The sequence below is a fragment of the Aquarana catesbeiana genome, linkage group LG04, assembly GCF_042186555.1.
Source record: "Aquarana catesbeiana isolate 2022-GZ linkage group LG04, ASM4218655v1, whole genome shotgun sequence".
Taxonomy (NCBI): Eukaryota; Metazoa; Chordata; class Amphibia; order Anura; family Ranidae; genus Aquarana; species Aquarana catesbeiana.
The window spans coordinates 365,203,222-365,275,069 of NC_133327.1; the positions used below are offsets into that span (position 1 = coordinate 365,203,222).

At 43.8% G+C, this 71,848-nt stretch overlaps 1 protein-coding gene across 1 annotated transcript; it reads left to right on the plus strand.

Moving 5' to 3' along the window:
* The first annotated feature begins 33,543 nt into the window (after nucleotides 1-33,543).
* MTRES1 (mitochondrial transcription rescue factor 1) lies at nucleotides 33,544-55,773 on the plus strand. Its single transcript, XM_073627024.1, has 4 exons — nucleotides 33,544-33,690; nucleotides 42,573-43,055; nucleotides 54,768-54,840; nucleotides 55,452-55,773. Exons 2-4 carry the CDS (start codon nucleotides 42,592-42,594, stop codon nucleotides 55,659-55,661), a joined length of 747 nt encoding a protein of 248 aa, XP_073483125.1. The 5' UTR covers nucleotides 33,544-33,690; nucleotides 42,573-42,591; the 3' UTR covers nucleotides 55,662-55,773.
* Nucleotides 55,774-71,848: the final 16,075 nt, after the last annotated feature.

Here is a 71,848-nt window from a genome sequence, read left to right on the forward strand (position 1 = left end):
ACCTGGCTTTTTCATGCGTGTAGAAGATACAGGTGTGCCATCCAGTCCTGTTGCTAGCAGCCTGTAAAAGCCTACAGTGCCTTGAAAAAATATTCATACAAGTTTTCCATATTTTGTCATGTTACAACCAAAAGCGTAAATGTATTTTATTGGGATTTTATGAAATAGACCAACACAAAGTGGAACATAATTGTGAAGTGAAAGGAAAATGATAAATGGTTTTCAAAATTTTCTACAAATAAATGTGTGAAAAGGGTGGCGTGCATTTGTATTCAGCCCCCTTTACCCTGATGTCCCTAACTAAAATCTGGTGGAACCAATTGCCTTCAGAAGTCACCTAATTAGTAAATAGAGTCCACCTGTGTGTAATTTAATCTCAGTATAAATACAGCTGTTCTATAAAGCCCTCAGAGGTTTGTTAGAGAACCTTAGTGAACAAACAGCATGATGAAAGCCAAGGAACACACCAGACAGGTCAGGAATAAAGTTGTTTGAACATATCTTGGAGCACTGTTCAATCCATCATCCAAAAATGGAAAGAGCATGGCAAACCAACTGCAAACCTACCAAGACATGGCTGTCCACCTAAACTGACAGGCCAGGCAAGGAGAGCATTAATCAGAGAAGTAGCCAAGAGGCCCATGGTAACTCTGGAGGAGCTGCAGAGATCCACAGCTCAGGTGGGAGAATCTGTCCACAGGACAAATATTAGCCTGAACTCTAAAAATGTGTCCTTTATGGAACAGTGTCAAGAAGAAAGACATTGTTGAAAGAAAGCCATAAGAAGTCCCTTTTGCAGTTTGCCAGAAGCCATGTGGGGGACACAGCTAATATGTTGAAGAAGGTGCTCTGGTCAGATGAGACCAAAATGTAACTTTTTGGCCTAAAAGCAAAACGCTATGTGTTGCGGAAAACTAACACTGCATATTACCCTGAACACGCCATCCCCACCATGAAACATGGCAGTGGCAGCATCATGTTGTGGGGATGCTTTTCTTCAGCAGGGACAGGGATGCTGGTCAGAGTTGATGGGAAAATGGATAGAGCCAAATACAGGGCAATCTTAGAAGAAAACCTGTTAGAGCCTGCAAAAGACTTGAGACTGGGGTGGAGGTTCACCTTCCAGCAGGACAACGACCCTAAACATACAGCCAGAGCTACAATGGAATGGTTTAGATCAAAGCATATTCATTTGTTAGAATGGCCTAGTTAAAGTCCAGACCTAAATCCTTTCGAGAATCTGTGGCAAGACTTGAAAATTGCTGTTCACAGAAGCTCTCCAAAGAAGAATGGGCAAAAATGTCACTCTCTAGATGTGCAAAGCTGGTAGAGACATACCTAAAAAGGCTTGCAGCTGTAATTGCAGTGAAAGGTGGTTCTACAAAGTATTGACTCAGGGGGGCTGAATACTAATGCACACCCCACTTTTTACATATTTATTTGTAAAACATTTTGAAAATCATTTATCATTTTCCTTTCAATTCACAATGATGTGCCACTTTGTGTTGGTCTATCACATAAAATTTCAATAAAATACATTTACGTTTTTGGTTGTAACATGAGAAAATGTGGAACATGTCAAGGGGTATGAATACTTTTTCAAGGCACTGTATGAGAGGCTGAATGCTGCTGTTTCTGTACAGGGTACACCCAGGGACGAATGCCTGGAAAGCAGGTTGCTTTCCTTCCGGGCATCCACAAAAATGGTAGAATCTCATGCGCAGGGGCTAAACTATCAGTGCACACGAGTCACTAAACCTACATTATAAAAACCTCTCAATAAATGGTGTATTATATGCTGTTCATACTCACTTAGACCCCTTTCACACTGAGACACTTTACAGGCGCTACAGCTGGAGCGGTACGCTTGCAAGACGTTAAAAAAACTCCTGCAAGCAGCATCTTTGGAGTGGTGAAGGAGCCGTGTATACACCGCTCCTTCACCGCTCCTGCCCATTGAAATCAATGGGGCAGCGCGGCTATACCGCCGGCATAGCGCTGCTGCGGCAGCTCTTTGCGGTGGTTTTAACCCTTTCTCGGCCGCTAGGGGGGGTAAAAGCTCCCCGCTAGCGGCTGAATAGCGGCGCGAAATTGAGGTAAAGCGACACGAAAAATAGCGGTGCTTTACCGCTGACGCAACCACTACCCCAGTGTGAAAGGAGCCTTAGACACTTTGAGATTTGTTTTTCTGAAATGTGCAAAAAACCTGGTTGATCCTGCTGCTCTCCACCTTCTGTTCATGTCCCCTATTCAGCTAGGGATTTTGCATCTGTGGTGCACTCTGTACATGCTTTGTTTTCAGTGAGTCTCTATGCTGAGTATTTCTTCCCTATCAAATCTGAGCAGCCCATGTGAATATAAAGTCACATATGGGGCAAACACACAATGGTAAATGACAGCCCACTCCCTCCCTCCTCCTCCATGCACACTAACCAGCTAAAAACAATGGGGGCGGGATATTACATGTAGATTAATGGTGGCTTCACCTCCCTCTTATTCTAAGACACAGGCTGGAGGGGTGTAAAGCAGAAATCCACCCACACCATGTTATTTCCTCAAAATAATAAAAATTTGATTTCAAATATAAATTTGTATGACAATTTAAAACAGTTTATTGATATTATATTTTTACTCTGTATTCCAAGGGCTATTTTTTTTTAACATGTGACTAGCTTCAGAGGACTAGAAGCTCCTCCTGCTTATGTTTCCCTGCAGACAGGCTGGGAAAGAGCTGTGTCGTTTTTTTTTTTTTTTTATAATTACCGCACCGTTATCCATATACAGAAATAGAAGGGACAATGTATATTGTGGGGGAGGTTTACTAAAACTGGTGCACTCAGAATCTGGTGCAACTGTCCATGGTAGCCAATCAGCTTCTAACTTCAGCTTGTTCATGTAAGCTTTTGCAATAAAACCGGGAAGCTGATTGGTGTCTATGCAGAGCTGCACCAGATTTTGCACTCTCCAGTTTTAGTAAATAACCCTCTGTGTGTTTAGTATCACTTTAAGTGCAAGTTCATATTAACTTGAGTTAGATTTGTCAAAATCATGATTTTAATCAAGTCGTCTTGCAAACCTCTCAACTTTGTAAGATGGGAAAAAACATTATAGCATGAAGTAAGCAAACGGCACATCCCTGCCATGCTTCTGTAACATGATCCATTAGGATTCTTTTTTTATTACTATTTATGTTTGGCTTTTCAAAATTAGAAATATAATTTAGGCCTCTTTCACACGGACGATCCGTTCAGGTCCGCCTGTCAGTTTTTTAGACGGACCTGAACGGACGCTCCATAGAACTCTATGGAGCGTCGGATGTCAGCGGTGACATGTCCGCTGACATCCGACCCGCTCCGATCCGAAAAAGTGTGACGGAGGAAAAACCTACTTTTCCATCCGTCTGCGGATTGGGTGATGACGGACTCACAGTGTGCAGCGACGGACCTGTCATCTGCCTGTTCAGCGGGGATCAACGGAGCGATCCCCGCTGAGCAGAGCAGGCTCCGTACACGGACACATCCGTGTGAAGGAGCCCTTAAAGGTTAAATCAAAGGTCTAGTGCAGCAAACCACTTACTGCTGATAGTTAAACAATACATTTCTTTATAGAGCATCTAAAATCAGGCCAAAAATTGAGACAACTGAGGAAGAAAGAGGTACAGAGGGATTTGGTTCCAGAAGAGGAACAGTACCTTTAAATGAGGGACAGTTGGGAGTTATGACCTGGTATGCTTTCCACAAAATGCCAAAAAATAATATAATTGATAATAAGCTTTTCCTTATTTTAGAACAGATGCACTGGTAGTACTGATGCACTGGCTTTGATCATGCTGCTCAAATTACTGCTTGATATTTTGTGATTAGAGAACAGATTTATACTACCATCTGCTGGATATTTTCAGTACTGAACAGGCTCACTGTTATTTACAGTCATTGACCATCATAATACTTACCGCAAGTGAAATGTATCATTTCAAGTTAGTGATGTTAAGTGTAATTCGCATGATTAAATATAAATGGTATTATTACAATATAACTAAAGGAAAACCTTTTTTTTTCTTTTTTAGTTTTGGATAGAGTAGAGAGGGATTAGATTACCTGTCAGATTTGTATTGCTGTCTGTGTCCCGTTAGGGAGATTCACACTCTCTATTTGTCCTGTTTACCATTACCAAAATTGAAAAGTGAAAGAAAATTCCACATTTTGGGTTGTTACCAGAATAGGAACAGAGGGGAACTCTTCCAATGGTGACACAAGCTCCCATGATCCTGGTGACAACCAGGGATTCCCGCACTTTGGAGGGCTTTCCTTTCACTTCCTATTTTGGCTATGGGACAGGAAGTGAATGAAAATCTCCCCAGTGAGACACAGATGGTAAAAATAAAGTTGACAGCAGTGAGAGGGGTTATAATCCTCCCTTAAGCCTTGTACACAGGATCTGATTTTCCGCAGACAAAGCCTCAGGCTTTTGTCCGAAGGACGTTGGCTAAAAACTTGTCTTGCATACAAACGGCACACAATTGTTGGCCAGCAAACTCGAACATAGTGACGTACTAGACGTACCATGAGACGATAAAGAGGAGGTTCAATTGTCATGCACCACCCTTTGGGCTCCTTCTGCTAATTTCATGTTAGTAGAAGTTTGGTGAGTGTTGATTCGCGCTTTTCATTTAGCGCAGTTTGTTTCTGAACGGCCGTTCGTCAACCAGCCATATTGCGGAATCGGAGGAGATAACGTGTTATTTAATATTGGCCTTGGAGTCATTGCTTTGACGCAAGTCCAGTCCAGGAAGAGGAGGAGTTCTTGGACCAAAAATTGGTTGCTTTATTAATTGTGACCAATTATGTCATATGCCTTTGCTGCGGGAGCTCCAGGAGAATAATCCTGATGATTTTGGCAATTATCTCTGGATGATGGACCCCTGCTTTCACCAACTCTTGGCATTGTTGACCCCCTATATTAAGAAGCAGGACACATGCATGAAGCTTTTATTTTATTTTTTGGTTGAATAATGATTTGATTTGGTATATTTTCTATATTTTTGGATGCATAGAATGCAAGTTCTATTGGCAGATAGCATGTCTAATTTTATTTGTTTTCTTTTTTTAACCACTTCAATACAGGGCACTTATACACCTTGCTGCCCAGACCAATTTTCAGCTTTCAGCGCTGTCGAAGTTTGAATGACAATTGCGTGGTCATACAACACTGTACCCAAACTAAATTTTTATCATTTTGTTCCCACAAATAGAGCTTTCTTTTGGTGGTATTTGATCACCTCTGCGGTTTTTATTTTTTGCTAAAAAAATAAAAAAAGACAGAAAATTTTGAAAAAAATAAAAGTTTTGCTTTTGTGTCTGTTAAAAATTTTTGTAAATATGTAAGCTTTCTCTTTCACTGATGGGCACTGATAAGGCGGCACTGGCAGGCACTGATAAGGCGGCACGGATGAGGTGGCACCAATGAGCGGGCACTACCGGGCACTGACGATGGGCACTGATATGCGGCACTGATGGGCACTGGTAGGCGGCACTGATGGGTGGCACTGATATACAGCACTGATGGGCATTGATAGGCAGCACTGATGGGCACTCATGGGTGGCACTGGTGGGCACTGATGGGCACTGATAGGCGACACTGATGGGCACTGAAAGGCTGCAAAGGTGGGAGTAGGCAGTTACATTTAAAAAAATACAATGTAAAATTACCAAGGGACACATAGTTGTATCTTTGATCCTAAAAACTACGGGATAATGGTGTTCTGGTAACTTGCCCAAAAAAAAAAAAAAAAGCCTTTTTTGGCAGAACTCCATCAGTATCACCATCAAAGCAGCTTCATTATTATCACATTAAAGAAGAAGAGAATGTGCGCTACATTTCTAGATTTCATAATTTACCACGTCACAAATGTTAATTCTTCATTACGAGCGGTAGTTTACAAGACCGACCACTTACGGCTCGTCCATGCTTCCGAGCATGCGTGTCTGTACTTTGGACTTTTGTCCGACGGACTTGTGTACACACGCTTGGAAAATCTGACTACAGACATTTGTCCGCGGAAAATATATAAACCTGCCATCCAACATTTGTCCACGGAAAGTTGGGCAACAATTGTCTGATGGAGCGTACAAACAGTCGGATTTTCCGCCAACAGCCTGTCATCACACAATTCCCGGCGAAAAATCCGATTTTGTGTACGAGGCTTTATTCTATTCAAAATGGAAAACATTTTTAGCCTCTAGGTCTACTTTAATACTTGACATAATGTTTCTCAACTAGGGTTCTTCCTGAGGTTTCTTGAACAGAGAGCAGTGGTGAATTGATCCCCCACCTACAGGCCTGGATTTAGGGGGGTGCTGGGGAGGGCTGAGCCCTCCCCCCAGATCTCTGAGAGTGCACCCACTAATCCATGTGATTTTAGGCACCCTGATGGGGCAACTGATGTAAGTGGAACTCTGATGGGGACATCTGATGTAAGGGGGCACTCTGAGGGGGACATGTGATGTGATGTAAGGGGGCACTCTGATGAGGACATGTTGTAGGGGGGCACTTCGATGAGGACATTTGATGTAAGGGGCATTATTCTAATGAGGCAATTGATGAGAAGGTGCACTCTGAGGGGGGAAGTTGATGTAAGGGGGCACTTTGATGTGGACATTTTATGTAAGGAGCACTCTGATGAGGTGCAAAGTGGCAAGTTTCCACTAATCAACAATGGCTCATATCTGTACCGACCACCACTGTTAGAGGACACCGTAATTTTTACTGCCTGTATTTAGTTTCTGCAGTTAATTATGTTTTTCAAGAATCTTACTGAAACATTTTGTAGAGAATTGGTAACAAAATGATCTACCCTGGGTGTGAAATACTTTGGGTATTCCACATTAATTAATTTTATTTAAAGTGTACCTCTATGTAAAAACTTTTTTTTCAATGTTGGACAGAGTGGGGAAGAGTTAGACCCTCTGTCTGTGTCCCCATTCAGTATATTCACCCCTCTATTTGACTGGTGACCATTATCATTGAGAAGCAAAGTGAGTGGAAATCCAACATGTTAGGGTTGTTTCCAGAACAAGAAGAAGAGGAGAACTCTTTAATTATTATACAGGCTTTATATAGCGCCAACAGTTTACGCAGTGCTTTACAACTTGAGGGTAGACACTACAACTACAATACCCTTTAAAATAGTAGAAATCAGAGAGCCCAGCTCCTTAGAGCTTACAATCTAAGAGGGAGGGTCAAGAGATACAAGAGGTAATAACTGTGGGGGGATGTGCTGATGGAGAAAATAAATGTACAGTTGTTAGATGGGGGCCAGATAGGCTTCCCTGGAGAGATGTGTTTTCAGGGATCTGGGTCTGAAAGTGGACAAAGTAGGAGATAGTTGATTAGTATCTTGAATTTAATTTGTTGGTTAAGTGGCAGCCAATGGAGGAATTGGCAAAGAGGAGTATCAGATACCGTGTGGTTTGTAAGGTGGATGAGCCTGGCAGCAGCATTCATGATGGACTGAAAAGGGGATAGCCTATTTAAAGGTAGGTCAATGGGGAGGGAGTTGCAGTAATCGAGACAAGAGATGACCAGGAAGTGGATTAGAAGCTTTGTGGTGTCGTTGGTTAGGAAGGGGCATAGCTTGGAGATATTGCTGAGGTTGAGGCGGCAAGCTTTGGACAGCTACTAAATGTGGGGCCAAAAGGATAGTTTAGAGTCCAGGATTACACCTAGGACTTTGGCATGGGGGGGCGGATTGATAGTTGAGTCGTTGATTTTGACAAAGAAATCAGGGGAAGAGGAACGTGGGGGAGGAAATATCATGAGCTCAGTTTTGGATAGGTTGAGTTTGAGGAAGTGATGTGACATCCAGGCTTCCAATAGGGACAAATGTTTTGGGGACTAGATGGTCCTAGAGGGAGTTCTCACTTTGAGAGATTTCCTTAAATTTGCTATTCTATCTCCAAGACAGCAAGTGAAGGGAAATATAAGCAATGGTACACAAAAAAAAAATCCTTCCATACTTTATCCAAATGTAAGAAAAAAATGGCTATACATATAGTTTAAAACAGCCCTCAAATCTATCCACTCGCCTACTTGCATTTTGCGAGAGTAAAATGGTTTCTGGCAAGTGTGGGCTGCCTCTGAGCGGGATGGGAGGAGCAAGCACCGCTGGTAGGCGGGGTTGAATGGGAGCTGTTCTCCCAGCGATCGCCCTCGGGGGAAGAGAGAGTGGAGGAAGAGGCGAGTTGGCTGGATAACAGAGTGGGGATTGCCCGCTGTAACAGCTTACATTTGAATTGCCGTCTGTTCATCGTCACACACAGCCCCGCCTCCTGACCCGGCGCCTGTGACAGACAGAACACAACCCAGTATTGGATTGGCATTCTGTCTGTCACAAGCACTGGGTCAGGAGGCGGGGCTGTGTGTGACGGCGAGCAGACGGCAATTCTAATGTAAGCTGTTACGGCGGGCAATCCCCGCTCTGTGATGATCCGGCCGCCCTCTCTCTTCCTCTGCACTGGTCACGCTGCAATGATTGGTACAGGTGAGGCTGCAATGATGGGCACAGGTGAGGCTGCAATGATGGGCACAGGTCACGCTGCAATGATGGGCACAGGTGAGGCTGCAATGATGGGCACAGGTGAGGCTGCATTGGTGGGCACTGGTCACATTACAATGATGGGCACAAGTTAAGGCTGCATTGGTGGGCATTGGTCATGCTGCCATCATGTGCACTGGTCACGCTGCATTGATGGGCGCAGGTCAAGCTGCATTGATGGGCACAGGTGAGGCTGCATAGATGGGCACAGGTCGGGCTGCATTGATGGGCACTGGTCACGCTGCATTGATGGGCAACCCTTAAAGTGGATGTAAACCCGAAATGTTTTTTTTTAAAATCATACTGTAGAGTATAAGATTTCCTATCATTTGAGCCCAGTCTTGCCACACAGAGTTAATCCATCTCTGAGCAATCCTCTTTTATTGTTCAGTGAGAAAAATCTTGACAAACTGAGAAAAACTTTGTCAAATCCTCCCACTTGCTGTGAGTGACAGCCTAAGACACATGCATTATTTTTTAATTCCCTCCCCCACTCCTTTCTTCAGCAACTCTGCAAGGATTGGCTGTTCCACACCTCACCATGATTTGGCATGCTGAAGTCATGTGGTTACTTTCCTGTCTTTTCACTGGATGTTAGAGCAGAAGTTCAGTGTTAGAAATAAACAGGAGAAAATGCATATTGACAAGGGAAGTGTAGAGGTGGGCGGGGAGTCTACTGACATCACGACTCCACCCACCGAGCTCCAGACAACAGACCCACCCACAGAATCTGCAGTTTTTCGGGTCTCATAACAGACAGAGGGGAGACATTTCACAGGTAAAGATACATGCAGGAGGCATGTATATCCTTATAGATAACCCCTATGGTGGTAGTTTAGAAAGGATGACATTAGGTTTACATCCACTTTAAGGCCTGGCTAGTAGCTCAGAACTTGAAATTTTGAGCCCTGGTTTAAAACATTATTCTAATTATTAATCCTGCTAATGTACAGTTTTTTCATTCATAATAAGCACATAATAAGTTAAAGGAGAAGCAGGTCCACAACATTTTGGTCCTACTTCTCCTGTAGGTCACAGGAGTGGACTTAGTTCTGCACTCCTGTGACTTGTGTTTAGCAGACAGCGGCTGATCTCACTCAGCTGGTCCAGGCTCTGCAGGGATCCTGACTTTAATGTTGTGATCCACCCAGATGCCTTGGCAGCAGCAGAGAGCCTAAGCCAGCCTCTTCCGCCCCCTCCATAGACCAGCAATCCAGTGAGCACTGGAGAGGCAGAGCAGAGAGCCTATGACTGGCAGTCACTGGCTCCCTGCTCACTGAAGACCAAGAACTGAGCAATCAGCAGTCTTTGATCACTCGGTCCTTGGTATTACAGGCAACGGGGGGACAGATGCAGCATCAAACCCATGCTGCATCTACCTAGGTGAATATGAATGTTTGTATTTTTATTAAATCCCACACTTCTCTTTTAAATTTCTAAATGTCTGGCCACAGGTTCACTTGAAATTGAGTTAGCGTAGGGTGGCCTGTTTTCACAAATGCTTATGCTGGGTTTTTTTTAATTTTGAACCTTACCAGTAAGTCACATATTATTTAACATTTATTTCTACACCTGCTTCTCAAGTAGTGTGATTGAAGATAGAGAAATTAAAGCTGATCATAAAAATCTGATGATCTGGTATAATTACTGGGTGATGGAGAGTTCCACCAGCATAGCCCATTCTTTTTAAATGGTTTAAGTCAGTCATGTTACAAAAGCAGTGCTATTTCTTTAATTTTTTTAAGTTATTACAATAAAATGCATCATATCCCTCTCAAAAGATAACAGGTCTGCACTCCAGACCCAGATAATTTACTGGGTCCCTCTTCATTTCGAACACTTCAGCATTGTGTGGGTGCTTCAAGAGGGGAGCCCTTCAAAATTAAGTAGCCTTTTCATTTTAAATACATTATTTTTTGTTTAAAAGAATAAATTGTAACAAGAATATAGAGGTTCACAGCATACAACAAAACAGTGCATACACAACCAAGTATGTCTTAATTATTATTGGATGTAAAAGGACCCTGGTAGGGGGGTATGTGGAAACAAAGCTACAGAGAAGTGCAAAAGTGATTGACAAATTAAAGGAAAAATGGAAGGCTGTCCTGATCTAACCTAGCGGGGCCACATGTTCTAAGTTGGTTTAAAGATTTGCATCTTGTAAAGACACATGGATGGGGATGCTGACATAAAGAGTAATTAAAAGGAACTCTTATTTTCATAATAAGAGCAAAAAAGTAATGCTTTCTCGTGAAGTGAGGCATGGGAATATTGGATCTACTGCAGTCCATACTGCAAGAATTTGTTATGGATATCCAAAAGTATACTGGTGAGTTTCTTAATAATGTAAAATGAGTCTATGCATAGTCTGACCTCCACAAATTGTATAAACTGTTTCTTTCAATCTTTAGCAATGTTTTTTGGCAGCTAATAACATACAGTGGTTCATTTAAATTGAGATTTGCTGAGTAAGGAGGATTTTAGAAAAATGGAGTACCCTTTTCAAAGTACTAATACAACAGGAGGCAGGGCCGCTATTAGAAATCATGGGACTCCATACAGCCTGCCTGACTGGAAGGGGAGGTAGTCCAGAAACATGAGCCCCTTGTGTCACCTGGTGCCCTGTTATTAAGGAGGATAGGAGTAGAATTTTATTGGTGAGAGTTGACTAGGTGGCCCCCATCCTCAGTCTCTTCCTCCAATCAGTGGCTGAGCCAGAGTTTCTTACTCTCTTCTGAGGTTTGGCAATCCAGAAATGTTTCCCACAGGATTCCTGGGGCTGTCACTAAAGATCATGGGGACATATGACAGCCCCCCCTAGGTTTTCCACCTCATCCCTTTAAACCTGAACACATATGAATTACACAGGTTCTGAGGCTAATGTAATGCAGATAAGGCACCAAATGAGTTTAATTACCACCTTAATCAGCCACAGAACCTGTGTTAATAATATGTGTTAGGTTTTAAAGGGATGAGGTGGCAATCCTAAGCCCCCTCTGTTGATCCGATGAGGCTTGGGCCTGGTACAGGAGGACAACCTGTAAACCCCTATCAGTGGGTTTGACAGGAAGCATTGAATTGTTAGGGGTTCATATATGCCCTAACATGCCCTCCTCCCATAGAAGTTAGGTAGTGGCAATCACCTTCACAATATAAAGTCACTAAAGCGCAGAAAACTGTCAAGGGTTAAAAAAAAAATCTTTATTTGAAATAAATACAAACGTATATCACCCTATACCTCATTACTTTATTAGAAAGGATTAAAAATTGAATGCAAAAGTCTTTCTTTCTCTGCAGTTGTGTCCTTAATAAACAGAAACCCCGTTTATGGTTAAAATTAGTAGACCACTACTCTCTTTTAACTGTACCATGAAGCTTGACTGATTCGAATACATACCTCCCAACTTTTGAACTTGAGAATGAGGGACATTTTAGGGAGATAGTGACCTGCGGCGCCCAATGCAAAAAGTGGGTCAGACCAAACATGACAGGGGCTTAAAAGAGAAGTATGGGATTCACTTTTGTTTGTGTATCATACTTACCTAGCTGGATGCAGCATCTGTCCCCTGCCAGCTCTAACTCTGAGAATCGAGTGATCAAACACTGCTAATTGCCCGGTTCTCACAGCTCCGTGAGCAGAGAGTCGGTGACTGTCAGTCATTGGCAGGGCAGCCATCAGACATTTTTGGGCCCCTTAAATAGCTTTAGGCCTGGGTCCCCCTGAGCCTGAGCATCAACATTCCCCAGGGCTTGTCCATGGGCCATCCCACCAAATCCACACACTGGCCACCTCACCCATATGCACTCAGCCCCCCCTCAATCCTGTATATATGTCAGCTCCCCACACCTGTATATATGTCAGCCCCCCACACCTGTATATATGTCAGCCCCCCCACACCTGTATATATGTCAGCCCCCCCCCACCTGTATATATATCAGCCCCCCACACCTGTATATATGTCAGCCCCCTCACACCTGTATATATGTCAGCCCCCTCACACCTGTATAAATGTGCTCCCACACCTGTATACATGCCAGCCCCCCCTCACGCCTGTATATATGTCAGCCCCCACCTGTACAGTGTGTGTGTGTATATATATGTATGTCAGCCCCACATATACACAAATCTGTAAACACACAAGCCTCTGGCCCCTCCCTGTACACAATCAGCCCCCTTCCTTTCCTTCACAGCCCCTACTTGTAAAGGAAATCTTCCTACCTAGTCCCAGCTCGTTTTCACAAAGCTGACATGTTGCTGACACAGAGGAGCACAGTATAGGCAGCTCACATGAGGGGTGCACATGCACATAGTAGCCAGAGGTGGCAGTAAAAAGCTTGATGTCTGAGCTCAATGACACATAGAGCAGCACAACACGGCTCCCTTCCACCCATCCTGGCTTCTTCTGGCCCGGGAGGGCCCCTTGGGCCCCTTAGAGTTGTATCCACTGACTGTACCCCCTGATGGCGGCCCTGGTCATCGGCTCTCTGGTCTGCCCCCCCCCACGCTCACTGGAGTGCTGGGCTGTGGAGGGGGCAGGAGCTTCCGGCTCTGGCTCTCAGTGGCTTGCCAGGTGTCGGTCCATATGATCGTGATCTTTCCCTTGCCTGGACCGACTCTGTGACGTCAGGTGGCTTCAGCCCTCTGTCTGCTGAAAATGGATGCACTCCTGACATGGGTGCATAAACGGCACTCCTGTGATCCACAGGAGAAGTACAGCCAAACGAGCTTTGTCTGTACTTCTCCTTTAAGGGCCTTGGTTAAATAAAACCTGGGCTTCCTTGTACCTATAAGATATGCTTTGATTGCCGTGCTACAACCTGGAGTCTCATGGATTTATATAAACCTCAAAACAATCATTCAAAAAATATTTTGAATACATCTGGTTTTGTAAAGTATATACTGAAAATAGACAGGGAGATTAAAACAGAGGATTATGAAGGACCTGAGGAACCCTGGGAGGAGGCCAAAAAATAAGTGCAGCTGTATATGTAGCACATTGTAGCAAATGATGGTCATTGTCAAGTTGCACCTAACAGTGGGAGTGGTTTAAAGAGGGATGATTAACCCCTTGCCGACCGGCTCACGCCGATATACGTCCGCAGAAGGGCACGTACAGGCATATTAACATACCTGTACGTTGCCCTTTAAGACGCGGCATTGTGGGCGCGCATGCCCGCTGCGAGCTCCATGAGTGTGATTGCGGGGAAATGCTGATGTACACAAGCATTTCCCTGTTCTGTCTAGTGACACTGACACTGATCACAGCTCCCTGTGATTGGGAGCAGTGATCAGTGTCATGTCACACATAGCCCAGCCCCCCCACCACAGTTAGAATCACTCCCTAGGACACACTTAACCCCTGCAGCGCCCCCTAGTGGTTAACCCCTTCACTGCCAGTCACATTTACACAGTAATCAGTGCATTTTTAATCGCACTAATCGATGTATGAATATGAATAGCCCTAAAATAGCGCCAAAAGTGTCCGATCTGTCCGCCATAATGTCGCAGTCACAATAAAAAACGCTGATCGTCGCCATTTCTAGTAAAAAAAAAATGCCATAAAACTATCCCCTATTTTGTAGATGCTATAACTTTTGCGCAAACCAATCAATAAACGCTTATTGTGATTTTTTTTTTACCAAAAATATGTAGAATACGTATCGGCCTAAACTGAGGAAAAAAAATGTTTTTTTATATATTTTTTGGGGATATTTATTATAGCAAAAAGTAAAAAATATTGAGTTTTTTTTCAAAATTGACGATCTTCTTTTGTTTACAGTGCAAAAAATAAAAACCACAGAGGTGATCAGTAGATATTTGAATGAATTTCGCGCAATATCAACGATAAATATGTGTAAAACTGTGTAAACATAAGCAAAGTTGTAACTTATTTGATAGTGGTTGCTGCAGCCAATGTTGCTAGGATCAGCGATCTCTATGTTGCAACATATAGCAATTACCACTATCTTTTAGTAGAGTGATGGTGCTATAGTATAGGAGTGAAAACATATAGATATCTATTATATTGTTGTAAAAAAATAGCCGTGAATGAAAAACAAGCTAAAATCCCATGAGTAAATTATCGTGAATAAAATAAATACTTGTGAGTAAAAATAATCCTTCTGTGGTTTTGAATAGATAATATTATGTGCAACCAATCATAAGTGATATCCTAAACAATAAAAGTACCAACAATGATCTTTTAAAATTAGTGCAGTCACAATTCACTTAAATGCAGCCTAAAAAGTGCAGGTGATAAAATTATAAATATAAATATAAAGTTCTTGAAAAAGGAGATAGATGGCGATATATAAATAGTTCATAAATGGTTCTTCTATTCAGATCTGTTCTATGTTGTATACTGAGTGTATTATTCTTGTGATGGTGCCTCCAAATGTGGTCTCACAGAACTCTCACCTTGAGTTTGCAATAATCAGGCTTTCAGTAGTTGTGACTTTAAGACGTAGAAGCAATGTCTAGGAGCCTCTCCTTCTTTGTTGTTATCTCTCCATGATTTCTTCTATGTCACTCCGCTCTGGTAAACTCAGTAGTAAGGGAGATAAAAATGAGGGAGGAGGGGAGAGAAAAAAGGCTCCACTAGTGTATTAACGTTTTAAAATCAAAGGGGGGGGGGTATTTATTTGGGTGTTGCTCTTACATTTAATACATCAAAAACAGGCAGAGTAAATAGGTAAATGGTCTGGCGTTCTCAGCGCCCTCTCACTTGTGCTTCAGTTTGTGTATGCCGCTCCAGCCAATCCTTACGCGTTACGACACCGTCACGTGTCTTCATCTGTATTTATTTTATTCACGATAATTTACTCATGGGATTTTAGCTTGTTTTTCATTCACGGCTATTTTTTTACAACAATATAATAGATATCTATATGTTTTCACTCCTATACTATAGCACCATCACTCTACTAAAAGATAGTGGTAATTGCTATATGTTGCAACATAGAGATCGCTGATCCTAGCAACATTGGCTGCAGCAACCACTATCAAATAAGTTACAACTTTGCTTATGTTTACACAGTTTTACACATATTTATCGTTGATATTGCGCGAAATTCATTCAAATATTTACTGTATCAAGTGTTGGTGTGAACACCCTCATTTTGCTGCAATATTTTTCACCTTTTTGATAAGAAATATTTAGTTTTTAAATTATCTAGTCACTATTATTATCTATTTTTTATCCACCAGCGCGAAGGAAAATTTTTAATAATTCACAGAGGTGATCAAATACCACCAAAAGAAAGCTCTATTTGTGGGGAAAAAAGGACGTCAATTTTGTTTGTCAGTTAAACTGATGCAGTGCCGAATCGCAAAAAACACTCTGGTCTTTGGGCAGCCAAATGGTCTGGGGCTGAAGTGGTTAAACAGAAGCTGAGTTTAGGTGCTGTATACAGTGCAGCATTGCTTGAACAAATGGACATCAGAAGGAAAGCTTATCTCAAATGTCAGAAATATGCAACATAACACTCAGGGCTCATTTACATAAGTGGTTGTAGGGGTGGTAAAACCGTGGCTCAACCACAGAGTTTTACCATCGTGCCAAGTGCTCCCCCTTTAGCTTCAGAGGCAGCAGCCAAGGGTGTACATCTGCTACAGCTGGGATGCTTTGCTTCATGGCTGAGGCAGGAGTTATATCCCCTGACACATTGCCGGGCACTACTGTCCACGAACCACAACCCATTCAAGTGAATGGGGACGCTCTGCAAAGCACTGCTTTTTCAGTATTGCAGTACCATGTGGTTTGGTGGGGAGAAACACGCTGCCTTTAACAATTAATGGCACCCGCCTGCATCTCACAGCATGGTTGCATGCAATGCGGGAAATGCACACGAAACGCCCCTTTCCTACATCAATGTTATATGGAAGGACGGATCACTATGTCATACCTCCCAACTTTTTGAGATGGCAATGAGGGACACCTATCAGCAAAAGTATTCGGGCATAGGACACACCCCTGGCCACGCCCCCTTAAAAGGAGAATTGTACAAAAAAACAAGATTGGTTAAACCCACAAGTGCTTTTTTTTACCACTACTATTACTTTATATTGGCTTTTGAAATTTACAAATGCAGCAATTTAGAAATCAGATGAAAGATTTAGTACTGGAAAACACTTTTTGATAGATAAAAAGGGCATTTAATATACATCAGACCTGTCACGGGCCCTACCATGCCAACGGCCAGGTGTGGTCACACCCCAAGTGGCTCTAAGAGATATTGAACCTATGACTGCCTGTTTAGTGCTCCTATTACTTTGCCTCTGAGCCACACCTCAGTTTCTTTCAGCCTGATTTCCAGCTTTGCCTAGTTCTGCATGAAATACTAGGGCCATACTCTGGATCTTGTTGCAATTAGTACCTGTCACTCCTGGTTCAGCTGAGGCAGTTTATCCAATAAGCTGGGTATAAAACACTGACTAACTCTGAGGGCTTCGTCAGTTCATTGTTTCCTGTTTTGCCTAAGGTTCCAGTATTCCTGTGTTCCAGTTACAGCGTTCCAAGACTGACTCCGGCTTCTGACCCTGGCTCTGCTTATCATTTATTCTGACTTCTGGAAATCCTGACTATGGCTTTACTTCCACTATCCTTTGGCAAATTCCTGTCAAGCCCCCGTGCACAGATTCACAGCGCAGGTAGCTTATCTCTTTGTTACCGTGGGCTGTGTCTATTTGCAAGGGTGAGCGTACATCTCCGCGCCATGGATTTCAACCTAGGTAAGCCCTTACATAATGAACTGACCATCATGGAGTCCGCAGAGATGTACAAAATGCTCACCTTCCTTGTTCTGCAAGTCTCCAGCCTGGGCCAGACCATTGCTAAGTTGCAGCAAGAAGTCCACTTGTTTAAAGGCACAGTACGCCCAACCCTGGAACCTGCATGTCCGGAACCATTTGTTGTGATGCCTGAGAAGTTTGATGGGAATCGTGCATCATTCTTGAACTTCAGGATGGATTGCGAGCTGCTGTTCGCTCTTAAGCCTAGGACCTATGCCTCTGACTTTATAAAGGTTTGCGAATCCATCAACCTGCTCACTGGGCTAACCAAGATATGGGCTTTTCAGCTATTCCAGGAGAGGAGTCCAGTCTTGGACAGCTGGGAGGCTTTCGTGTTTGATCTGGACTCTTATATTACAGTTTCTAAGAAAACCAGTGTTCCCAAGTCTGCTCCTAGTTCTCGTGGCCTACGGGTACCCAGGAACAGGAATACTCAGTACAGTTACGACTCCAAGCCATCCCACTCTGTGCCAAGTTATGAAGCCCTAACCCCTCAAAGCCTAGACGCTCCTGAGGTTTTACCCACTCCTACCCTGGATGATGTGGAACCCATGGAGATCGGTTCCATCCGGTTCAAGCTGTCTAAGGGAGAGAGAGAGCGGAGGAGAGACTGTGGACTCTGTTTCTATTGTGGTGTAAGAGGGCACCTTATCTCTCTCTGCCCAACTCGTTCACCTCGGCCAAAGTTTCAGCAAGTGGGTACTACTAGGATCCTTCCTGCCGCCCCTGAATCTTTGACTGGTACCCAGTCTGATGTTCCAGTACCTGCTGCCCGGTCTGATGTTCCCGCTACCTCCCGACTGTACGTATGCCTCGAATGGCACTATAGTCCGTAAGCAGGATCTGAAGATTTTTGAAAGAGCCTTGCGAGCGACGAAAGTCTCCCCAGCTGGAACTTCTAAAACAAAGAAAGCCCAATGGAAATAGGCTGTTGAATGCTCTGAGGGCATTCCTAAGGGAAGGGAACTGTCGCAGTCCCTACCGTGCCATGCAGACAGCCAGGCGTGGTCACACCCCAAGTGGCTCTAAGAGGTATTGAGCCTATGACTGCCTGTTTAGTGCGCCTGTTACTTTGCCTCTGAGCCACACCTCAGTTCCTTTCAGGTTGCTTTCCAGCTTTGCCTAGTTCTGCATAAAATACTAGGGCCATACAATGGATCTTGTTGCAATTAGTACTTGTCACTCCTGGTTCAGCTGAGGCAGTTTATCCAATCAGTTGGGTATAAAACATTGCCTCACGCTGAGGGCTTTGTCAGTTCATTGTTTCCTGTTTTGCCTAAGGTTCCAGTATACCTGTGTTCCAGTTACAGCGTTTCAAGACTGACTCTGGCTTCTGACCCTGGCTCTGCTTATCATTTATTCTGACTTCTGGAATCCCTGACTATGGCTTTACTTCGACTATCCTTTGGCAAATTCCTGTGGGCTGTGTCTATTTGCAAGGGTGAGCGTACATCTCTGCGCCATGGATTCCAACCTCGGTAAGCCCTTACATTATGAACTGACCATAATGGAGTCTGCAGAGATGTACAAGATGCTCACCTCCCTTACTCTGCAAGTCTCCAGCCTGGGCCAGACCGTTGCTGAGCTGCAGCAAAAAGTCCACTTGTTTAAAGGCACAGTACACCCAACCCTGAAACCTACATATCCGGAACCATTTGCGCCATGGATTCCAACCTAGGTAAGCCCTTACAAGACCAAAAAGAGGGACAAATGAGGGACAAATGAGGGGGAAGAGGGACAGCGAGACATTGCTCCAAATCAGGGACAGTCCCTCTAAATCAGGGACAGTTGGGAGCTATGCTATGTTATACAGAAAAAAGGAATGAGGAATTACTATGGTACATTGAAGGCAGGAAGGATCACTATGGCATATGGTAGTCAGGAAGGATAACTATGGCACATGCTGGCAGGAAGAATCAATATGGCACATAGAAGGCAGGAAGGATCACTATGGTACATGGAGAGCAGGACGGATCACTATGGCACATGGAAGGCAGGAAAGATCACTATGGCACATGGAGGGCAAGAAGGATCACTATGGCACATGGAGGGCAAGAAGGATCACTATGGCACATGGAGGGCAAGAAGGATCACTATGGCACATGGAAGGCAGGAAGGATCACTATGACACATGGCAGACAGGAAGGATCACTATGACACATGGCAGACAGGAAGGATCACTATGACACATGGCAGACAGGAAGGATCACTATGGCACATGGAAGGCAGGAAGGATCACTATGGCACATGGATGGCAGGAAGGATCACTATGGCACATGGAAGGCAGGAAAGATCACTATGGCACATGGAAGGCAGGAAAGATCACTATGGCACATGGAAGGCAGGAAGGATCACTATGGCACATGGAAGGCAGGAAGGATCACTATGGCACATGGAAGGCAGGAAGGATCACTATGGCACATGGAAGGCAGGAAGGATCACTAAGGCACATGGAAGGCAGGAAGGATCACTAAGGCACATGGAAGGCAGGAAAGAAGGATTACTATGGCACATGGAAGGCAGGAAGGATCACTATGGTACATGGAAGGCAGGAAGGATCACTATATTATGTGGAAGGAAGAAAGGAAGGATTAGATGGAAGGAAGATAGAGGAGAGAGTTCAGTCACAGACTTTCACTCACCCAAGGCTGGCTGGTCTCCAGATGCTCAGGCAGTGACATCATGGTCACTGCTTCAAAATTCCCACCCACACAAACCCTTCACAGGCACAGATTGGCTGCATGACAGGGATTGTGGGCAGACACGGGGACATGAGGATGAGGTGGAGCAGACCTTGCCTCACTCCTCTTCCATTCTTGTGGGATGTAAAGCTGGTGGGCGACCAGGAGGTGGGGGGGGGGGGGGGGGCTGTGCTGGCTGGGCACTGAGCGTGTCAGTCTCAGCCTTGACAGCTGCAGCACAACGCACACTGACAGGTGCGGCACTTGTTCCGGCACTGGACCCAGCTGCGTGATTCAGCCTAGATTTGTGGGACACCGGGATTTACTTAAATTCCTGGGATGGTCCCACTGAATCAGGGACAGTTGGGAGGTATGCATAATTATTGCAGTAATTGAATCATGGAATTTGTGAAGGATTTACATAGTCCAGTTTCCATGTTTTGAATGCAAAAACAGCCATTGCTGCTGTGGCAGAGTGAGATTCTCTGATCTCCTGATCCACTTGTTTTTTATCTCTTATAGAGCAGGGGTAGGCAACCCCCCGGCATGGGTGCCGCAAGTGGCACGCAAAGCTTCTTTTGCCGGCACTCGACCCCCTCCCCATCAGCAGAGTAGCACAGGGAAGTGTCAGTGAGACACTAATGCATTCCAATTTCAGAATTCCCCACGCTGTGCCTGCACTGAGGGGGCGGCATTGTGCCCCCACACATTGTAAAAGATGGGAAACCTTGTTTGGTTCTTTAACTTTGCTGTAGCTGTGATTGCCAGCTTTTGTGATGGGGAAGAAATTGGGTGCAGTTCTGGTAGGGGGGGGCGATCCCTGTTTCCAGGAGGAGGAGGACTGTCATTGGCCACTGCTAAAGCTAATCACAGTCCTGCAAGCCCCATCCACCATCTGGAGGAAGAGGACTCACTTGGTTGCCACTACCAATCTCAGAAAGAAGGGATTTCACTGTGATTGAGAAAACCACAATCAGGTGACAGTTTGTGGAATTATTGTTGAGCTTCTGGGAACTTTGTTGAAATGATTCCTGAACCTTTGTGTCACTTATTACTGAACCCCTGCACTCTGTGTCTCTTTAAGACACAGCCAGTATTCAACGCAATGAAAATCACATCCAACTTTTGCTGCGGAGTGCCGTACTGTTTCTCAGCTGCAGGGTGCCAACTTATGATCCACGCAGGCCCTCTGCTTTCAGAAAATGACCTGACCTGAGCTAATCATTGCGCATCCATTCCATATGCTTGTATGTACTGTATGTACAAGCACGTGGGCTGGATGTGAGAGGTGGATCAACAGGATGAGTGTGCCAGGACAGGTAGATGTGTCTCATCTCTGCTTCCTTTCACCACTCTGCAAATCACACATATCATAGATGAGAAGAGGGTACAGCGGTGGAGCAGATGAGCAGGGGGGTACAAAGGTGGGGCAGATTTGCAGGGGGGGTACAGGTGTGGAAGAGATGAGAAGGGGGTTCAGCAGTGGGACAGAAGAGCAGGGGGGTTCAGTGTTGGGCCAGATGAGAAGGGGGTTCAGTGGTGGGACAGAAAAGCAGGGGGGTAGAGCAGTGGGGCAGATGTGAAAGGAGGTGTATTGGTGGGACAAATGAGCGAGGGGTTACAGTGGTAGGGCAGAAAAGCAGGGGGGTACAGAGGTGAGACAGATGTACAGGAGGTACATTGGTGGGGCAGATGTGAAAGCAGGTCACAGTGGTGGGGCAAATGAGCAGATAAGTTCAGCGTTAGGACAGATGAGAAGATGGTTGAGCGGTGAGACAGAAGAGCATGGGGGTACGGCAGTGGAGCAGATGTGCAGGGAGGTACAGTGGTGGGGCAAATGAGAGAGGGGGAACATTGGTGGGGCAGATGAGCAGGGGGTAACAGTGGTGAGACAGAAGAGCAGGGTGGTACAGTGGTGGGGCAGATGTGCAGGGGGTTACAGTGGTGGGGCAGATGTGCAGGGGATTACAGTGGTGGGGCAGATGTGCAGGGGGTTACAGTGGTGGGGCAGATGTGCAGGGGGTTACAGTGGTGGGGCAGATGTGCAGGAGGTTACAGTGGTGGGGCAGATGTGCAGGAGGTTACAGTGGTGGGGCAGATGTGCAGGGGGTTACAGTGGTGGGGCAGATGTGCAGGAGGTTACAGTGGTGGGGCAGATGTGCAGGGGGTTACAGTGGTGGGGCAGAAGTGCAGGGGGTTACAGTGATGGGGCAGATGTGCAGGGGGTTACAGTGGTGGAAGAGATTTGCAGGGGGGGACAATGATCTGAGATGTGAAGGTGCATGAATTAGGGCTAATCTGAGGCGCGAGAGTGCAGGATGTTCATTTCTTACTAATACTCAAGTAGCTTACAGCATTTACTTTATAAAAATTCCCTTTCGTGATTGAGAGTGTGAGGTTGATATTTTTTTGTTCTAAAATCGGCACGCTCAATTTCTTTGAAAACATTTTTCCTGACGCCTTCATGGCAGCACACACTGGGTTGTGACTCCGCCCTCACAACCTGACAGGATTGGTCTATCTATAAAAGTTGAAGAGAGAAGACCCCCACCATTCTCTTTTTTATCCTCACCTGACAAGATGGTTGGACATCGCAAGAGCCTCTTACCGCATCACCCCAGCAGGTTCAAGCCTCTCCTGTTTGGAAGTCCCTCTTGTACAGTCTCTAAAGGAGCTTCTATGGAGGGAGCCCCCACTCTGGTGGTCTCAGGGGCAGCATCGTGGATCATCTGGCACATAGTAAGCTTTAAAGAAGCTGAAGTATTGCAGTGGTCTCCACTTCTTTTTCTTTTTCTTCTATAATCTATTCTCCCTCTGGTACCTGTAGTCCCACGGCGCTCTAGGCATGCAGGATGGCCGCCAGCGCGTCTCGCCCCGCATTGCGCATGCGCGGGAGAATCGAATAGGGACAGCCTACACGTTTGCCAGTTCCCCACATGGCGCCGGAGCCATCGCGACGCTTCTGCGCATGCGCGGAGCGTCATTTTTGGCGCGACGGCGGGTGGTATTATTTAAAAAAGGGCTCTGACTTTTAAATACAGCAGTTTGCTATTCTGCTCGTTTTTGCTGACTCTTCTTGGCATCCTGGAACTGAATTTCCCTCTGGAAACTGGTAAGTCCTTATGATCCTTCCTGATCCATCATTACAAGGGTATTTTTATTTAAAAAAAAAAAACAAAACAAAACAAAAAGTAACAACTTAAAAAAAAAAAAAGGGGGAAATATGCTATTATTATTATCTTGGCATAGATATATATATGTATATTTTTTCCTCTTTAACCCATTCCAGACCTTTTTTCCTGCCTACATTCTTCCTCTCTGCTCATGGAGACCACTGCCCAAGCAGACCACCCACGTCCTGTAAGGTAAGGGGCTGTCCGTATGGTAGGTATTGAAAAAAAAAAAAAAAAAGAGCGCACATCTTCTGACAAGACTTCTTCTATCAGTCCTTCCAGGTCTAAATCAAGACGCAGGGAGAGATCAAGCCGTGCCTCAAGCAGAAGATCCCGCAGAAGCCGATCACGCTCCTCATCTCGTCACAGGCACTCACACCGTAGCCATTCTCGTCGTGGTCACTCACGCCACAGTCGTTCTCGACGTAGCCGATCTCATCATAGAAGATCGCCCTCATCACGTCGCAAGCAAACCCAGCACACCCGTCCCGCAGCCAATTGCTGCTGGGTATGTGGCGCCACTGCTTTGCCAGATAAATTAGCATGTCGCTCGTGCTTCAATGAAGCTACGAAGGATAGAGAATCGGACGTCAGAGAAGTAACTGACCTGATTCGGGAATCAGTCAGAGAATCTATAATGGAGTCAACTGCACCCCTGCCGGCCAGGTCAGAACCAGGTACCTCCATGGCTCCTCCTCGCTCAGCAATCGAAGTAAGGGCAGATCCAGAATCCCCTTCAGAGAACGAAGACTCGGAAGTGCCAACAGGTTTTGACTTCACCTTGGTCGAACCGTTTGCAAAATCTGTCAAAGAGGCCATAGGTTGGGAAGAATCTGAGGAAACACCGCAAAAAACGCGGAAATATTTTCCGAACCTGAAGAGGGATCCAGAAACCTTCCCTTTCATTGAAGAATTAAATGATTTGATCAAAGATGAATGGGAGAGAGCCGACAAGAGGCCTAACCTAAACAATAGACTTGCAAAAATGTACCCTTTAAGAGAACCTAAGGTCACCTCCTTAATCAATGCCCCGGTTGTGGATGCCTCTTTGATGCGTTTGGCAAGGCATGTCACCCTACCCATTGAAGATGCCGTCTCCTTCCGTGACGTTCTGGATCGGAAAATAGACCTAGAACTCAAAAAAGCCTACTCCACAGCAGGGGGCGCTTGCAGACCAGCAGTCACCACAGCAGCAATTGGTAGAGCCATTTCAGGCTGGACTGTCAATATTGAGAAATCTCTTCAGGGAGAGATAGACTTGGAGAAAGTAATTACGTCTCTACAAGAACTTAAATTAGCAGGCGATTTTATCGCAGAAGCCTCCGTGGACATTATTAGGTGCTCTGCCCGGGCAATGTTAGCCTCGGTTATGGCAAGACGAGCTCTGTGGCTAAAACCCTGGGTAGCAGACGCAGCATCAAAAACAAATTGGTGCAGAATTCCCTACGATGGTCCCAACCTCTTCGGCTCCAAATTAGATACAGCAATTTCTAAGGTGACAGGGGGAAAATCTGGGCTCATTCCCTCTGACAGGAGACCTAAGAGACCAAGAGGTCCCGTTTACAAAGGTAACCTTCCAGAAAGGTACAGAGAAGCAAAAACATACAGACCAGGCAGAGAGTTTAAAAGAAACTGGAAGAACACACAGTCTTCTTTCCTGAGGATGCGAAAAACCAAGGCCACCCCTTCTATCGAACAACAGAAGTCCTTTTGAAGGTACGCCCGCCCATCTTCCGAGGGTGGGCGCCAGACTAAAAAGATTCACACAAATATGGTCAGAAAACATCAGGGATCATTGGACCATTTCTATGATCAAGTACGGTCACAGGTGGAGATTCCTGAACAAGATCCCCAGAAACCATTTTTTGCCAACCAATCTCCCGGCTTCTCAACAAAAGAGAAGAATCCTTCTGCAATACATAATGGAGCTAAAACAAAAGGAGGCAATTTTGGAGGTTCCATTATGTCAAAGAGGCAGAGGTTTCTACTCCCCTCTGTTTTTAGTAAAAAAGAAAACGGGGGATTTGCGGCCAGTGCTGGACTTAAAGAGACTAAACAAAAATATCAAGTTAGAAACCTTCAAGATGGAGAGCCTACAGTCCATACTGTTAGCGGTGAATCTAGAAGATTGGATGCTGTCCATAGACTTATCAGACGCCTATCTTCACATCCCATTACATCCTGCTTTTCAAAGATTTCTCCGCTTTTCAATCAATCAACACCACTTCCAGTTCCAATGCCTACCCTTCGGCATCTCATCAGCTCCCAGAACCTTCACCAAGGTTCTTCTGCCTCTCATCGCATACCTCAGAGAAAGAGGTCTGAGAGTACATCATTATCTGGACGATATACTTCTTCTAGCAGAAAGTCGCCAGGTCTTGATACAACACCGAGAGATCCTACTATCAACTCTGCAAAACTTTGGTTGGCTGGTGAACTGGCAGAAGAGCAAGCTTCAGCCCACTCAGAAGATGATTTTTCTCGGTGCGGAGCTAGACACCGTCCTGAACAGAGTACAGCTTCCTCAGGAAAAAATCATGCCTCTGATTCAGAAAGTTCAGAGGCTAATCTCGGTTACACACTTGCCAGCCAGAGTATGTATGAGTGTCCTGGGCTCCATGTCTGCGACTCTGCCCATGATCCAGTGGTCCCAATGGCACACAAGAATCTTACAGAATTCTTTTCTAAGGCAGTGGAATGGAGTATCAATGCTTCAGAGAATCTACATACACAGGTGTGTGAAACAATCGATGTGGTGGTGGACTCGATCCAGGAATCTCAAGAGATACAAACCTCTAGTTTCTCCACAGCCAGAGGTGATCACTTCAGATGCCAGCCAGCTAGGATGGGGAGCTCATTACCAAAATCTCGCAGCACAAGGGCAGTGGAAGTTTCAAGCCCAGGGGATAGTATCCAATATACTAGAGCTCAGAGCGGCTTTTCAGGCACTTCTAGCCTTCACTCCATACCTGGTAGGGAAGAACGTGGTGATAAGGATGGACAACAGAGTCGCTGTGGCATATATCCAGAGGCAAGGAGGTACGAGGAGTCGCACTCTGATGCAGGAGGTTCGCCCTATCATGGAGTGGGCTCAAGTACACCTAATAGACCTGAAAGCGGTATATGTTCCAGCAGCTCAGAACATGCTGGCCGACTATTTGAGCAGGGAGCTTCTCTCCAACAACGAGTGGTCATTGAGCCAACGGGCCTTTTCCCTTCTTGCAACAACTTGGGGAACACCAGAAATCGACCTAGCAGCCACACCTGCGAACGCCAAATGTCGGAGATTCCTGTCAAGAGCAGCCTTCCCATCAGCCGAAGGGACGGATTGTCTAACCCATCCGTGGAATTTCAAGCTGGGTTACATTTTTCCCCCAGTACCCTTAATTGCGAGGTTCCTATCCAGGCTTCGGAAATCATCAGCAACAGTAATAGCCATAATTCCTTTCTGGCCGAGGAGGCCGTGGTTCACAACCCTACTACAACTCAGCCTACAACAACCGCTTCCTCTCCCAGTTACATCGGACCTCCTGTCCCAGGGTCAATTTCTACACCCAGCTCCAAAGAAGTTACACTTGACAGCATGGAAATTGAAAGGACTCGGCTGTTAGAGCAGGGATGCTCACAGGAGGTCATTTCCACTCTTCTTCAAGCTAGAAGAAGCACCACCAACAAGACCTACTCGCAAGTATGGAATAGGTTTTGTTCTCTGGCTCAGCAAAAAAAATGGAACCCAGTATCACCAGAACCACCACAAGTTCTGGAATTCCTTCAGTTAGGTATTACCAAAGGCTTAAGCTCTAGTACACTTAAAGTCCAGATTTCGGCTCTTTCAGCTAAAACAGGCATTAGATGGGCACTACATCCTCTAGTGATTCAGTTCATGAGAGCTTGCTTAAAAATCAGACCTCCAAAAAAACCCACATTTCCAGCATGGAATCTCTCTACAGTACTCGATGCATTATCTAAACCTCCTTTTTGGCCGACTGAGACAATTTCACTTTGGAACCTGACTCTGAAGGTAACCTTCCTTATCGCCATTACATCTGCGAGAAGAGTTTCAGAACTAAAAGCATTACTGATAACAGAACCTTACCTAGTCTTCTATCCCGATAGAGTGGTATTGAGGCCCTCGGAACGTTTCACTCCCAAGGTATCATCTTTTTTTCATTATAATCAAGATATCAATCTTCCATCCTTTACTAATAACCAGGGTGAACCTCATGCATTGGACGTTAAAACTATCATTACCAGCTATTTGGAAGCTACAGCCTCTTTCAGAAAATCAGATACTCTTCTCATAATTCCTCACGGTCCTAGGAAGGGTCATCCAGCAACTTCCCGAACAATCGCATCCTGGCTAGTCAACACCATTAAAAAGACATATTCATCTCAGCAGCTAGCCATCCCAGAAGGCATCAAGGCACACTCAACCAGGGCAGTGGCAACTTCATGGGCAGCATACTGCAGAGTTTCACCGGAAACAATCTGTAAGGCAGCTACCTGGTCGTCAAGACATACATTTACTTCTCACTATAAAATTGACTCTGCACAACTAACTACAGCGGACTTTGGCAGATCCATTATTACAGCCAATTCCACGGCTCTTTAGAATAATAAACTTTAATTTGCACCCTCCCGACTGGCGAGTTATTTCCCAGTGTGTGCTGCCATGAAGGCGTCAGGAAAACGGAAAATTGTATACCCACCTTTCCGTAATTTTCCTTTCCTGACGCATCTTCATGGCAGCACACAGATTCCCACCCTATCTTAGATGATATATACAGAGAATGGTGGGGGTCTTCTCTCTTCAACTTTTATAGATAGACCAATCCTGTCAGGTTGTGGGGGCGGAGTCACAACCCAGTGTGTGCTGCCATGAAGATGCGTCAGGAAAGGAAAATTACGGAAAGGTGAGTATACAATTTTCCGTTTTCGGCACACTGTGCTCAAAAGGTTGCCTACCCCTGCTATAGAGCTTATCTGTATGTAGCCATGGTGTGAGCACTACTGACAAACAATCCGCCAAATCACCCTGCTGCCAGACCCCCATATAGCACTTGAGACAATGAGCAGTCATTTGCATAGTTTTGTTACATTTATTGCAGGATACAACTTGGTTGGGGTAAAGGAAGATATAGGATGCTCATAGCACTTATTGAATTGTCAACACATTGGTAAGACATTAATTAGCAGCGTTAGTCTTGAAATGATGCACCTCTAACATTCACAGTCTATTTCCTCTGCATATCTCCTCTGCAGATTATTGCTCCTACTCCTCTGCACTGACTACTGCAGAATATCACTCCTCCTCTGAATTCCTATCTTCTTGTACAAATCCTCTACTGCAAAACTGTTAGATTACTGTTGCTTCACTTCCAATAGAACAAGAAGGGATCACTCTGAATAACCCCAGCTTGCTGGCTGTACTTTGTTACTGTAGTAAAGTCTCTGAATGGTGTGGCTTTAGCAAATCAATAAGCCAGAGGCATGCAATACCTCTCCCCGGTGGCTCAGTGAATTTGGTAGCTACACAATCTCTTGGAAGGTATTACCAGAGTGCCTTACCAGGCCAGAGATACTCGTTACCTATCCCCGAAGGCCTAGCACATGGTAATAGGCGGACTACTGTTCCCAGCCAGTCCATAACTGCAAACGCTGCATTCCCCGGCCACAGCATTCTGCACTACTCTCCACAATTCTCCTTTTGCTTCTTTCACACTGACCTTCTTCAAAAGGCAAGTTCTGTGTTCCCCGGCGACAGAACGTTGCTCTACTCTCATCGATCCTACTGTTGCTTCTCCTTCACCAATCTTCTCCTGTGTGCAGGTCCTGTGTTCCCCGGTCACAGCAGCTTGACACTCACTCTATGGTGAAGATCTTTATACAGGAATACATCCTAGCAGCTCCTCCGTCCCTCCTCGGCGTGCCCCCCACGTGGGGATGCCCTGCGGCAGCAACCTATGACTCCATTCTCCTTTTTTTGCTCCTTCAGAACTCCTCCCTGGCAGCATGTGACCCCAGCTTATATGGGAGGCGTGCCCCCCTGCCAATACCGACTGGTAATTGGTCAGAGCTCCTCACATGAGCTGCCTGCCACTCAAACCCCAGGTCCAACCTTTGTTCCAGAACAATCTTCCTGAAAGCAGGGGAGGCGCCTCTGAGTCAGAGCACAGGTGGTCACACCCACCACTACACTAAACACTCCCAGTCCCAAATCAAAACAACCAGGCCCAGCATAAAGCACAGGCCTGGCTTAATTTGCCTACACTGAAAGCTTTAAACCCAGAAAATCCTATTCTAGCACCTACCTAAAGGTAGAGGGTGCTACATGTATATTTTAATTCTGTAGAGATAAACACCATCCTCCACTCCCAAGCATACACTCTAGCAGTCTCCGGAATAGTGGTTGCTCAGTTAAGAAAGATCCATTTGCACTTTAACAATCTGTGGAGGTAATGAGCAGCCACACACCAAGGATGTCACAATATTCACAACTTTATTCCACAAGTGACTGCAATGATTAGTCCAATAGAAACTGCCCACTGTGTCACGATCAGGGGTCAGGCACGAAGACCAGTTTCTATGGTAGTAGTGGAGCTACCACCAACCAGCAGGATAGGCAGTCACCCTGATGAATGACGCGGGCTCACCTAGGGTTCCGGGTCTAAGTACTGGCTGGTGTTCACCAGAGCTTCTGATGGTAGAGATGGATTTTGCTGCAAGTTAATACCAGGTCACTGTCCTCAGGATCACCCCACCAGGGGTTGAGCAAGCTGGGGTCCAGTAGCAGATAAGCAGATAGGGATCAAAGAGAAGCAAAGGTCAGTAAACAAGCCAAAGGTCAGTAACGAGTAGTTGCAAGTTGGGATCAGGCTGAAGCATAGTCAAGGGTCGATAACGAGAAGTAGCAAAATATGGATGGCAGTCGGGAAGACAGGAGCGAGGTACCAACTGGCTGGTAGCTCAGCAAGAAAAGACATTGCCTGACACAGCAGAGGTTCTAGGTTCAAATCCAGGCACTGACATGTTTCAACCAACCAGGTTTAGCAAGAGTGATCCCTAGTAATCATGTGACCAGCTTCAAGACACCTCTAAAAGAAATACAGAGTATTGCAGTGCTCCTCCCTCTTGGTATTTCTTTTTTCTACTCACCTTTTACAGATGGCTTCTGGCCGGTCACATGATGCGTAGGGTCCTTTTTCTCTTCAGATTCTCTTCCAGTGGTGAGCGGCCTTCCATGAGGAAGAGGGTGGCGTTGGCATCATCATGTCAGCACCTGTCTCTACATCATTGAGCTGGGTGCCCTCAGGAGTGGGCTTATGAGTCCCTGACCTGGAAGTCTGAGAGTATCTGGTTGTGAAATGGATTTGCTGTGGTGGACACTGCCAGAGAGGAGATGAGAATTGCAATTAGGAACGCATTTTGTTTTAAATCCCTCCTTGAGGACATTAAAAAAAATGCCATAAGTTTTGCCTTTAAATCAGAATGAAACCCTCCAACACTCACCTCTCCTCCAAAGATGTGATATAAGAGAGCTCTCTCACTGGCTTCTTCCAGGTTTGGGGTCTTTGGCCATCTAGCTTGGTCATCCAAATGGAGCTGCACATACACTCAGCAGCCACTTTATTAGGTACACCTGTTCGATTACTTGGTGACACAAATTGCTAATCAGTCATTCACATGGCAGAAACACAATGCAATTAGGCATCTAGACGTGCTGAAGACGACTTGCTGAAAATCAAACCAAGCATAAGAATGAGGAAGAAAGGGGATTTAAGTGACTTTGAACGTGTTATGGTTGTTGGTGCCAGACGGGCTGATCTGAGAATTTAAAAAACTGCTGATCTACTAGGATTTTCACACACAACCATCTCTAGGTTTTACAGAGAATGGTCCGAAAAAGAGAAAATATCCAGTTGTGTGAACCAAACTGCCTTGTTGATGTCAGAGGTCAGACGAGAATGAGCACATTTGAAGTTATAGCAGAAGCAAGAGTAACTCAAATAACCACTCGTTACAACCAAGGTATGCATACCATCTCTGAACACACAACACATCAAACCTTGAAGCAGATGGGCTACAGCAGCAGAAGACCACACCGGGTGCCACTCCTGTCAGCTAACAGGAACCTGAGGCTAAAATTCACACAAGAGTAAAAAGAAAAAAAACTGCGCTGAAAATAAGTGGATATGCTGCGGTTATAAGTGGGGTACACCAAATAATAATATAGAAAACAAAAAACAGCGCTTAACCTGTTACATGTGAATACCACTGTGGTATAAAAAGAATATATAAACAGTCCTTTAAAGTGCATATAAAGTCCAAAAATAAGTGAATTCAAATCTCCAATGATAAGTCAAAATTGATGGATGACCGGATGGATCAAATAGAACAGCAAATAGTAAGTAGAATGCTTACCAGATGGCAAGCCAAATCAAACAAGTGGCTTAAACCCAGCCTGGGCCTTTAGGAACCAGTCCCGGTGCATATGAGCAAAACTTCCACTCGTATAGGATAAACGTGGGTTCATACGAATTCATCCCAAAAAAAATTGAATAAAAAACATAGTGTAATATTGTCAACAAAATATAAAAAAAGGGAGAGAGAAGCCCTTACACAGTGGTGAATCATAAAGGATCATACAAAACACCCAGTGCCCATAGATACACAAGGTCTCTGTGCAAGTGACAAAAATAAATGTGGAAATAAACCCAGTGATGAGTATATACAAAAAACTTGCAGGGTTACTGCTTACCAGATGTATGTAAATTAAAGTGAATAAACTACAACCACCGGATAGTTGGATAGTAGGGGTATCACAACGTGCAGCAAACCACACCAATTTCCTGCTTACCAGATGGAAGCCTTGGATAGGCACACTGATACAGCTTGGGAAACAGCCTCATTACACCAGACAATGTACGCCAATCACGTCCGTCTTAGCCAAAGCTGGCCCTGTTGAGTGTTGGGGTCCACCCCCGGGCGGGTGGGCGGTGGAGTCAGTCCAGAGGTTGAGTGATTTTACTCGACCCTAACTGTCCTTACAACATCTGGCTCATCATCAACATCATGAGAGGTCCGGTAACAGTGTTTCATCTCTCAGGGTGCCGTCCTGGAAGACTTCCCAGAAACACTCTTACCGGACCTCTCATCCCTCTTATCAGTCAGAGCCAGATGTTGTAAGGACAGTTAGGGTCGAGTGAAGTTTCTCCTACTATTGAGCTCACAGGTGTAGTGACAGCGGTATCACTACTTCTGTCAGCCCAGTGCTGGAAGCAGTAAGGTGAAAAGGAGAGAGTCAGGAGGAGGTGCAGGCTGTGCTCTCTCTCCTCCTCATAAGCTTGTACATAATAAAGGGGGGGGGGGGTGCAATTTGCCATCTTTGCTTTAGGCATTGGAGGATCTTGTCCCGTCACTGAGTGTACCTATCTTCTGATGGCTACTTCCAGCAGGATAAAGCACCATGTCACAAAGCTTAAATCATCCGACACTGGTGTCTTGAACATGACAATGAGTTCTCTGTACTCCAACGGCCTCCAGAGTCACCAGATCTCAATCCAATAGAGCACCTTTGGGATGTGGTCAAACGGGAGATTCACATCATGGTTCTGCAGCAACTGTGTGATGCTATCATGTTAATATGGACCAAAAACTCTGAGGAATGTTTTCAACATGTTGTTGAATCTATGTACAAAGAATGAAGGCAGTTATAAAGGCATATACTGTAGGGATCCAACCCAGTAATAGCAAGGTGTACCTAATAAAGTGACCGAAGAGCGTATACACTGGAGTTTATCTTGCAAGGAGGAAGGTACAGCAAGAAGGCTTTATTGCAGAAGAAATATACTACCATTCTCAATATAGAGCAAAATGTGTCAAGTCTCTGAACAAAAATCAAAGTGCTTAATAAAAAATTACATTTAATAGTTTTTTTTTTTTTTTCTTCATGTGAATCAGGCCAAAATGAGGGACAAATGAGGGGGGGAGAGGGACAGAGGGACATTGCTCCAAATCGGGGACAGTCCCTCGTAATCAAATCAGGGACATTTGGGAGCTATGCGCTCTGCTGACTGCCATCATCCAATTATGTGCAAGCAAAAATGCTTTTATTTTTTTCATGTGATTGGGTATGTACACTATATTATCATGTTTGCATAAAGTAGTTTAATTTAAAACTGAGCTGTAGAAGGACAGAAATTCCAGCCCTCCTCTATTAGGATCCTAATAAACCAGGCACATGTTCTCCTTCCTAACGTGGCTGAGATGAAGCGGTACTACCGAAGTGTGCCACTAGGTGTCGCCCACAGCCCTGACTTGCGGTAGGGAAGACAGTGACAGACGGAAGAGGAAAGACGAGATCTCAGAGTGAGGCTTGGTCCGCAGAGCTGGGCTGAGAGGTCAGCCTTGGAGTGAAGGGTGAGCGGCGTTTGGTGCTTTGCCGACAATTAGGTAAGTAGACTGTAAGGTGTGTGAAGCAGAGTGCTGTAAGCTGTCCTGCATATTTCTACTTGTGTGAGGTGACAGTCATGGTGCGGGAGGGAAGGGGTGACACTTGTGACTTTCTATGGAAGGAGTGTGCACTTCTATTTTTGCCTTAGGAGGTGACAGTGGAAGATAAGACTGCGCATGTGTGTAGATGGACAAGCATGGTTTGTACTGACCTGACAAGCAGGCATGAACTCCCCTCTGCTAGTCATGTGGTCAGGACTCTCCTCTAGGGCACCTAGCCAGTAGTGTCAGGGCTGGGAACACACCCAGGGGGCCATCCTAAAGGGAACACTCTGAAGGGCTTGTGCTCTCTAAAGACGCGTTACAATCTGATTGTACTATAGCCGTGTACTTACCCCCAATGGCGGCGGCAGCACTCGACAGTTGACGGAAACATCAGCTGCGGTGCCGACATCGCGGGACTCCTGGACAGGTAAGTGTCCGATTATTAAAAGCCAGCAGCTGCAGTATGTGTAGCTGCTGGCTTTTAATTTTTTTTTTTTTGGGTGGGACACCGTTTTAATATGTGGTCACACCCCTTTAGCACCTGATAGTTCAAATACATGTACAAGCTATTGGGATTTGAGCATAGGAGTATCTTTTCTTTGTTACACAGTAATGGCCCCTAGTATTGGTGCCAGTTTACGCAGTACTAATCCTTAGTATTGGTGCTAGTTTACATAGTAATAGACCTTAGTATTGGTGCCAGTTTACATAGTAATAGCCCCTACTATTGGTGCCAGTTTACATAGTAATAGCCCCTACTATTGGTGCCAGTTTACATAGTAATAGACCCTAGTATTGGTGCCAGTTTACGTAGTAATAGCCCCTAGTATTGGTGCCAGTTTACGTAGTAATAGCCCCTAGTATTGGTGCCAGTTTATGCAGTACTAGCCCCTAGTATTGGTGCCAGTTTACGTAGTAATAGCCCCTAGTATTGGTGCCAGTTTACGCAGTAATAGCTTCTAGTATTGGTGCCAGTGTACGCAGTAATAGCCCCTAGTATTGGTGCCAGTGTACGCAGTAATAGCCCCTAGTATTGGTGCCAGTTTTCGCAGTAATAGCCCCTAGTATTGGTGCCAGTTTTCGCAGTAATAGCCCCTAGTATTGGTGCCAGTTTTCGCAGTAATAGCCCCTAGTATTGGTGCCAGTTTTCGCAGTAATAGCCCCTAGTATTGGTGCCAGTTTTCGCAGTAATAGCCCCTAGTATTGGTGCCAGTTTATGCAGTAATAGCACCTAGTATTGGTGCCAGTTTACGCAGTAGTAACCCCTAGTATTGGTGCCAGTTTACGCAGTAGTAGCACCTAGTATTGGTGCCAGTTTACGCAGTAGTAACTCCTAGTATTGGTGCCAGTTTATGCAGTACTAACCCCTAGGATTGGTGCCAGTTTACGCAGTAATATCCGCCCAAACCCCGGGTTAATAAATACTGTGACTGGCCACAAATGCGGCTTTGTACAAAATTGTTAACCCCTTGGAGAAGTGAGGGGGTTAATTAACATTGCCACTAGCCAGTAATGCAAGAGGTTAATGACAATTGCCACTAATTCAGCTTTGTACAAATAAATAATGAACCCTTTGGGGTAGTGAGGGGGTTAAACAACATTTCCACTCATTAGTAATGCAAGGGGTTAATAAACACTGCCACTGCCTATCTTCAGCTGCGGTACTAACACTTGTGTTACCTCCATGCTGCTCAGGACCCGCTCACTTCCCGGCCTGGATATGACATCATGTCAGAGCAGCAGCGGGTGGACTAACTTCCACTGTCAGGTGAAGATGACTCCGCCTGACAGTAGAGCTGTTTCTTCGTGCCAAGTAGAGGACCAGAGAGAGCGCTCCATTGCTTGACAGTCCGCTTCCACACTGCAAGGTGTCCCAATCTGACAGTCCTGATGCAAGAGCTGAACTGACAGGAGTGTGAAACTGGAGAGGAGAGAGCACACCTCCTGACTCTTACCATTGGAAAACACTGCGTTTTTGATGCAGAATAAGAATGCATTGGACTGCATTTGGTGTGAACCAGCCCCGAGAGTTCCCAAATTTTGTAATAGAAGGGCCTTTCTAAACAACCCCTTCAATTTGTATCCAGTCATGCAGACTCTTGCACTATATAATTGTTAGTAGACCTTAAAGCTGAACTATACTCATCAATTATACAGTACTGTAATCCCCTTGAGCCAGCCGCTGACATCTTCAGCCCGGAGCAAACGTTTAACAACAGTCCTGTTCAAGATAAGGTGATCTCCTTAAGATATACTTTAAAGGGTAACTCTACATTGTGGGGGGAAAAATGATCAAATAAATTATATAGCATATATACAGTATCTCTTAAAAGGGAGTACACCCCTCACATTTTTGTAAATATTTTATTCTATCTTTTCATGTGACAACACTGTAGAAATTACACTTTGCTACAATGTAAAGTAGTGAGTGTACAGCTTGTATAACAGTGTAAATTTGCTGTCCTTCAAAATAACTCAACACACAGCCATTAATGTCTAAACCGCTGGCAACAAAAGTGAGTACACCCCTAAGTGAAAATGTCCAAATTTGGCCCAATTAGCCATTTTCCCTCCCCGTGTCATGTGACTCATTAGTGTTACTAAGTCTCAAGTGTGAATGGGGAGCAGGTGTGTTAAATTTGGTGTTATCACTCTCACATTCGCATACTGGTCACTGGAAGTTCAACATGGCACCTCATGGCAAAGAACTCTCTGGGGATCTGAAAAAAAGAATTGTTGCTCTACATAAAGATGGCCTAGGCCAGGGATATGCAATTAGCGGACCTCCAGCTGTTGCAAAACTACAAGTCCCATAAAGCCTCTGCCTCTGGGTGTCATGCTTGTGGTTGTCAGAGTCTTGCTATGCCTCATGGGACTTGTAGTTCTGCAACAGCTGGAGGTCCGCTAATTGCATATCCCTGGCCTAGGCTATAAGAAGATTGCCAAGACTCTGAAACTGAGCTGCAGCACGGTGGCCAAGACCATACAGCAGTTTAACAGGATGGGTTCCACTCGGAACAGGCCTCGCCATGGTTGACCAAAGAAGTTGAGTGCATGTGCTCAGCGTCCTATCCAGAGGTTGTTTTTGGTAAATAGACGTATGAGTGCTGCCAGCATTTCTGCAGAGGTTAAAGGGGTGGGGGGTCAGCCTGTCAGTGCTCAGACCATATGCTACACACTGCACTAAATTGGTCTGCATGGCTGTCATCCCAGAAGGAAGCCTCTTCTAAAGATGCACAAGAAAGCCCTCAAACATTTTGCTGCTGAAGACAAGCAGACTAAGGATATGGATTACTGAAACCATGTCCTGAGGTCTGATGAGACCAAGATAAACTTATTTGGTTCAGATGGTGTCAAGCTTGTGTGGCGGCAACCAGATGAGGAGTACAAAGACAAGTGTGTCTTGCCTACAGTCAAGCATGGTGGTGGGAGTGTTGTGGTCTGGGGCTGCGTGAGTGCTATAGTTTATTGAGGTAACCATGAATGCCAACATGTACTGTGACATACTGAAGCAGAGTGTGATCCCCTCCATTCAGAGACTGGGGCACAGGGCAGTATTCCAACATGATAACCACCCCAAAGACACCTCCAAGATGACCGCCGCCTTGCTAAAGAAGCTGAGGGTAAAGGTGATGGACTGGCCAAGCATGTCTCCAGACCTAAACCCTATTGAGCATCTGTGGGGCATCCTCAAATGGGAGGTGGAGGAGCGCAAGGTCTCTAACATCCACCAGCTCCGTGATGTTGTCATGGAGGAGTGGAAGAGGACTCCAGTGGCAACCTGTGAAGCTCTAGTGAATGCCATGCCCAAGAGGGTTAAGGCAGTGTTGGAAAATAATGGTGGCCACACAAAATATTGACACTTTGGGCCCAGTTTGGACATTTTCACTTGGGGTAAACTCCTCTCAAATGCAAACAGCCAGAGGTTTAAGAAATTCAGCGGGTCCCTGCTGAACCATCTAATTTTTGATCCATCTATGGCCAGCTTTTGAACCATCTATGGCGCAGCTGAACAGATCCAGTTCAAAACATGCTTAAAAGAGAAGTTCGGGATAAAAAATAAACACATACTCCCCTAGTTGGCTGCAGCATCTGTCCCCCACCACCTCTAAGACTGAGAACTGAGTGATCAGAGCGTTGACCGCTCAGTCCACAGTCTTCAGTGAGCCAGTAATTGTCAGTCGGTGGCTCTCTGCTCTGCCCCTCCAGCGCTCATTGAAGCAATGGGCTGTAGATGTGCAGGCTCAGGGTCTCAACAGCGCGTTGAGAGGCTGAGCTAGTAGCCAGTCCGGGCATCTAGTTGGATCCCAACTTTAAAGTCAGGAACCCTCCAGAGTCTGGAGTGGTTGAGTGATGTCAGCTGACTTTAGCCTGCTGTCGGTTGAATACAGAATGAACTGCACTCCTGTGATCTATCCTAGGGCCAAAAGAGTACAGCTAAGGGCAAAACTTTATTTTATTTTATTCCATTTTTGGATAAGGGAGGATTATGACACCTGTCCTCCCTTTTTTTTTTTTTTTTTTTTTTTTTTTTTACACTCACTTTTGATGATAGTAAAAATTGGACAATTAGAGAGGGTGAATCCAACTAAAGGGGGCAGACAGCAATAAAAGCCGACAGGTGTTCTAATCCCTCTCCACTGTATAAACTGAAAAAAAATAATTTTGCCTTTTAGTTGCACTTTAAAAATCTTTGCAATGGCCACCGATGACTTATTGAACATGATCACTCATATTCCTAATGGCTTGTGAAATACACAATTATTAGTAGCAATATTGGATCGGTGGTCCTAATTATGAAAATCACATTGAGTGTTGTAGGCTGCAGGACCACTTTAGGCTTCATGCACACTAGAAAGCTAAAAACTGCTTTAGAAACACTGGACGGAACTATTGTTTTAGCGTTTTTTGCCAGCATTTAGCAGTGTTTGTTCTAGTGTATAATCTACATTTAGTAGCTTCATTGTTAAGGAGTTGGGCTGCCGATGTCCTTAGCAATCAGTGAATAGCTGGTTTTTAAGGAGCAGGCTGGGAAGCCGGCCACCGCATCCTTAACAGCGGATGAGTTATAGCGGGTTTCCCTGCTGACAGCTGAATCTGAAAAAAGCATTGCCGGCAATAAAAAAAAAAAAAAAAAAAAAAAAAGTGAAAAAAATGGAATGGCGTAGGGTCCCCTCTCCAATCTATACCAGGCCCTTTGGATTTTAAGGGGAACCCAAAAAATGCATGGGGTTCCCCCCAAAATCCATACCAGACCCTTATCCGAGCAGGTGCCCCCCCCCCGAACCATACCAGGCCACAGGCCCTCAACAGGGGGGGGGGGGGTTTGGGGAACGGAGGCTACCCCCCCAAAAGCAGCATCTTGTCCCCATGTTGATGGAGACTAAAGCCTCTTCCCTGGCCAGTGGTTGTGGGGGTCTGCAGGAAGGGGGCTTATCGGAATATGGAAGCCCCCTTAAACAAGAGGACCCCAGATCCCACTCCCTCATGTGATTGAATATGGGGTACCCCATACTCATTCACCAAAAAAAGTGTAAAAATGTAAATAAAAACAAGTTTTTGACAAGTCCTTTTTATTAAAAAAAATTAAAAAAATGTCATCATCAGTCACGACACCAACCCCCCCGAAAAAGAAAAAAAACCTCTGGTCCTGACAAAGTCTTCCGCTGTGTGAGGGCTCTTAACCACTTCAATACCTTAGGGCGCCATATGACGTCCTTGACTTTGTGTGGGGATATCTGAATGATGCCTGCAGCTACAGGCATCATTCAAATATCATTCTTTCCAGCCGGCGATTCTGTGCACGATAAGAATGATAATAGCGGAAGTTCCGCCGCTTGATCGTTCTTATAGGCGATGGGCTCTCCCGTGCCATCGGGGGCCCAGAGAAAGAATCGGCCGGTGACCAGATGGTCACCAGTCATCTCTATGACCGTTGGAGGCCCGGGCGCAACATTGACTTCACGCCCGGGTTCCCGGAAGTAAACAAAGCCGCGATTGCGGCTGTCAGCATGAGATCGGTGAATTTTTTTTTTTTTTCTCGATCTCATGCTTTCCAGCTTGGAGGAGAGATGTGGGGTCTTATTGACCCCGCATCTCTCCATAAAGAGGACCTGTCAGAATAGATTCCTATTACAAGGGATGTTTACATTCCTTGTAATAGGAATAAAAGTGATAAAAAAAAAAAAAATGTAAAAATAAAACAAATTTAAAACGCCCCTGTCCCTGGTAGCTCGTGTTCAGAAGGCGAACACACGCGTAAGTCCTGCCCACATATGTAAATGCTGTTAAAACCACACATGTGAGGTATCGCCTCGTGCGTTAGAGCTTATGCAACAATTCTAGCACTAGACCTCCTCTGTAACTTTAAACTGGTAACCTGTAAAAATTTTCAAAGCGTCGCCTATGGAGATTTTTAAGTACCGAAGTTTGGCGCCATTCCATGAGTGTGCGCAATTTTAAAGCGTGACTTGTTGGGTATCTATTTACTCGGCGTAACATCATCTTTCACATTATACAAAAAATTGGGCTAACTTTACTGTTTTTGTTATTTTTTTTAATTCATGAAACCGTTTTTTTTTTTTTTTTTTTAAAAAGGCGTTTGAAAAATGATTGCGCAAATACCGTGCAAGAAAAAAAAAAAGTTGCAATGACCACCATTTTATTCCCTAGGGTGTCTGCTAAAAAAAAAAACATATATAATGTTTGGGGGTTCTGAGTAATTTTCCAGCAAAAAAATTATGATTTTTACATGTAGGAGAGAAGTGCCAGAATAGGCCCGGTAAGTGGTTAAATAACTGGGTGGCAACTGCACCTTGTGGTCACTGACCCAGCATGCTCTCGGTTGATGATGTCAAAAGGGGTGGGGTCACCAGGTGTCCCCGCCCCTTAGTTGTTTAAGAGCTGTCAGATGGCAGAAGCCTTTGTTGGGATTGGAGGGGTTTTTTGTTTGTTCTTTTTTTGGGTTGGTGGGTGGCAGGCATCCTGATTGACAATGGATCTACACCGGGGGACATTTTGTTTTATTTCTGATTTTTTTTTTTTTTTTTTTAAATAAAGGACTTGTCAAAAACTTGTGTGGTGTTTTTATTTGTTTACTTTTTATACTTTTTTGTTTTTTTGGAATCAATAGGGGTACTATATACCCCCTATTGATTTCACATGGGAAGGGCCGGGATCTGGGGGCCCTCTTGTTAACACAGACTCCCACAACCACCGGCCAGGGTTGTGGGAAAGAGGCCCTTGTCCCCATCAACATGGGGAGAAGGTGCTTTGGGGGGGGGGGGAAGCCCCCTGCCCAAAGCGCATCTCCCATGTTGAGGGCATGTGGCCTGGTATGGTTCCGGAGGGGGGGGGCGCGCTCGCCTCCCCCCTTCCCTGGCCTGCCAGGCTGCATGCTCAGATAACGGTCTGGTATGGATTTTGGGGAGACCCCATGCCATTTAAAAAAAAAAAATTTTTTGACATGAGGTTCCCCTTAAAATCCATAGCAGACTCAAAGGGCCTGGTATAGATTGGGGGCGGACCCATTCGCCATTTTTTTTTTTTTTCCACATTTATTACCACCAATGTTTTTTTTTTTTTTTTTTTTTTTTTTTTACATTCAGCTGTTAGCAGAGAACCCCACTGACAGCTGATAACTCATCCTTTGTTAAGGATGCGGTGGCCGGATTCCCGGCCTGCTGCTTAACAACCAGCTAATCACTGGTTGTGTGTGCTTTTAATGCATAGGATAACATGCAGGGGAGTTTAGAGGCAGTTAAAAAAAAAAATAAAAAATCTGGCGCCCAAAACAGCTGCATATAAAAATGCCCAGTGTGCATGAGGCCTTATGATGGCCATACAATTATTGATGCAAGTGTTTCTGATCATATCCAATCATTACTGATAATTTGTTTCCTTTTGAGGTTGAAAATGATTGGATTTTTTCTCATGAATTTAGTTATATTAAGTAATTGTATCAGATGCACATATGATTACTATGATTGGACTAGTCAGTGTGGTGATTTAAATACTGTATTTATCGGCGTATAACTTGCACATTAATTTTAAGAGGGTAGTTTCAGAAAAAAAACTTAAATTTTAAATAAGGAACTTTGAAGCAAAATAAGGGTCAGTGCCCAGCTGCAGTCTCACATTGCCATCAATGCAACCTGATCAATGCCCATCTGCAGCCTCACAAGTGCCATCAATGCAGCCTCATCAGTCCACATCAATGCAGCAGCCTCACCATTGCCTTTAATGCAGCAGCCTCACAATTGCCGCCTAGAGGGGGGGGGGACAAGCGCCAACAGATTACATATAGCGAGAATCTCCTAGGATAGACAGAACAGTGGTCCAATGGCGGCCCAGGAGACGGGACTTCCTATTAGAGAGGCCGCCAAGTAAACAGATTCTCACTGTAATCAGAAGGCGCTCGTCCCGCCCCCCTCCCTGTCCCCTCCGAGGCAGCTAAAATTTAAGTATTGGCGTATAACACGCACACGCTATTTGCACCCAGGGTGAAAACGTGCATGTTATATTCCAATTCAGTAAATATGTTTTGCCTTTTTGTGCTGGTATTTGTCCCAAATCATGTTCCACCTTTTGTGCATAAATTACATATGCCATCATCTAAATATCGTTACCAAGCTGTAATAGTGATCATACAACGCATTCTGTTCTTTTGCCTCATTTATAATGGAATCTTCTGCAGAACAATACCTCTTACAGTACTGGTTTGCAAGATCACTGTTTCCTCTGGGATTTATACTGCAGTTATAAAGAAGTATATGTATATAGAGAATTGTAGAGTACTTGGTTACATTGACTTTGTTCCTTTTCTTCTTTTTTCTCAGTTTGCATGCAGGCTATGCAATGACTGGAGTCAGATTATCCCTAAGGGTCTTCAGTAACCTGAATTTTTATTCACGGATCTGTCAAAAACCTGGTTCGTTTACATACACTACTTCCCAATGCAGTACATGTTGGACACATCAAAGACACCTGTCACAGTATTTAACAAACTACAGCCAGACAGCCAATGGTTTGTTCCATGCAGTTTCTGGCAATCTACTGGCTACACCCCTAGGAACTATCTATTTATATAATAGTGTCAGGCACAAAAGTAAAAAAAGTAAAAAAAAGAATACACCAGATGCAACTGATGAGGATGAGGATGAAGATGACGATGAAAAAGAGATTGATCCAGAAGATAGCGACTATGAAGATGAACCAGTGGAAGATTCCACCATCCCCAAGGACTATAAAGATGTAGAAAAGGCTGTGCAATCCTTTCGCTTTGATGTCATCTTTACTGCTGGATTAGACATGTCACGGCAGTAAGTCACCATTTCTTATAATGTAAAAACAAAAAACAACTCAATTGTATGAATTTAGAAAACATATAAAGCTTCAATATGAAGTAGAACTGTAAATCAACAAGTAGACACACACTTCGCTATGGGAGATATTCTGAGCCATGTTGAGTTATTTTTTTTCAGAGCTAACCAACTTCAGCATAAATTAAGGCAGCCCATAAATGATTCAAGTTTTTTTCATTCAACCAGCAACCAGGTTGACCGACATATTTAAAATAAAAAAAAAAAAAAAAAAAAATATTCGATTCCCCCATCCACATATTTGATGTGGATGGGAGAATTCTCCCGCTGTGCGTTTGTATTCTAACAGCAGGGAAAACTTCCCTGCTGTCAGAATACACTGATAAGTGCTGTCAGCTATAGCCGGTGATGCTGATCGAGAATTTTTTTTTCCAACGGTGGTTGTACAAAAGTCGATTGGTAGATCGACTTCTGTACAACCACCCTGCCCATACATGTATCAAAACTTGAATGCAAATGCTAAATCAGCCAAATTGTGTTCCATGTATGGCTGGCTAAAGTCAGTGGTTTACCAGGCTGAAGCTGTCTAGTGCTTGGAAGAGCTGAGCAGGTCCATTTTTCCAAGTCATCTTCCAGGACAGCTCACAGAGAGATAGGCTCCTCCCACCTAGCACAGGAAACACATGATCCACATTATAAAAGTACCACACATGCATTAGCCCCTCAGTATTTGTGTATCCTCCGGCCAGACAGGAGCGCCAAACAATGTTTGTTATTTTTTTGTCCGGCCTTTATGCTGGGTGGCAAGGGCCTCCCGGCGTCCATACTCAGTGTAACAGGGGCAGTACTCCTGGGGTATGAGCCAGCTTGGGCCACCCATAGACCTGGAAAAGTGGTCTGGGGTGAAGGTAAGGGACCCCCTCTCCCGCTTTGTGGTTGTAGCCTCAGTGAGGTACCTTTTAGGTGTGGAGGAGGTGGCCCAGTGGGGTCCATCCGGAATGGACAGCAGGGTGTTCTCCTGGTGGAGGCGTGGGCCGCCGTGTGGTCCAGGTGCTCTTCTCTGCTGCTCGTCTTACAGAGATCCCCATGCTTCATGGCTTCTCTATCCTCAGTGTGTGGACCGCGCTAGGGGCGCGGAATGATGATGTCACTTCTGGTGCTTGCGGCAGGAAGTGACACGGCCAGAAGTCCGGCAGCGGCCATCTTGGTACACCCAGACCCCGGGAAATGAAACCCTAGCAAGGGTAATTAAAAGATAACAAGCGTGCTGTGCTGGAGGGCGGCGTCGGATCCACAGCGCAGCCCTGTATTCTCCACACCTTAGATAGGGGCCTGGATAGAAAGATGGCGCCGAAGGCTTCCAGGAGCAGCATGGAAATGCCAGGATGCGTGAAAGCAGGTCTGGAGGCGCCATCAGTTGAATCAGGCCATAGGGTAAGAAAATAGGGGGCAGGCTGCGCCTTTCCTTTTCTTATCCTATTTTGTTTATGCTTATGGTGGACAGGTGTCGCACATACTAGCATAGGCTCTGGTGGTGGGTACTTTAAAGATTCTTAGATTAGAATTGTGTTATCCACTGGGTGTCTTGATGATTGGTATTTACTTCAGTGGAAGTAATGTGCTGGCGTTTGTCATCTGATTCATTGCAGGACAAAGCCCATGAGCCCAAAGATAGCAAGACAGAGACACCCAGAAAAAGGTGCCCAAAGAAAATGTCTTATGGTTGGAAGAAAAATGCATGTCAGGACTGTATAAACTCATCAAGGGAGAGACAGGACCTGTCCTCAAGGGTTTTATGGACTCAGTGAAGAAGGAGATGAAACAGACTTTACAGTCCTTTAAACCCAGAGAGCAGGAAGCTCTTGCTGAACCTATCTTCTGTACTTCCGGAACCAGTACTGGTGCTAGGCCGATAGTCCTGGCTCAGGCACGGGAAGCCCACCAGCAGAGAGTACTGAAGGAGAGCTCAGATTCTGAGGAAGGGGATCTTAATGAAGAAAACCCCAGCAAGGTCCAAATATTTATTTTTTCTTCAGAGGAAACAGAGGAGTTATTAAAGGCTATTTAGGACACACTGGAGCTGGAAGAACCAGAAAACCAGGAGTTGTCTGTACATGACCTTTTATATGCAGGCCTTCAGCCTAAGCAGACCAGAACCTTTCTGGTGCATATGTCCCTAAAAGAGACAGTACTTCAGGAATGGAAGAATCCAGAGAAGAGAGTCTTCTTCCCTAAGTATCTGAAGAGAAGATTTCCCTTCAAGGAGGAGGATACAAAGTTGTGGGAAAAGTGTCCCAGACTAGACGCTTCCCTATCTAAAGTTTCAAAAAGTTCAGAGCTCTCCTTTGAGGACACCTAAACGAGTCAATGAATAGAAAGGCGGAAGGGTATTTTAAAGAAAGCGTGGGAAGCCTGCTCCGCTAACTTTAAACCAGCCCTAGCCACAACATGCGCGGCTCGTAGACTTGATTTGTGGCTAAAGCAGCTCCGCACTCTTCTGGAGTCAGACACTGCCAGGGGAGAGATTTTGGATGCTTTGCCAACTCTAAGTAAGGCAGTAGCCTATATAGCAGATGCGTCCACAGAGTCTGTAAAGTTCTCAGCCAGTTCTACAGCATTGATGAAGCCAGGAGGGCTATCTGGCTGAAGTCCTTGGGAGGTGACAGTGTCAAAAACCAAGCTCTGTTCCCTCCCCTTTTCTAGAGATTTTCTCTTTGGTAAAGGTCTAGAATCTGTTCTAGATAGGTCGGCTTATAAAAAGAAGAGGTTTCCTTTCCCCAAAAAACAACAAAAAACAAACAAAAAAGGGATTTTCGTCCCTTCCAGAGGTCAGGAGAAAGGAACCATCAGGGAGGACAGATGGCAGCGCAACAAAGGTTTTGCAGCTACGCAAGACCAGAAAAGAGGGTGGCAGTACAGGAGGCGGCTTCCTTTTCAAACCCTCTTAGCCTAAAGACTCTTCCCAATGACTCAGTTGGCCATGAGGAGGAAGGTTGGGGTCATTCCTCCCACAGTGGCAGGCCATTTCCAGCAACAGTTTTATCCTGAATCTGATTAAATCAGGGTACAGGACAGAGCTAGTGGGCTGCCCCCCTAAAAAATTTCACCCAACAATTCTCCCGAAAGATGTGGAAAAATCAACAGCTATGTCTTCCCTCCTACAGAGTATGCTGGAGGAGAAGGTGATAAGCTTCAAATCCCCCCAACTCTAAGAAAAGGGGGGGTTTTATTCTCACGTTTTTCTGATTAAAAAAGCCATCAGGAAAATTCAGACTCATTTTGAACCTAAAACAAGTACAAGGTCGATGACCTCGAGAATCGTCTTTGCAGGAATAACCTGCGTCTGGTCTTCCGAAACGGTTGGAGGGCCCTGATCCTGTAGCCTTCCTTAAAAGCTGGCTCGAGCAAAAATTTGGCCGCACCCAACTATCCCCCTGTTTTGTGATTGAGAGGGCCCACCGTGTTCCTGGGTCCCCCCTCGCTGAAGAACACTCGCCCTGTACTGTGGTGATTCGTCTCCTTAATTACAGAGATCGGGACTTTATTCTGGGGGCTGCCAGGAAGAAGGGCAGTCTCCGCATCAATAATGCTGTGGTGTCCCTTTTCCCTGACTGCTCTGCATCAGTCTGCAACCGTAGAGCCAGCTATCAACGTGTCAAGCAGAAGCTCCAGGAGCAGGATATCCAATACTCCATGCTGTTTCCTGCCACCCTCTGGATCGCCTACCAGGGAAACGTCCAGTTCTTCCAATCCCAAAAGATGCCCTGGCCTGATGGGAATCTCTACCCCGCCCTCTTAAACCATCTGCCTGATGACGGTCCACGTGCTTTGTGCTGGAAAGCCTGCATCCTCTTTCTTCCCTGGCCCATTCCCATTATCCCTTCCTAATCACTAGCAATGCTTTATCCAGTGATAACTATGGTTGACCATACACATCTCCTGAGAGGAGAGTACCTGGTCTTATTTTTTCCTGAACAGGCCTGAGCTGCCTTGGGGTTCACCCCCCATTTATACCTGTTGAATACCGACTATTTTTTTGTTTTCCTGACACCTCTTTTGTTTCCTGTTGCCGACCATGTGCCCCATGCATGGCACAAGTTTTGGGTATAGGCCCTCTCCCTTTTTTGGAGCTGGGCAGGGGTAAAGCTACCCTTATTGGGTAATGATTATGTTTCTGTAAATAGTTTTATTGTTGTATGTATGATGTATGTGTGGTTTTATTTTTTTGCAGCACTGCGACCCTCACAAACTCCTGTAGCTGTGACCTGGGAAGGGGAGCTTATCTGGGGATCCAAAATTCTTGGCCTGAAAAAACACTGGGTGGCCCATAACTACCGCTCTACTTACTCTAACTACGGCCGTGGGGTTGCTGTTTTATTTCATAAGGGGATACCTTTCCTGTGTCACCAAGTCATCCTGGACCATACACATCTCCTGAGAGGAGAGAGGTCAACCATATACGTTATCCTATACGCAACCATATATGGCACCTCCCCTTATTTTTGCCTCTGTCTATCTCACCCCTCCGGTCACGGCTGCGGTGTTTGCTGATCTCAGTGTGCATTTTGCCTCCCTACCTAGCTGTCCCACGCTCATCCTGGGGGATTTTAACTCTGTGTTGCAGCCGGCCTTGGACAGGTAGAAAACCTGTACAATCTGAGTCTAAGTTATTTCGTGAGTGTTGCAGTGCATATGGATATGTTGACATATGGAGCTGGAAATACCATAATGTCAGGGTGTTCTCAGGTCTTATGCAACCCCCTTCAGAATAGACTATGCCCTGGCCACGGTCGATTTTTTTACCCCATGTCCAGTCCATAGCATACCTATCCCAAACGATCTCTGGCCACTCTATAATACAGGTGGGTTTGACTGTGGGCCACAGACCGATGTTCCGGACCTGGAGACTCAGTCCCCTCTGGATCTCCACGCCGGAAATCTCTGAATCCATCCCGACCGACATGTCCAACTACTGGTACCTTAACACAGACTCTGCATCCGGGTACCCTGTTTGGGACACCTCCTAAGGCGGTAGTCAGGGGCACATATATTTCATGCATCAAAAGGTACAGATCCACTGGGTGGGCCACGCAGGAAGCTCCCCAGAAGTCACTAGAGGAGACACGTGTCCACCATACGGGTAACCCCTCCCCTGTGACCAGAGGTATACTTACGGATGCTCATCGGGCGCTCCAGCTTCATATGGTGGATTTGACCAGGAAGCAACAACTATACCTCTGTGCTCGCATTTGTGAACATGGAGGGAAAAATGGTAGGCTCTTGCGTATCTTGCCCATACAGACCTCCAGGATAGTTCGATCTCTGAAATTCAACTTCCCAATGGGTCAACTACTGCTGACGCTCTGACCATTAACCGGACCTTTGCAGGTGTTTACAGAATGTTATACGATAACACATCTATCCCTTCAGAACAAGACTTCCTAGGTTTCTTTGAATCACTTGACCTCCCAGTACTTACTTTAAATACCTAGGTATTCAAATACACGCTGACATTTCTAAATATGAAGATCTTAACGTCACTCCTATAATTAAACAAATGATAGGTTTCATACATGGTCGTCATTGCCCCTTAATTTAATTGGATGCATAAACATATTCAAGATGATTTTTTTTTACCTAAGCGTCTATACTGTTTTCGAGCTGCCCCAGTTTTTTTCACTAAATTTTTTTTGGGAAAATAGACTCCACTCTTTCTGCCTTTGTTTGGAATGGCTGTCAGCCCTGTATAGCCAGGTCCTCCTTACAAGCGGCAAAGACCGCGGGTGGTCTGACTTGCCCAAATTTAAGAAATTACTTCCTTGCTTCCCAACTTACCTATGTCCATGCTTGGTTACACTCTGACCCACCGACTCCTGCCACGGCACTTATGTTGACCTTCTTTGAACCTCCTACCCCCTTTGAGGTTAGTTTTATGGCCTGCAGGGAGGGGGGAAAAAACGGTGACACCGTCTCCTATGGGTATTTTGCCACAGACTCCTCTGGTGGAACCCCAACCTCCCTGAGCTCCTTGGTCATCCAGACTCGACCTGGTGGACTCGACATGGGATTACACATCTAACTCACATAATCGAAGAGAATGCATTATTATCCTTTGAAGTACTCAGGCTTAAAAATGACCTGGACAATAAATTCTTCTCCAAATACCTCCTACTCAGACACGCCATCCAGGTACAGTTCGGATCTTTGACCATTGAGCTCACGGAATCGTCTATTGAAGATCTCCTGTCACTCCCCGAAATTGCCAAACTGGTGGGAGCTGATCCTTTCCAGAACTCTCATCGCAAATGGCTATTGTCTATGCCTGAGATTTCTGAAGAGGACTGGGAAGAAGCAACTGAGATATGTTTTCAGGATATCAATTTAGGTTAATACACCAATTGCATTACACTCCAGCTAGGCTGGTACGGATGGGGTTGGGACAGGATATTGCATGTGCTAGATGTGATACGATTGCTGCTGACTTTTTCCATATGTTCTGGACCTGTCCCGGACTTTTAACCTTCTGGAAGGAACTGTTTGCTTTCTTCAACCACAAACTCCACCTACCAATACCTCACATCCCGGAGGTGGGATTCTTGGGAATACTCAACGACCATGTTCACTGTACTCATGCCAGGACATTGCTACATATATTATTATTTTATGCACGTAAAACCATCCTTATGCACTAGAAGGATGTGGGCCCCCTTTCAGCCCACGCCTTCTTCCGCAATGTCCATGGCGTCCTTCCCCAGTTCAAATTGATATACAAGGGTAGGGCATGCCCAAAGCAATTCACTTAAATCTGGCGATCATGGCTTGATGTATCGGAGGATTTCTGGGGGAATGTCCTCTCTTCACAGCTTTCCCAGTAGACTCACTGCTTATGTAATATTATTGCCTGGCAAGATACCAAAACTGAGAATCATGGGATATCTTTTTTGAAGCACCTACTACATAGGGGGACTTTGGACCTTTGCTGTCATCACAGGGTCGCATGTGTTGCAGGTTTGAATGGTTGTATGTATGAATGTGTTCTGTTGGGGTATTTCTATCTCGTGGACTAGTAAACTTGTTCCAATGTTTTTACTATGTAAGGGCTCTACTAAGTGCTCCTTACACAGATGTGCTTACAGGCCCTCTTGTGTTATCTCCTCTTGTATTTTTATGTTACAAAATCAAAATAAACACCTTTAAAAAAAAAAAAGGAATAAATGCTCATTCCACAAGAGCGGTTTCCACTTCTTGGGCTGAAAGGGCAGGAGCGTTTCCCCTCCAGATTTGCAAGGCTGCAACCTAGTCCAGGTTCCAGACTTTTGGAAAGCATTACAGACTGGACCTGCTTGCCAGCCAAGACCAGTCTTTCGGCAGGAAGGAGCTGCAAGCTGTGGTCCCGTCCTGATCAGGTAGTCCTATTTTGTCCTCTGTAAGCCGTCCTGGAAGATGACTTGGAAAAACAGTGTTATTACCTGTTAACTACTTTTTCCAGGAATCTTCCAGGACAGCATCAGTTCCCTCCCTTCTTTGTTGGTGGATTAGCAATGTAAAGCATAAAATAAAGCTACGCTAATGAGAGGGTTTAATGATGGCTTATTCTGAAGCCTCTGGTTATTTGTTAATACTGAGGGACTAATGCATGTATGGCACTTTTATAATGTGGATCATGTGTTTCCTGTGCTAGTTGGGAGGAGCCTATCTCTGTAAGCTGCCCTGGAAGATTCCTGGAAAAAAGTAGTTAACTAGTAATAACACTGTTTTAGTTGTCTTTGAGTGGAACTGAGGTGGACAGTTGGGATGGGTGCTGAGGGTTTCAGCTCTTGTAGCTCATCTTGCACAAGGATAATGCTCCATACAATATATATGCTTTTGCTACTGGAAATTAGCGCTATCCATTTGGAAAATCATTTTAGAAAATGCATCTGGACTAGCATTTTTTCTAAAAAAAAATATCATCCCCATGAGCGTAGAGAAACTGCAAGGCATTTAAAATAGTCATTTTACATTCTAACGGGACATCAGAATGTAATGTGATGCTGTACACAAATAAAATTGATGTCCTTTTTCCCACAAATAGAGGTTTCTTTTGGTGGTATTTGATCACCTCTGCGGTTTTTATTTTTTGCGCTATAACCAAAAAAAGAGCAACAATTTTGAAAAAAAACAAAAAAAAAAAAAAAACAATATTTTTCACTTTCTGATATAAAACATGCCCAATTAAAAAAAATCTAATTTCTTCATCAGTTTAGGCCAGTAGGTATACTAATACATATTTTTGGTAAAAAAAATCCCAATACGTGTTTATTGATTGGTTTGCGCAAAAGTTATAGCGTCTACAAACTATGGGATATTTTTTATGGACTTTTAAATTTTTTTCGTTTTTGTTTTTACTAGTAATGGCGGCGATCAGCGATTTTTAGCGGGACTGCGACATTGCAGCAGACAAATCTGACACGAAGTGACACTTTTTGTGGACGAGTGACACCAATACAATGATCAGTGTTAAAAAAAAATGCAGTCACTATATAAATTATACTAGCCTGGGAAGGGTTAACACCAGGGGTGATCAAGAGGTTAAGTGTGCTACTGGGGAATGCTTTCTAACTGTGGGGGGAGTGGATGCACTGGATGAAAAGAGAGATCCGTGTTTACGCTTCTTAGAAACACAAGATCTCTCTTTACTCCCTGACAGAACAGCGGTCTGGCTTGTTTACATAGGCAGACTGCCGTTCTGCCTTTCGTCCAAACAATCGGTGGCTGTCGGGACTCGTTGATTGTCTCCCGCTGTGTCCAATCACAGCAGGAGTGGTGCTCTGGAGGAGCACGTGCCCCAGATCGCGGTCCAGAAGTGGTTAAAGTATATATGAACCCTCACCTTATAAAACAAACCCTTCAGTTTAAAATAGAATCGAAAGGCAAAACATTTGTGTGTGATTAAAATATACAGGATATTTTTTTCATACGAGTACATGGTACAACAGGAACAAATCAGGAATATGAAATGTTGGGGAAACATACTCGTGCAGTGCGGTTTGTGTATAGGGCTGCATAGCCACAAACCATGGCGCCCATGCTGACCCGTGCCCACAGCCAAAAGAGCCTAGGCATGTGAGCATCAGAACTGGACCACAGAGCAATGGAAGATGTTTTGATCAATTCAAGAATAGTTTGAGGAACACAAGTTTGAGGTGTTGACCTCAATTCAATGAAGCATCTGTGAGATGTGTGGGAAAATCTATGGAGACCCCACCTTGCAACTTACAGGACTTCAAGCTGAACTCTAGGCAATTTTTTTTTTCCCCATGAAGTGATGCTGTGCCTGCACTGCATGGGTTAACTGCTCATTTTTTTTCTAGGGGTTTGGAGAGCCAAAATATAGTCACCTAATTCTCAGATCCTCCCAAGAATGGTCCCTTCGGCTCCTGCCCCTCTAGGGCGATCAAGGGGTTAAATGTGTGCCTATCTATGTGTAATGTGTGCTGTTTTTACTAATAGGACTCAAAGTTTCTCAACACAGAGATCACTCTCTCTGTACAGAGCTCTGTGTTGTGACTGTGCACAGCCAATCAGCAGGTCCGTGCCGTGAATCATTGGCCGGGACTTGCTGACAGGCTTCCGCTGTGTACATCCACAGCGGGTGCCATCCAGGAGGTGTTTATTCACGCACCCTAAGCCCAGGACTAGGCCATGACATACAAGTACATTGCTTTGCCTACACCGGTCACCCGTCCACAGTACATTGCAGGCAGGAAGTGGTTAAAGGATCCCCTACTGGTGGCAGATGTCACAACATACATTCAGAGCTCTGGTGGAGTCCATGCCTCAACAAGTTATGGTGTGTGGTCATAATGTTATGGCTGATTGTTATATGTTCTTGTGTTCATTTTGGCAAAAATATTATTTTGTTACTAGTAGAGGTCGACCGATATATCGGCCGGCCGATATATCGGCCGATATTTGGCGTTTTTTACTTAATCGGCATCGGCCGATTGTGCTGATAAAAAAGGCCGATTATAACTTCAGCCGTGACTTGCAAATGACTTCTGTAATAGAAGTTAATGCAAGTTTCCCTAAGTTATCTGTGGAGAGGATTCTCCCCTCCTCTGGGCAGCCTGCCAAGTCTGATAAGAAGATACATTTGTATCTCTTTCAGGTTCTTTTTATCAATAGACTGAACTCCGTGGAGAAGTTTTCAGTTTAACCATTTAAAGACTAAATCTTTTCTGACACTTGTTGCTTACAAGTAAAAATCCTGTATTTTCTGCTAGAAAATCACTTAGAACCCCCAAACATTATATATATTTTTTTAGCAGAGACCCTAGGGAATAAAATGGTGATTGTTGCAATATTTTATGTCACACGGTATTTGCGCAGCGGTCTTTCAAACGCAATTTAAAAAAAAAAAAATACAGTAATGAATTAAAAAAAAAAAATAAGCAGTAAAGTTAGCCCATTTTTTTTCGTCCAAAAGTTTTGATTACCTGTTTTTGTGTATTTATTATTTAAGATAGGGTTTTTTTTTTTTTTAGGTTTTTTTTCTAAATTATACATACAAGTGAACTGATTGGAGGTTTGTTTTGTTTAATGTTTAAATGAAAAAAAATTTCTGTATTACTTAAGGCTGCTTTCACACTGGAGCGGGCAGGCGTTGATGGTAAAACGCTGCTAGTTTTAGCGGCACTTTACCGTCATTTTAGAGGCGCTATTCGGCTGCTAGCGGGGCGCTTATAACCCAGCTAGCGGCCGAGGAAGGGGTTAAATGCGCCCCTGAAGCACCGCTGCCAAAACGCTTTGCAGGCGCTTCGGTAGCGGTGCGCATTTATTTCAATGGGCAGGAGTGGTGGAGCAGCAGTATACACCGCTCCAAAGATGCCGTTTGCAGGACTTTTTTTTACATCCTGTCAGCGCATCGCCTCAGTGTGAAAGCACTCGGGATCTCACACTGAGACTGCAGGGGAGCCGTTTTACAGGCACTTTACAGGTGCTATTTTTAGCCCAAAAGCGCCTGAAAAACGCCCCAGTGTGAAAGGGGTCTAACTGTTAGATTTTATGAGATGAAGGGAAAAAAGAAAGGGAAAAAAAAAATCGGCCAAATATATCGGCCCAAAAAAATCGGCATCACATATCGGCCATCGGCCACCGCGATTTCTAAATATCGGCATCGGCATCGGCCAGAGAAAAACCCATATCGGTCGACCTCTAGTTACTAGTGTTAGGTTTATCATATGCTTTACCTTTTTTAAGTTACAAAAGTATATAACATTGTTTTGTTTCTGCAATGTATCTTCATTTTAAAGGGTAAGTTCACCTTTACAGAAAAATCTGCAAGGTAAACTTACACAGGTCCCCCTGCTCGCCCCCCCTATCCCGCTGACCTGGACGGCCGTGGCAATCTCCGGTTTTAAGCCCCGGTATATACGTGCCAGGAGTCCGGGGCTTGGAAACCCCCTGAGCTGAATGTCCAAAATGTCCCTCGTCAGGAGGGAGGTTTTGGAGCAATTTAATTGGGCAGTGCCGACCAATCAGCCGCATAGCCTGTCCTGTCAGCTATGGAGAAGACGTGTGGCTGCAGAGAGGGTTTCTAAACCCCGGGGCGCGAGGAGGGGGACCTGTGTAAGTTCACCTTACAGATTTTTCTGTAAAGGTGAACTTACACTTTAAGTAAAATCTAACAAGTATAAATGACATGGACTCTTAATTTTTTTTTTATATAAGCAAAGTGGAAGACGCATTTTACAGTGGCAAGCTTCGTCTGAATGGAGAAAAGCTGTGGAAGAAAAGTAGAGCGGTAGGACTTCTTTGTATGGGGTTACATGACTAGAAAATAGGTGGTCAGGTTGATATTATTTATTTAGAGATGTAAAATGGGCCCTAAAATGAAAGCGATTAAGGCCTCCTGGGGGTAATAAACTTGTACCTCTGATGCCTTGGAGTTCTAACCAAACGCAAATGTTAAAAACTTCTGTAGTTACTCCGAGGTATCAGACAGTGTATGTAAAGATGTATGAGGCGCAATGGTTAGTTTCCAATCAGACATTTTAACTGGAAGAAAACTTGTCTGTATTATGAACATTATGTACATATTATTCTCATCCCTAAATCATTGTCCTCTCAGTCTAAAAATATTGAGGAGATGTCTGTATGGAAGTGCTTAATTTAACACTAGTAGAAACAAGTTTTCTATTGGGGGGGGGGGTCAAACAGATTTTTCAAAAAGATATCTGTATATTTAAGATTTGCCTGTGAATACTGTGCCAAAGATTCATTTACATATGTCCTTTAGCCCAAAACTGAACTTTATGGTTAAAGATTGCAAAACAAATGTTTTTTTTTTTGGAACAGATCTCAGATCTTTTGTGTTTTTAGATGATTCTTCCTTAAAACACATCTGCCTTTTAGGTTAAAGTTGGAGACATTTTGGACTTAATTGTAGAAGAAAACCGTGAAGCTGAAACTACAACAGTTATGAGAACTATGCTAAAGGAAGTACAAAAAGAAAAAACATCAACAGACAAATACAAAGTTGTGCTGAGGCGATGGAAAAGACTGACCATTCCAAAGTCTCCAGAACCCCCAAAGTCTCCAGAACCACCAACGTCTCCATTGTGAACATTATGTACCTAGATCTGACATTTTCATAAAAAAATAATAATAAAAAACATTTTTACTGTGTGCACATGCATGATAAATTATCAAGACTACTAAAAAGTGGTTCAGATTTTGCGGCTAGAGTTTTTCTTTTGGCTCTTATAGTTAAGTAGACAATGTTTTTAGTTTACATATGATAAATGTTAAAGTTTATCTTGTGTTTATTAATGCCCCTATTGTATACACATCATAAAGCCTATGGGGTTTATTTACTAAAGCTGGAGAATGCAAAATCAGGCTCACTTCTGCACAGAAACTAATCAGCTTCTAACCTCAGCTTGTTCAAATAAGCTTTGGCAATAAAATCTGAAGCTGATTGGTTTCTATACAGAAGTGAGCCTGATTTTTGCACTCTCCAGCTTTAGTAAATAAACCTCTATATCTTTGGCAAAGTACATAACCCTTCTTGACCAATTCCTAAAAATCTTAAGCCTAGTACACACTGGCTGCATGTTGGGCGACATCAGCCGGTTCAATAAAAACCGTCCAATATTCGGCCTGTGTGTAAGGCAGCCAGTCTGATGGAAGCTGGCAGAGCATGCTGGATAACCAGCAGCCGGCTGGCTCCTGATCAGCAGAGTGTTCTGGCAAGGGGGAGGTCCTCCACAAAAGAACAGCAGGGGAGATCACTGTACTAACGTCAGATCGTCAGTACAGTGGCTCCAATTGAAGCTGTCAATGTGTACCAGGCTTTAGGCTAGGTACACACCTAGAGTTCTATCTCTTTTTTTTTTTTTTCCATTCAACCCAGTGGGCTGAATGGGAAAAAAAAAGACAGATCGCTGTACAAACACGAGCAGTGTTAGCGCGCTAATTTCCCCCGCTGTGCCTTTGTTTTCTGACAGGGGTTGCGGGTGCTAAATGGATGCTAGTTTTTCCAGCACATCCCTTCAACATAAGCCAGTCCTTAGATCAGCTTCTTTCAGAAAGACAGCTGTACACACTGACCGAATGTCGTCTGGTTTCTATTGAACCAGCTGGTATTCGGACTGCGCGCACCCAGCTTTGGTTGCCTGGGCAAGAGAATCGACACCATTTGTAACCAAGGTTGCTATTAATTCTAAAGAATTCACCCAATAGTTCTGGCAATACTTTAGTTCTGTGGGTATCAAGTAAACCTGTCATGAAGTTAATAGCATGTCATTGCTAACCTCTCCTACTAATGCCCCACCCTCTGACTGTAGCCCGCTGTGTAAAATAATTTCTGATTCCTATGACATTCACTGTGCAGACAGCTTTCCTGCTGGATTCTCCTCTTATTAAATGTGTGCACTGCAGCCCCATTTATTCCTTTTGGGGAGCCATACGCTGCTGCATAGCTAGAAGCTACTGAGTACAGCTCATTTACATAAATGAACAGGGACATGGCACAGTAAGGAGAGGACCTGCAACAAATGTTTTTCAAGCAAATGCTGGGTGGGGCCTCACTGTGCATATTGCAGGAACCCAGGGTGATGGGTTTAATTAGAGAAAAACTGTACTAAAGGGTACAGTTGTCTTTTAAAGTGTATTCTCACATTTGCAGTCAAATTAGGATAGCACCTTCTTTTATATTTGTTTGCATGTGTTCATTCACATTGCATAATTAAAAAAAATAAATATAGATTTGTGCTTACCCTTTTTGGATGCTCTTTTCTGATAATTCCACTATTGAAAAATACTACTTGGTTCCCTTTGTGAGAGGGCTGAGGAGCTATCTTTGCCTTAACCCCTTGGAGCCAGCGCCTCCTGGCCCTTAAAGGGGTCTAGGATGCCACTAGTTATGATCACGTGACCACCGTGATTGGCTGTTACAATTGTTGGGGCCGCATATTTGTGTGAAGCCAGTGTCAAGAGGTTAAGTAACCTCGTCTGAGTTGTACTGGCAGATCACATTATCAGCTCTAAACTAGATTTGAACACTATCTAACAAATCGCCACCCCTAACAAACAAAGATTCAGAAGCTTGCCTTCATCTAGGTATGTTAATAAGAGGAAGCTCAGCCTGTCCTAGGCCTTTCTGTTGGGACAGGCTCAACCTGAACTTGTTCGGAAATGCTTGCACTCTGCCATGATGCCTTCTTCTAAGAAACATCTAAAGGGTAGGAGATATGCGCCATGAATGTGAACACATAAGGATATATAGTGGGGTTTTCTGAAATTTGACCTGAAAAATGTAAATACGCTTTATGTAATGGAGAAAAGGCACTGTTTTTTTTTTTTTGGTGTTAAGCTGGTTATTTATGTGTAATCGTTTGTACATTTCATTGGTGATGAGAGTTCGTTTGCCAAAAATTACAATGCTTAAAGAATAAATACATCTTTTGGAGCATGTTACACCCATATTTAGGGTGTAATGGATAATGCTCCAGCACCTGTCCCTGCATGCCCCTGATTTCATCTACCCAGTGACAGAGGGTGGGGATCCCAATCTCTGTCAGATTTTCTCCACCCACATAGCCATGTCATTCATTCACAGGAGTCTATAAATTAATGAACCACAACTATCGCCAGCCACCTTGGCAGACGACTTGTAGTTCTCGGTGAACTACAAGGGCACTGGTGAGCTATCTCAAAGTTCACAGACACTTCCTACAGCTTTCAAACAGCTCTTACGGAGGTATGGGCAGAATGCTGTAGCAAGTGTCTGTAGGATCCTGAATTGCACTCTTGATCCACCGATCGTAGGTGCATTACTCTGCAGGTTCTTGAGATAAATGCACAATTTATCGTTTCATTCTACCAGTCCTGTGCTTTCAGAAAATGTATGGTTTGGGGGGGGGTATTGCAAATATGATCTGACCAGCTGATGTTAAAGTGGTTGTATACCCATTCTGAAGACTTTTCTTTAAATGGACAATTGCAGGTTTTAAAATTAGTTGCTCTATATCAATTTCTCCTTACTTGCTTGCCTTGTGTGTAATCTGTATTTTTCTGGCTAATAACGTCACCCGTGCATGCACCATATGTCCTATTTTTCCGGCAAGCAGAGGCCCTGCCGGAAAAATGCAGGGTCTATGCCGGGGCTGTGCCATTTCCTAGTGTCGATGTCAGCCCCGACATCACAAGATACTTCTTTTACTTCATCCGTATTGAGAAGAGGATTCGCTAGTCTTTGTTTCCGTAGTAACCGGAAACTAAGAAGAGGCTTGGATAGTGCTATTACTGCGCATGTGCGGTATTAGGGAGAAGAATAGCTACTGCGGGCAGAAGTAAATTTGGAGACAGACGCGGAAGACCACAGGTGCTATGGTGCCGTCTAATATCCCAGGATGAGCGCTTGGAATATAAAGGAATAATTACAGTAAGAACGATTTTTTGGCATACCCTTAGTGCCCATTTTATTGTAAAATAATATTTACATTCTAATATTGTTTAAATAGTGTATCTTTTAGAAAGTTTACTACCGCTTTAAAAGTGGAGCACATTAGCCTGGTAGCAAAATGCTTTAACAAAGCTACTTGAGGGTTGCTGAATGCTTTGCAACAGTTTCCTTTGCATTCTTTCCTTTTCCAACTTGTATACAGTTTGGTTTGTGGAGTGTAAAGCCTCGTACACACGATCGGATTGTTGGCCAACAAAACTGCAGACTTTTGTCCGAAGGGCGTTTGGCCCAAACTTGTCTTTCATACACACGGCACACAATTGTTGGCCAACAATCACGAATGTAGTGCGGTACTGCATGGTTTTTCAGCTCTTTAGCGCCACCCTTTGGGCTCCTTTTGCTAATTTCGTGTTAGTAGAAGTTTGGTGAGTGTTGATTCACGCTTTTCAGTTTCTGAACGGCTGTTCGTTAACCAGACATGTTGCGGAACTGGAGGAGATAACATGTTATTTATTATTGGCCTTGGAGTTATTGCTTTGACATTATTTTTTTGGTTGAATAATGATTTGAATTGTTAGATTTTCTATATTTTTGGATGCATAGAATGCACTTTTTGGTTAAGTTCTATTGGCAGATAGCATGTCTAATTTTATTTGTTTTGTTTTTTTTTAATGCACAATAAAAAAATTGTGTAGAATAATACTTGGCTATGTGTTTTACTTCAAATGACAGTTTGGGAGTAGGCAGTTACATTTAAAAAAATTACAATGTAAAATTGACAAGGGACACATAGTTGTATCTTTGATCCTAAAAACTATGGGATAATGGTGTTGTGGCAACTTGCCAAAAAAAAAAAAAAAAAAATATCACTAGAAAAAAAAAAGCCTTTGAAAATTAGTTTGCAATAACTCCATCAGTATCACCAGCAAAGCAGCTTCATTATTATCCCTTTAAAGAAGAGAATTGTGCGCTGCATTTCGAGATTTCATAATTTGCCACATCACGAATGTCAATTCTCCATTACGAACGCTAGTTTACAAGACCGACCGCTTCTGGCTCGTTCCTTGCATCCGAGCATGCGTGTTTGTACTTTGGACTTTTGTCCAATGTACTTGTGTAGACACGCTCCGAAAATCCGACAACACACATTTGTCCGCGGAAAATTTTAAAATCTGCTAGCCAACATTTGTTCGCAGAAAATCTGACAATTGTCCCATGGAGCATACACACGGTCGGATTTTCCGCCAACAGCCTGTCATCACACATTTTCCGTCGGAAAATGCGATCGTGTGTACAAGTCTTAAAGTGGTTCTAAAGGCAGGAGGTTTTTGTACCCTAATGCAATCTATGTAATAAGGTAAAAAACCTTCTGTGTGCAGGTCCCCTTATACATATCTGAGCCGAACCCGATCCAGTGCTGTGCATGAGAGCAGCATCCCTGCACCCTCACTCTCTTCTCACTGGCCCAGAGGCAGCAGCGAAGGCCATTGGCTCCTGTTGCTGTCAATCACAGCCAGTGAGGAGAGAGTAGGGGCTGGGCTGAGCCACACAGTGCACAGCTCGGTAAATGAGCCTGCATAAGTGCCCCATAGCAAGGGGTGGGGGGGGAGCCAGAAACACCAGTGGGAGATCGGGGGTGCTCTGTGCAAAACTATTGCACAGAGCAGGTATTTAGAACACGTTCACATCTTTTTTTACAATATATTTTTCCCTTTAGAATCACTAAGCAATTCAGAGATAGGATTGTATTTAGTATTATCTAAGTACAAAGTTGTTTTTTTTTTTAAATATCATCATCTCCACAGATTGACACTTTAGAAGCGTTTTTTTTGTATGTATCTAGCTCTATAATTGCATACAACCAACACGACTATTAAAAACACACAAAGCAGGTTTATTGATAAAATGTGTTTACTTTACCCTAATTTTTTGGCAATAAAATCAACTGGTGCATTATTTGTAAAGGAACAACTTGTGTTAGTAAATAAAAAATGTACAGTTTCTAAAGAAAATATTTATGGGCATACATATCTAAATATCAAATAACTAACCTGAGATTTACAGCATTGTGCAGATTCCACACCTGTCGCTGATGTCAGACAATTTGATGAATAAGCTGCCACTAATAAAATGTATGCATTACATCTCCCCTTGGGTTTAAAACCACGACAGTAACTGAAATTTAATTTAAAAAAAACAAAAAAACCCCCCACTAAACGGTAAATCAGTAGTAATCTTAGCCACCATGGCATGGCTAGGGGACTGCTAACAGACTGTGTAGCCTGGGCAATGCTTTACATATCTATTCACTCCTTCTGGACTTTTCTATATTAAAGCGTAGGTTTGCTGAAAAAAAAATATTAAAAGCCAGCAGCTACAAATACTGCAGCTGCTGACTTTTAATATATGGACACTTACCTGTCCAGGGAGCCCGCGGTGTCGACAGCCGAAGCCGATCCGTCCTTCGGCTCTCGGCTGCTGCTGCCGCCATCCTCAGTAAGGGAATAAGGAAATAAAGCCATGCGGCTTCACTTCCTGGTTCCCTGCTGCGTGTCCTCACAGGTCCCTGCTGTATTCTGTGTCTCACAGAATACAGTGGGGGAGGACGGGGTAGGCGGCGGAAGTGGCGTAGGTCACCGCAAGCTCCGCGGTGATCTATGCCAGGAAGTGGGAGCAAATACCTGTATTATACAGGTATTTGCTCCCTCCTCCCCCCCGAAAGGTGCCAAATGTGACACCGGAGGGGGGGGGAGGAATCCAAAAAGTGGAAGTTCCATTTTTGGGTGGAACTCCACTTTAAGGAGAGCAGCCTTTTGGAATTCTAATGGATCTAATAGTAATGACACCAATCTAATAAACTGAATAGATTTTACCTGTGTTAAAGTTTTGCATGATCTCAAAATAAATACACCTGGGCTCAGAAGGTCCCAGAATTTAAGACTATACCTAATATAACATTATGAAGAAATGAAAGAGCTGTTAACAAGTCATGAATAATGATCTGTAAAAGCAATGGGCAACAAAAAAAAAAAAAGGAAAAAAAAAAGGTATGCATATATTACAGTGGGGAGAAGAAGTATTTGATACATTGCCGTTTTCCTACTTACAAAACATGTAGAGGTCTGTAATTTTTATCATAGGTACTCTTCAACTGTGAGAGACGGAATCTAAAACAAAAAAAATCCAGAAAAATCACATAAGTATTTGATACATCAGAAAAGCAGAACTTTATATTTGGTACAAAAACCTTTGTTTGAAATTAGAGATCATATGTTTGCTGTAGTTCTTGACCAGGTTTGCACACACTTCAGCGGGGATTTTGGCCCACCCCTCCATACAGACCTTCTCCAGATCCTTCAGGTTTCGGAGCTGTCGCTGGGCAATACGGACTTTCAGCTCCCTCCAAAATTTTCTATTGGGTTTAGGTCTGGGGACTGGCTAGGCCACTCCAGGACCTTGAGATGCTTCTTACGGAGCCACTCCTTAGTTGCCCTGGCTGTGTGTTTCGGGTCGTTGTCATGCTGGAAGACCCAGCCACGACCCATCTTCAATGCTCTTACTGAGGGAAGGAGGTTGTTGACCAAGATCTCACGATACATGGCCCCATCCATCCTCCCCTCAATATGGTACAGTCGTCCTGTCCCCTTTGCAGAAAAGCAGCCCCATAGAATGATGTTTCCACTTCCATGCTTCACAGTTGGGATGGTGTTCTTGGGGTTGTACTCAGCCTTCTTCCTCCAAACATGGCAAGTGGAGTTTAGACCAAAAAGCTCTATTTTTGTCGCATTGGACCACATGACCTTCTCCCATTCCTCCTCTGGATCATCCAGATGGTTATTGGCAAACTTCAGACAGGCCTGGAAATGTGTTGGCTTGAGCAGGCCGACCTTGCGTGCGCTGCAGGATTTTAATCCATGACGGAGTAGTGTGTTACTAATGGTTTTCTTTGAGACTGTGGTCCCAGCCCTCTTTAGGTCATTGACCAGGTACTGCCGTGTAGTTCTGGGCTGATCCCTCACCTTCCTCATGATCATTGATGCCCCATGAGGTGAGATCTTGCATGGAGCTCCAGACCGAGGGAAATTGACCGTCATTTTCCATTTTCTAATCAACAGTTGTTACATTCTCACCAAGCTGCTTGCCTATTGTCCTGTAGCCCATCCTAGCCTTGTGCAGGTCTACAATGTTATCCCTGATGTCCTTACACAGGTCTCTGGTCTTGGCCATTGTGGAGAGGTTGGAGTCTGTTTGAGTGTGTGGACAGGTGTCTTTTATACAGGTAACAAGTTCAAACAGGTGCAGTTAATTACAGGTAATGAGTGGGGAACAGGAGGGCTTCTTAAAGAAAAAAATAACAGGTCTGGGAGAGCCGGAATTCTTACTGGTTGGTAGGTGATAAAATACTTATGTCATGCAATAAAATGCAAATTAAATTATTTAAAAATCATATGTGGTTTTCTGGATTTTTGTTTCAGATTCCGTCTCTCACAGTTGAAGAGTATCTATGATAAAAATTACAGACCTCTACATGCTTTGTAAGTAGGAAAACCTGCAAAATTGGCAGTGTATCAAATACGTGTTCTCCACACACACACACGCACGATATAAAAAGTCCACACACCCCTGTTAAAATGTCAGGTTTCTGTGATATAAAAAAATTATACAAAGATAAATCATTTCAGAACTTTTTCCACCTTTAATGTGACCTATAAACTGTAAAACTCAGTTGAACAACAAACTCAAATCTTTTAGGTGGAGGGAAGTAAAAATAAAAAACCTAAAATAATATGTTTGCATAAGTGTGCGCACCCTTAAATAATACTTTGTTGAAGCACCATTTGATTTTATTACAGCACTCAGTCTTTTTGGGTATGAGTCTATCAGCATGGAACATCTTGACTTGGCAATATTTCCCACTCTTCTTTGCAAAAACACTCCAAATCAGTAAGATTGCGAGGGCATCTCCTGTGCACAGCCTTCTTCAGATCACCCCACAGCTTTTCAGTGGGATTCAGGTCTGGGATCAGGCTAGGCCATTCCAAAACTTTAATCTTCTTCTGGTAAAGCCATTCCTTTGTTGATTTGGGTCGTTGTCATGCTGAAAGATGAAGTCCTTCATGTTCAGCTTTCTAGCAGAAGCCTGAAGGTTTTGTTTCAATAATGACTGGCATGTGGAACTGTTCATAATTCCCTCTACCTTTTCTAAGGCCCCTGTTCCAGCTAAATAAAAACAGCCCCAAAGCATGATGCTGCCACCATGCTTCACTGTGGGTATGGTGTTCTTCTGGTGATGTGCAGTGTTTTTGCGCCAAAGATATCTTTTGAAATCATGGCCAAAAATTTCAACCTTGGTTTCATCAGACCATAACACTTTTTCCCCCACATGCTTTCGGGAGACTTCAGATGTGTTTTTGCAAAATTTAGCCGGGCTCGGCTGTTTTTCTTGGTAAGAAAATGCTTCTGTCTTGCCACTTTACCCTACAGCCCCGATATATGAAGACTACGGGAGATTGTGGTCACATACCACACCGCCAGTACTTGCCAGATATTCCTGTAGCTTCTTTAATGTTGCTGTAGGCCTCTTGGCAGCCTCCGTGATCTGTTTTCTTCTAGTTTTTTTTATCAATTTTGGAGGGACGTCCAGTTCTTGGTAATGTCACTGTTGTGCCATATTTTCTCCACTTGATAACTGTGTTCCATGGTATATCTAATGCCTTGGAAATTCTTTTGTACCCTTCTCCTGACTGATACCTTTTAACAATGAGATCCCTCTGATGCTTTGGAAGCTCTCTGCAGACCATGGCTTTTGCTGTAGAAGGCGACTAAGAAAATGGCAGGAAAGACCTACTAAAGCAGCTGAACTTTATTTGGGGTAAATCGGAGGCAATTGATGGCAGGTGTGTACTGACTCCTATTTAACATGAGTTTGAATGTGCTTAATTCTGAACACAGCTAGATCCCCAGTTTAATAGGGTGTGTACACTTATGCAACCACATTATTTTATTATTTTTCTCCCCTTCCCCCTAAAAGATTTCAGTTTGTTTTTCAACCGAGTTGTACAGTTTATAGATCACATTAAAAAGTGGAAAAAATTCTGAAATTATTTCTCTTTGTCTCATTTTTTTACATCACAGAAACCTGACACACAGTGGAGAACAAAACTAGAGAACAAACCAACAACCTACAGTTTCCTAAACTTCAAGGTCACTGCTTAGTCCTATTTGAAATGATCTAAACAGGAGTAAAAGGGCAGTTTTGTTACGCATATTTTTATGAGTTACATATATTTTGAAGCACAAAATAAAAAAACTTCAATGAGATTTGAAAAAGAACATTGATCAAAATTAGAGAACCCTATTCAGATACCTCCCAGTTATTGGTGTTAGTCTGGTACCTTGTGCTAATTTCTTTAAATTATCTGACAAACCCTATTTAACTGGCAGCCTAACTTTCCAGTTTTCGCTGACTTTGCAAGATGGCCATTCTAAAGTGACTGAAACCCTCACTTTGTTGTCAGCATGTTATCCAGATGAAGGCCAAAAGGATGACCCTTTCAGCCATAGCAAGAGAAGTTTGTCGTTCCAAATTTGTGATTTCTAGAATATTGCATCTTTACATCATCAAAAACTCATTCAAGTCCCCCAACAAGGCTGGTGGTCCACGAAAGACAAATGCAAGAGAAAGAGAGGCCAGGATAATGCGGAGAATCTCAATGGGTAATCGGTTCAACACTGCAGTTGTGATTGCTTGCCAGTTTAGCGCTGAACAGTGTAAGGATCTGTCTTGTCATACAGTGTCCCACCGTTTAAGAGAATTTGGACTGAAAGTCTACTCTACAAAAAGAATCAAAAGGCTAGACTAACCTTTGCTGAGGCGCATGTTGTGTGGACAGAGGAGAACTGGTCCAAAGTTCACTTTAGTGATGAAAGCAAGTTTAATTTATTTAGGTCCAATGGGAAACATTAATTTTGTCGTCAAACTAGGGAAAGACTGAACCCAAATGTGTAAAGAAGTCAGTGGAGGGGGAAGAGTCATGGTTTGGGGGATGTTTTCTGCAGCAGGAGTTGGGCCTCTTATACAGCTACATGGCAGAGTGAATGCAAATGTTTATCAGAACCTTCTACAACAACATGCAGTTCCTTCCCTGCGTTCATCACCCAATCAAAATAATGAAATGGCCAGTCCAGAGTCCTGATCTAAACCCAATAGAAAACCTCTGGAAAATCCTTGGCAACAAAGTTATGGCCAAGAAACCCACTACAGTCACCGAACTGTGGAAGAGACTGGAAGAAGAGTGGAACAAAATCACACCAGAGCAGTAGTGATGTCCTGTAGCTACAGATGTGCTGAAGTCATTCAAAGCAAGGGCCTGCACACTGCCTACTAATTGTTGTAACCTTCAGAAATTTTAGTTGTAATCTTTCTCCTCCCTACAGTCATTGCTGTTCTCTAATTTTGATCATTGTTTTTTTTTCTACAAAATAAAAGTTTTTTTTGTTAAAGTGCCCTTGTTAATTTGAAAAACACTGTTCTATTAGCATGGTATAGCCACAACAAACATGACATCAAATGTTGAGCAATGAAGACTGAAAAAAAATCAAGTAATCAAGTGTTCATAAATTGTTCTCTATTTTTGATCTCCAGTGTATATGTATGTCAGAGATTATATATATTTGAACATCCCCAAAAGCACCAACCAGCGAGTCTGCTATTAAAGTGTAAGAATATGGCACATCATCAGAGAAGCAAAGAGGTCAAAAGGTAAGTATAAAATAACTGCAGAGGATCCACATCTGAGATGGAAGAGACCAACTATTAACAAGCCACTCTACAAAGCTGCAGAGCTCTAAAGCAGACCTGATAGGCAGCCCAACAGCCAACTCAAGAGAGAGAGCAAGTTGCAGGCTGACAATTCTGCTGCTAACTGATAGGCAGCCGCTTGGCATTTTCAGCCTGCAATAGAAGGTCTGTGCTGGCAAGGTTCCAGGCAAAAAATTGTTATCAATAAAACAAATTCCTGATGAGGTATTTCAGGAAAATACCACATTATGGCCACTAGATGGTGTGGACGATCACAAGAACATTTTTAAACATAGGCCTCTTAGAAAAAAAAAAAAAAAAAAAAAAGGAAAAAATAAGTCTCATCCTACATGACTTCTGCTGTGCTCACCAAGGTTAAGCTAATACTTGGCATTCCCGTGGGATAGCTAAGGCTTTTTAATCCCTGCACACTACAGAAGCACATTCCCCTTTAATGTCTTATAATAAAGCCATCGTTACCCAGGACAATCCATTTGAGAATCTTAAAGATGAACTGTCCCCAGCCAACATTATAGAGCTGGAAAAAACATCCAGATGCACAAAGCTCACGGAGACACTGAAAAATAGTTGCAAATGAAGGTGGTTTCTAAGAAGTATTGACTGAGGAGTGAATACTCAAAAATGTCTGCATAAGAACAATACAGTAAAAAATAAATATTTTGTACTGTTAAGGTGTTAAGCATGGTGTGTAAATTAAAATGGAAAAAATCTCAAATACATTATCATTTCAGTTTTTACACGCAAAATAATAAAAGGAAGGAACACTTATGGAAAGCCCAGCTTGTCCCTAAGGAACAATGAAACAAATTGTTTTGCTTTATTAACATTTTATGTAAATCTAAATGTAACACCCTATTTGTGCTACAATAGCATATAAACATTTAACATTGTATTGTTGAACCAATGAAATTCCAGTGCATTAGCCTTATGAAGTTATTCAAAAATAAAAGTACAAGAGCATTGAAGATAAATGTGGCATCCTATAGCAATCTGTCATATCTGATTTTAGTAAATTGAAGTCTGGTTGTTATGAAGACCTGCACTTTGCACATCATTACACTTTGTACTGCATTACTTTGTGCTGATTTGTTAAGACCCTTCAAAAGATAATGAAACTTATTTTTTTGCAGGTGATAATAGAATGTCCCCTTAAAATAAACGTGTAATATTTCATAAAGCATGAATAGCGGAATATTTGTTCTGTAACATTTCTGCCAAATGCAACCATAAGAAGCTTAACTTCTTAACTGATCCACTATGCCCTGTTGCTCTAAGACAGTGGTCTCCAAACTGCGGCCCAGGGTCCGGATGTGGCCCCTTGCTTGCTTTTATTATTTCTCCCCACTGTCAACAGCAAGTGGTGTCTATTCCTCCTACTGACACAAATAATGGGGTACTAGTCCTCTCACGGACACCAACGATGAGACACTATTTCTCCCACGGACATCAATGATGGGCCACTATTCCTCCAACTGACATCAACGATGGGCCCACTATTCCTCCCACTAAAATCAACGATGGGGCACTATTTCTCCCACTGACATCAGCGATTGGCCAATATTCCTCCCTCTGACATCAGTGATGGGCCACTATTCCTCCCACTGACATCAGCGATGGGCCACTATTCCTCCCACTGACACCAATGGTGAGGTGCTATTCCTCCCACTGACACCAACGATGGGGCACTATTCCTCCCCTAATACCAAAGATGGGGAGTGGTTTACTCCCTTTGACACCAGGTCATTTTCTACTTTCACTGGCCACAGTCCGGCCCCCTCTAAAGTTTTAAGAACAGTAAACTGACCCTTTGTTTAGAAAATTGGAGACCCCTTCTCTAAGATATAGACTATATGGCCAAAAATGTGTGAACACCTGACTAACACACCTATATGGTCAAAAACATATAGAAGCTGTTCTAAATGATTGAGTTCAAGCATTCAACAAAATCATATAAGGCAAAACAGTGTTGGTAGATCTTGCTGGACCTGTAGATCTACAGCAGATAGAATACTACTGGCTGCTTATTATTGCTCTCTCTGATGACTTAAAGCATATCTAAAGATTTTATGAAAAACACCTAGAAAAGAAGAGGTTCTATTTTTCAGTTTTCAAACAACTGTGGTTGCCAAAGAATCTTAAGCATTTGAAACACTTCCGGGTCTGCTGACACTCCCTGCTGTGCATTGTGGTTTCAATACTTCAGATTTTTTGGCTGTTGTAACTCTGTAAGGGAGCAAAGATGAGTCAGGTTTGGAAGGTTTAATATCTTTTCTTTTGCATAGTGGCTTGCAATCAAATGTTTTTCCTGGTGACAGAGTCACTTGTGCTGTGAAATAGAAACTTAAAAGACGTCAATAGACATCAGGTAATTTGTCAGTTAAATCGTAAATACATTTTTTTGTTCAATGCCCTTAAAAAAATACACCTCGTGGTCACTGTTTATTTATATCTGCTTGCTAGTACAATTGCTGACCTCTTTCTGAAAATGCTGGTTGCTAGGCTCTCTCTGGTTTCCATAATTTGAGTGGCTTGCAGCAAAACTGGATAAAAGTGAAGCTGGAACTCCTAACCTGAGGCCAATGGATCTCCACAACAGAACAGCATTTAGCGTTTTCAAAAGGATACATAATGCTCTTTTTAACTAGTGCTACCTGTGAACGATGTTAGCCAAACTGAATAAATTGTCTGCAAGTAAAAAAAGAAACTTACAAGAACCTAAGTATATAAGGGTTAAAAACAATCTGCTTTTAACAGATGAGAAAACAACTGAGTATTTGAATGTACATCTTAAAACTTAAAAACATACAATTTGATAGCACTTACTAGCTGCTACTGTACTTTATTTTAAAAGCTAGCTACAGTACATACCATCATTTCAAAATCTTTCATACAAGGTTGAACTAGTAGAGTTGATGGACCTTTATGTAGCTGTCAGCATCATTTTATAAACACATGCATTAACAGAAAATACATGTCCACTGCAGAAGGCTATACCAGTTATGTGTTTTCTTTTATATTTGCTCGAAAAAGTAGAAAACACTTGCGGGGAGTATGGACATGCAAATGTAAGGTGGACACAGACCATGTGCATCAGTTATTGCTGATACCATTAGAGTAACTAAAAATAAGGTACCAGAGAAATATCAGATGGAAATCACCTACCTGTGCAGGGAACCAAGGTGATGAGTTACCTAAAAAGACACCCTGGCAGAATATCAGCCAAATATTTTGGGCTATTAGCACATTAAAATATATTGACTAGCAGGACTTTGAAAGATGTCAGTCATGCAGTGTAGAAGAGACAATATTCTTGGCAAGGGATTTATAGAAGGGTACACATGCTTGAACACGACATTCATATCTTAAAGTATTGATTTTTTTGCATATATTTTAAAGTGCACCCATACCAAGACTATGGACATTAAAACTACTTACATATTCTCAACGAGCAGCAAGAGAGCTTTAAAGTATAGGTTCACCCATTTCGAGCATTTTACACGTTACACACATATTTAGGGTGTAACATGCTACAGCACCTCTCCCCACGCCCCTCCATCCCTTTGACAGCAGGCAGGGGATCCTCTCCTCACACCTGCTGACACATTTTAGCCCAGCACAGCTGCATCATTCACTCACACCGTGAATGAGAAAAAACGACAAGTTCCATCTGCCACTGCGGCAGACAACTTTTAACTCTGAATGGACTGTGAGGGCGCTGATGACCACTCTTGTAGTCCACTGACATGTCTTTCAGCTTTCTAACAGAAGGTCAGTACAGAGGTATGAGCAAGAAAGCTGGAGGATAGGTCTGCAGGAGCTTGACATAGCACCCACCGTGTCTGCACACTCTTCTGTGGCCTGCCTGCACGCAAATCTGAAGTGAATGCAGACACAGCAAAAAGCAGCTCAGCACGGAGGACAGGTCTCAGCATCCGTCTGATTGAGTCCTTAGATACACCTTCAGAGGACTGGCAAGCTGCCAAGATTTTGCTTTCATATAAAATGCCTCTGTTCTAAACATATATATGCCTATAACTAGGAGGTGAACAAGGACTTGTTTTAAAATTCTTTAGCTCATTATTCAGAATATGTCAATACTTTTGTGTGCATAGACTGGGCCCAGGTTCACTTTAAGTAAGCTTTAATGTCAATTCTGAACAAAAATGTTTAAAAGGTAACTCCACTTTCGTGGGGAAAATAAATAGCAAACAAAGAAAAAATAAAATAGTGTATACAATTGCGACACTAGTCATATTGTAATTCAATGTTATTAAAAATTACCTTTCCTTTTCAATCCGCAGCCGCTGTAATTTTCTGAAAATGCAATGCAATATGGCTACCTGGAGGTGTTCTGTACACAGAATGTGTACTGACCACCCCCCAGAAACATCGTTTATTGCTTGTGCGATTGGCTCAGCAATTTTCCCAGAAGTCTGCCTTAGATACAAGTCAGATTTCAGGCATCCCCTGCAACAAAAATGTCATTTTTAGATACTTCCAATAGGAAATCGTGGCTAAAAAGGGATGCAGGCCCAGCAGCTTTCCTCATTAGTGCTCTGCAGCTGCCACAGCTGACTAATATGAAACCACTCCCCATTAGACCCACTCAGCACAGAGGAACAAACAGTAAATTCTTCAGAGTAACAAAAAGGTAGGAATCTGCAACAAAGGTTGTTATAATCCTTACAATGTAACATATGTCACCCAGGAGGGGAATGTTTTTTTTTATCAACAAAAGTGGAGTTACGGTTTAAAGTACAAAAAAAAGATGAAAAATGTCTTTGCATAAGAACCATACTACATTTTCAAAGTAGTAGATGCTGGTTCAAATCACCCTCATGACTGTTTTCATGATGAAAATGGAAGTCAACAAATACCCTGATTTTGTGAATGGGCGGCTCAATTGCCTTTGGTCCTAGTCAGTGCTGTATTTAGGAATTCCAGTTTGTTGATGAAGAGGGGAAAAGTCTCCTTCAAAAAGGAAGTCAAATTATTAGCACACACAAGTGCAAGAGCACCTCA

Excerpts from the sequence above, each read along its gene's own strand:
- MTRES1 (XM_073627024.1), top strand. The coding sequence starts at position 42,592 with ATGACTGGAGTCAGATTATCCCTAAGGGTCTTCAGTAACCTGAATTTT. Across the intron at positions 43,056-54,767 it reads GGATTAGACATGTCACGGCA|CAAAGTGGAAGACGCATTTT; the intron begins GTAAGTCACCAT and ends TTTTTATATAAG. Across the intron at positions 54,841-55,451 it reads TGTGGAAGAAAAGTAGAGCG|GTTAAAGTTGGAGACATTTT; the intron begins GTAGGACTTCTT and ends TCTGCCTTTTAG.